This window comes from Muscardinus avellanarius (assembly GCF_963383645.1).
Source record: "Muscardinus avellanarius genome assembly, chromosome: 16".
NCBI lineage: Eukaryota > Metazoa > Chordata > Mammalia > Rodentia > Gliridae > Muscardinus > Muscardinus avellanarius.
Window position 1 is genome coordinate 1,032,038 of NC_137802.1, and position 55,670 is coordinate 1,087,707.

At 57.0% G+C, this 55,670-nt stretch overlaps 4 protein-coding genes across 4 annotated transcripts; 3 read left to right on the forward strand and 1 right to left on the reverse strand.

Moving 5' to 3' along the window:
- Positions 1-226: 226 nt before the first annotated feature.
- On the forward strand, positions 227-7,639 carry ARRDC5 (arrestin domain containing 5; the record flags this gene model as incomplete). The annotated part of the gene is made up of 3 exons (XM_080713036.1): positions 227-479; positions 2,478-2,683; positions 7,112-7,639. The coding sequence occupies 3 exons, from the start codon at positions 227-229 to the stop codon at positions 7,637-7,639; spliced, it is 987 nt and encodes a 328-aa protein (XP_080569162.1).
- A 736-nt stretch (positions 7,640-8,375) lies between these two features.
- PLIN3 (perilipin 3) lies at positions 8,376-24,356 on the forward strand (the record flags this gene model as incomplete). Its single annotated transcript, XM_080713037.1, has 10 exons — positions 8,376-8,420; positions 14,487-14,769; positions 16,670-16,758; positions 16,888-16,989; positions 18,075-18,273; positions 18,644-18,726; positions 21,868-22,120; positions 22,523-22,722; positions 23,802-23,927; positions 24,018-24,356. 10 exons carry the CDS (start codon positions 8,376-8,378, stop codon positions 24,354-24,356), a joined length of 1,719 nt encoding a protein of 572 aa, XP_080569163.1.
- A 3,393-nt stretch (positions 24,357-27,749) lies between these two features.
- TICAM1 (TIR domain containing adaptor molecule 1) lies at positions 27,750-29,744 on the forward strand (the record flags this gene model as incomplete). Its single annotated transcript, XM_080713038.1, has 1 exon — positions 27,750-29,744. One exon carries the CDS (start codon positions 27,750-27,752, stop codon positions 29,742-29,744), a length of 1,995 nt encoding a protein of 664 aa, XP_080569164.1.
- An 8,123-nt stretch (positions 29,745-37,867) lies between these two features.
- On the reverse strand, positions 37,868-39,778 carry FEM1A (fem-1 homolog A; the record flags this gene model as incomplete). Its single annotated transcript, XM_080713166.1, has 1 exon — positions 37,868-39,778. The coding sequence occupies one exon, from the start codon at positions 39,776-39,778 to the stop codon at positions 37,868-37,870; it is 1,911 nt and encodes a 636-aa protein (XP_080569292.1).
- Between the last annotated feature and the right edge of the window lie 15,892 nt (positions 39,779-55,670).

Below are 55,670 nucleotides of genomic sequence, written 5' to 3' on the forward strand. Positions count from 1 at the left end.
TGGGATTGCAGGCAGGCTTCCTCATCACGCCAGCTTCCGTCTAACTTTTCAAGAACCGTCAGGAATTACCCAGTTCTCCACACCAAAGCCCGGCTCCCTCTGGCCGTGGGGGCTCCCTTCTCAGAACCCGGGCAGAGTGATGTCACAGACAGGCGACCTCAGCGCAGCCCAGGGACCGGAAGCGCAGGGCCGGGGGCGGGGAGGGAGGTCCCGCCACCCAACCCCCATGTCTATGGTGAAGTCCATCGAATTAGTGCTGCCCAAGGATGCGGTCTACCTAGCCGGCTCCGGCATCGGCGGGCAGGTGCTTCTGACCCTCAACAGCACCCTGGTGGACCCCATAGTCAGGGTGGAGCTCGTGGGAAGGGGGTACGTGGAGTGGAACGAAGAAATCGGGGCGTCCCGGGACTACAGCCGAGAAGTGGTTTGCAGCAATAAGGCTGACTACGTGCACAAGACAAAGACGTTCCCGGTGGAGGGTGAGGAGGAGGCCGCGGCCCTTGGGGGAAGGGGGTGTGGAAGGTACACACGTCAGACAGTCCATCAACAAACCCCCAGGGAGAGCGGAAATAGGCAGAGGCCTGGGCCCGCCCCAGGAGAGAGGCCCCAGAGAACCACCACAGCGAGCCAGGCACTGGCACAGGCACGGCCTGGCATCTCCACGACGCTGGGAGGGTGAGACAGGAAGACAGCAAGAGAGAGGTCGGAACAAGCCGCAGAACAACGCCCTGCCTTAAAAGAAAAAGGACTGGAGATGTCCTTCCAGGGTAGAGTGGCCCTGGACTAAAAGAAGAGAGCTGGGCGCCATCCCAGCGCCGGGAGGCTGAGACCGGAGGATCGCGGTTCGCGGCCAGCCTCGGCTACTTAGTGAGGCCCTGCGCAACTCAGTGAGACCCTGTTGCAAGATAAAGACTAGCTTCAAAATAAAGAAGGAAAAAAAAACCGGGCAGGGGGTGTAGATCTGAGTTTGAATGTCCCCGGGTTTCATCCCCAGACCCGCAAAAAAATAAAAATAAAAATAAATACAGACTAAAAATAGGGCTGGGGGTGTAGTTCAGAGGTAGAATGCCCCTGGGTTCCATCCCCAGTACAGGAAAAAAAACAATTATGTCAGACACTGTGTAGCCGACTCCAGGGCCAGGCTCCCTGAGTGGCAGCGGACTGACACCTGCCCCAAGCACTGGCTAAAACCTCCCTCCTAAGGAAAGCCTCGACGTGGCTTCCCTGAGTCCTGAACACCTGACTTACTCTTTGCTTTGTTTTTTGGGGGGCAAGAGGGGTTCTGGGGGCTGAACTCAAGAGTGTTCTACCTTACCTACACCCCGAGCCCAATTTTTTATTATTTATTATATTTATTTATGTCACAGTACTGGGGATGGAACCCAGGGACACTACCCTCCAGCTCCACCCCCAGCCCTATTTTTTATTCTTTATTTTATTTTTTTTCGGATGTGGGGATGGAACCCAGGGGCATTCGACCTCCGAGCTACACCCCCAGCCCTATTTTTTATTCTTTATTTTGAAACCGGGTCTCACTGAGTTGCAGAGGGCCTCACTGAGTAGCCGAGGCTGGCCGCGAACCGCGCTCCTCCAGGTCTCAGCCTCCCGAAGGCTGGGATGACAAGCGTGCGCCACCGCACCCGGCTTATTCTTTATTTTAAAATAGGGTCTCACTGAGCTGCGAAAGGCCTCACTAGGTAGCTGAGGCTGGCCTCAAACCCCCATCCTCCTGTCTGAGCCTCCCGAATGCTGGTATTACAAGCGCGTGCCACCACGCAGGGGCTGAGTTTTTGTTGTAAAACACGCACTGGTTTGTTGAAAGTCTTCCTGAGTTGCCGAAGCTGTCCTTGAGCCCCTCGTCTTCCGGTTGGTCTCAGCCTCCCAAGTACTATGTTTAGAGGTGTAGGCTGAGACGGGAGGATCGCGCAGGTTCGCGGCCAGCCTCAGCTACTGAGTGAGGCTCTCGGCAACTCAGTGAGACCCTGTTTCCAAATAAAGTATAAAACAGGTCTGGGAGTGTAGCCTGGAGGTAGAAACACCCTGGGTTCCACCCCAGTACCACCAAAATAGATAAATAAATAAATAAATAAATAAATAAAAGAATAAAACCTAGGGCTAGAAATGTACCACAACAAATAAATAAGTAAAAATAAAAAGAATTTAAAAACAGGGGTAGGGTGGAGCTCAGAGGTAAAATGTCCCTGGGTTCCATCCCCAGTACTGCAAAATTTATTATAATAATAATTATAATAATAATAATAATAATAATAATAATAATAATAATAATAATAATAATAATGATGATGGGCTGGGGTGTAATTTGGTGAAAGAATGTCCCTGGGTTCAATGCCCAGTACCAAAACAAACAAACAAACAAACAAAAAACCCACTCAATGGAAAGGAAGAAAAATAAAGTAGAAAAAAAAAAGAAAAAGATTCTAGAGCCTTCTGACAGCGCTGGTGTGTTTTGCTTTCAGATAACTGGTTAGGTGCAGGCAGCCACACCTTTGACTTCCATTTCAACTTACCTCCCAGGCTCCCTTCCACCTTCGCCAGCAGAACCGGACACATCTTCTACTTCCTGCAAGCCTCCTGCGAGGGCCGGGAACACATCTTAGCCAAGAAGAAAGTGTACTTACTGGTCCAGGGCACCGCCGACGCCCGCACAGACCTCTCCTCCCAGGTAGATGGCGCCCGGGGAGGCGGCCGGGGGAGGCCAGAGGCCGGTCACCCCAGGGACCCCGGCCAAGGCTGGAGACGGCTTTGCTCGTCATGCCCCGAGAGGGCCCTGCTGGAATCCGGTTGGTAAAGAGGCCAAGGAGCCCCCACACCCCAGAACTTCAGCCTTCGAGCCGGGCGTGGTGGGCACGCTTGTCATCCCCGCGCTGGGGAGGCTGAGACAGGAGGATCGCGCAGGTTCGAAGCCAGCCTCGGCTACTTAGTGAGGCTCTCGGCAACTCAGTGAGACCCTGTTTCCAAATAAAATAGAAAATGGGTCTGGGAGTATAGCCCGGAGGTAGAAAGCCCCTGGGTTCCACCCCAGTACCACCAAAATAAATAAACAAGCAAAATAGGCCGAGTGTGGTGGCGCACGCTTGTCATCCCAGTATTCGAGAGGCTGAGACAGGAGGATCGCGCAGGTTCGAAGCCAGCCTCGGCTGTTTAGTGAGATCCTGTTTCCAAATTAATTTTTTAAAAACAGGGCTGGGAAGCTGGGCACGGTGGCGCACGCTTGTCATCCCTGCGTTTGGGAGGCTGAGACCCGAGGATCGCAGTTCGCAGACAGCCTCAGCTACTTAGCGAGGCCCTCCATAACTTAGCGAGACCCTGTTTCAAAATAAAGAATAAAAAATAGGACAGGGGGTATAGCTCAGAGGTCGAATGCCCCTGGGTTTCATCCTCAGACTGGCAAAAAAAAAAAATAGGGTTCGGGGTGTACCTGGGAGGTAGAAGGCCCCTGGGTTCCACCTCCCAGTAGCACAAAAAAATACAAATTTAAAAAATTTTAAAGTTAAAGAAAAATAGGGCAGGGGGTGTCTCTCGGAGGTCGAAGGCCCCTGGGTTCCATCCCCAGACCCGCAAAAAAAAAAAGGAAAGAAAAGCGGGGTGAGGATTTTGGTCCGTGGGGTCACCGGCGACCTTGGTTGTGACTGCGTCCTTCCTATCTGGCCCGGAGTAGGCGGGGACCAGGGACACTGCGCCGTACCTGCGGTGTCCAGGACGCCGGGTCGAGACAAGGAGCTGTCCCTCGGGTGAGCAGAGATGAGAGGGGCCCTTCAGGAGGTCGAGGCCAATAAGAAGCCAAATGGAGTCTGAGCGGCGGTGTACACCTGCCGCCCAGGACTTGGGAGGCTGAGACAGGAGGATCACAGGTTCAAGGTCAGCCTCAGCTACTTAGTGAGGCCCTCAGCAACCTGGCAAGACCCGGTTTCTTTCTTTTCTTTTTTGTGGCACTGGGGATTGTACCTGGGACATTCTACCTCTGAGCTACGCCCCCTGCCCTATTTTTTATTCTTTTGAAACAGGGTCTCACTGAGTTGCAGAGGGCCTGCTTAAGTAGCTGGGGCTGGCCGCGAACCTGGCATCCTCCTGTCTCAGTCTCCCAACTCCTGAGATTACAGGTGTGTGCCACCAGGCCCAGTTGACCCTCTTTCAAAAATAAAAAAAATATAAAATCCTGGGATGTAGCTTGAAGGTAGAATGCCCCCGGGTTCAATCCCCAGCACCAGAAAATAAGGAAATAATAGAAAAAAATCAAAGTACTGAACACAGGCTGAGTGTTCTCAGACAGTTGTCTGGCATGGATCGGGCCCCCGGGAACCGGCCCATACTGCAAAAGAACAAGTAACAGTAACGGGTAAAAGGACGCAGCACTTCCATTTTAGTATGCATTTATTTATTTCCTTATTTCTGAGTGTTACGGGGATGGAATCTAGGTGCATTCTGCCTTTGAGCTACACCTTCAGTCCTTTTGTTTTGTTTGGTTCTGGGGATTGAACCTGGAGAGGGCATTCTACCTTCTCTGGGCTACATCCCGGCCCTTTTTTACTTTATTTATTCTTTATTTATTTATTGGTGCTGTGGATTGAACTCAGAGGCAGTCCAGCTGTTTTATTTTTATTTATTTATTTATTTATTTATTTTGGTGGTACTGGGGCTCCTGGAAGCCCTTCTACCTCCAGGCTACACTCCCAGACCTATTTTTTATTTTTGGAAACAGGGTCTCTTAAGCCAGCGCGGCTGGCTTCCAACCTGCGCGATCCTCCTGTCTCCGCCTCCCAAGCGCGGGGATGACAAGCGTGCGCCACCACGCCCGGCCAGATGTTTTATTTTTTATATCGAAACAGGGTCTCAAGCCGGGCGTGGTGGGCACGCTTGGAATCCCAGCATTCGGGAGGCTGAGACAGGAGGATCGTGGTTCGTGGCCAGCCTCAGCTATGTACTGAGGCCCTCCACAATTTAGTGAGACCCTTTTGACAAATAAAGAATAAAAATAGGGCTGAGAGTGTAGCTTGGAGGTAGAGTGCCCCTGAGTTCCATCCCCAGTACCAAAAGAAAAAGAAAAAAAAGAGAAAAAGAAACAGGGTCCAACTGGGTTTCTGAGTCTCACTACTTGCTGAGGCTGTCCTCGAACCTGCGATCCTCCGGTCTCAGCTTGACTGAGGGCAACTCCAAGCCCGGCTCCCTTTTCTTTGCAAGGAGCAGCTCGCTCAGCAGGGAAGGTGCCTCTTGGTGTCTGAGCGCCCCCTTCAGGAATGGGGTGGAGCCGGAGTTTACCTCCAGTGAGGGCCTGGGCCTCCCTCCCTCCCCCCCCCCCTCTCTCTCTTTCTCTCTCTGTATATATATATATTTTTTTGTGGGTCTGGGGATGGAACCCAGGGGCATTTGACCTCCAAGCTACACCCCCAGCCCTATTTTTTATTCTTTATTTTGAAGCCAGGTCTCACTGAGTTGCAGAGGGCCTAAGTAGCTGAGGCTGGCCTTGAACCGCGATCCTCCTGTCTCAGCCTCCAGAATGCTGGGATGACAAGCGCGCCCACCACGCCCGGCTATATGTATGTATGTATATATATATATATGTTTATGTGCAGTACTGGGGATGGAGCCCAGGGGCATTCGGCCTCCAATCGACACCCCAGCCCTATTTTTATTCTTTTTTTTTTTTTTTTTTTGTGGTACTGGGGGTGGAACCCAGAGGCTTTCTACCTCCGGGCTATACTCCCAGACCTATTTTATATTTTATTTGGAAACAGGGTCTCACTAAGTTGCTGAGAGCCTCACTAAGTAACTGAGGCTGGCTTCGAACCTGCATGATCCTCCTGTCTCAGCCTCCCAAGAGCGGGGATGACAAGCGTGCGCCACCACGCCCGGCTTATTCTTTATTTTGAAACAGGGTCTCACTGAGTTGCAAAGGGCCTCAGTAAGTAGCTGAGGCCGTCCGCGAACCGCGATCCTCCGGTCTCAGCCTCTGGAATGCTGGGATGACGAGTGAGCGCGACCGCGCCCAGTGGCCTGGGGCTTCTTCAGACCTGTAGGACCCTTAGCACACCCTCAATTTTCAAACTAAACTGGAGAGACCTAGAATGGAACGCTGAGGTCCGAAGAGGTCGGGCCGGGGGAGCCCAGTGGAGCTTGCCGAGCCTGTGCAGGCCCCAGGGTTCAGCCTCAGCAACTCAGTGAGACCCTGCTTCCAAATAAAATATGAAATAGGTCTGGGAGTAGAAAAAGCCCCCCGGTTCTACCCCCAGCACTACACACACACACACAAAGAATAAAGAATCAAAACCAGGGCTGGGAATTAGCTCGGAAGTAGAATGCCCTGAGTTCCATCCCTGGTACCACAGAAAAAAGAAGGGGTCAGATGTCAGCCCAGATTCATAAGAGGAACTTGACCCAGAGAAATGTTTTTCAAGGCATAGGCTGGAATTAGCGCCATCAGTTTCACAGGGTGCAAGCATGTTTTTATAAAATAAAATAAAAAAAAACCCGGCATGGTGGCACACACCTGCCATCCCAGTACTGGGGAGGCTGAGACAGGATGATCACGGTTCGAGGACAGCCTCAGCTACTTAGCGAGGCCCTTTGCAACTCAGTGAGACCCGGTTTCAAAATAAAGACTAGCCGGGCGTGGTGGCGCACGCTTGTCATCCCAGCATTCGGGAGGCTGAGACCGGAGGATCACGGTTCCCGGACAACCTCAGCTACTTAGTGAGGCCCTCTGCAACTCAGTGAGACCCGATTTCAAAATAAAGAGGAAAAAATAGGGCAGGGGGTGTAGCTCGGAGGTCGAATGCCCCTGGGTTCCACCCCCAGACCCGCAAAAAAATAAAAAATAAAAAAATAAAAATAAATAAAGACTAAAAAAAAATAAGGGATGTAGCTCACGTGTGAAATGTCCCTGGGTTCCCCAGGACCACAAAAATAAATAAATAAATAAAAGGGTTCAATAAGGCACCTAGGCCGGCCTCGAACTTGCAATCCTCCTGTCCCGGCCTCCCAAGGACGGGATGAACGGTGTCTACGGGCTGTTCCGCCCAGGGCCGCGGAGCTCCAAGCCCCAGAGTCCCCGATGTCGGGGTCTTCACCGCTGTCCACCCCGCTCTTCCTCCAGAAGCCCGTGTGCGTGTCCGCAGAGAAGACGATAGCGTACAACTGCTGCAGCCAGGGCACCGTCAGCCTGCGCGTGCAGATGGACAAGGACACCTTCACCCCGGGCGAGAGCGTGGTGTTCACCACCGAGATCCTCAACCGGACGGCCAAGTGCATCCGCACCGTGGTGTCCGCCCTGTACGCCCACGTGCGCTACGAGGGCTTCACGCCCAGCGCCGAGCGCCGCTCGCGCCTGGACAGCAGCGAGCTCCTGCGGCAGGAGGCCAACACGCCCGTCGGCGCCTTCAACACGGCCAAGATGGTCAGCACCCTCAAGCTGCCCCCGGTGCTGGCCCTGAGCGGCGGCGAGCCCGAGCAGGAGCTCATGCACACCCGCTACGAGCTGGCCGTCACGGTGCACCTGCCCTGGTCCCTCACCTGCGTCAAGGCCAAAGTCCCCATCGTGGTCACTGGCTCCCCGGTGGACGCGGCCGGCTGCCCGCTGCTGGAGGGGGGCGCGTCCCCCGGGAGCCCGGACGGCCCCCTTTAGTGCCCAAACTTCTAAATATTAAAAGCTTTATCTCAGTCTACCGGACGGGGGCCACGCTGTCTTGCAGGGAGAGGGCACGGTATTTACAGTTCGCCCAGGTGGGCGCAGGGGCGCGCGCTTGTCATCCCAGCCTTTGGGAGGCTGAGACAGGAGGATCGCGGTTCGCGGCCAGCCTCCACTACTTAGTGACGCCTCTGCACCTCAGTGAGACCCTGTCTCCGAGTAATCAAGCCGGGCCTGACTCATGCGGGCAGCACGGCCACCTGCCCCAGTTCCTTTACTTTCTGTGTGTCTTGGGGACATTCCTTCTGTCTCTGGGCCTCAGTTTCCCCAGGCGACAGCAGGCTCCGGCTCAGAGCCGCTCCCACAGGCGCCGCCCCCGAGGAGCCCAGCAGCGTCGACGCCATCAGCAAAGGCCAAGTTCGCCCTGCAGATGCCACCGTGCCCGGCTGGGGCTTCTGGAAGACTCCACACAGCCCTACTGCCCCCACGGCGGGGCGGGGCGGCCTCCCTGCCCCCCGAGACTCAGAGGCCCACACAGGCAGGTGCTGGCGACACTTCCTGCGCAGCCCCCAGGCCCCCCATGCCAGGTGCGCCAACGGAGAAGGCGGCTGGGCCGCCCCACTTCCTGTACCTAAGGGAGGGCCCCTCCTCCTCCTTCGCCCCCACCCCCAAAATAACCTCTCTCTGCGGGGAGCCAAAGCCACCAGGCAGCTGCACGGGCTGCTGTCCCGGCATGGCCACCCAACGGCAGCAGCACCTCTGTGCCAGTCCCAAGGGGGTGAGCTGGCCCCCCGCCCTGGAACCCCCAGGTAGAAGAGATGCTGGGACCCTCTCCACACCCCAGCCCCCCGCTCCGCCTGGGGACTGAGGGCACACAGCCTGTGTCCCCCAGCTACACCCAAGCCAGATTTTTTTTGTGTGTGTGGTACTGGGGACTAAACCCAGGGCCATTCTACCTCCAAGCTCTACCCCCTGCCCTACTTTTTTTATTTTATTTTTGTGGTACTGGGGATGGGACCCAGGAGCATTCTACTTCTGAGCTACACCCCCAACCCTATTTTTCTTCTTTATTTTGACACAGGGTGTCACTGAGTTGCAGAGGGCCTCACTAAGTAGCTGAGGCTGGCCGCGAACCGCGATCCTCCGGTCTCATCCCCCTGAATGCTGGGATTACAGGCCTGCGCCACCACGCCTGGATTGTTTTTTCTTTGTACTAGGGATTGAACCCAGAGGCAGTCTATCTCCAAGCTCTACACTCAGCCCTGTTTTATTTCTATTTTGAAATACATGTCACTACATTCTGCAGGCCCTCCCTGCTTGCTGAGGCTGGCTGTGAACCGCGATCGTCCTAACTCAGCTTCCCAAGTACTGGGTTGACAGGCAGGTGTCATCATGCCCAGCTTGCTTTAGCCAATTTTTTTCCCCAGGATATCCTGAGCGAGTAGTGAGACCGTCATCAACCTAGTGAGACCATTTCCATGTAAGAAATAAGTCTGGAAGCCGGGCGTGGTGGCGCAGGCCTGTCATCCCAGCATTCGGCAGGTTGAGACCTGAGGATGGCGATTTGCAGCCAGCCTCAGCTACTTACTGAGGTCCTTTGCAACTCACTGAGACCTTGTTTCAAAATAAAAAATAGGGCTGGGGTGGAGCTCGGAGGTCGAATGCCTCTGGGTTCCATCCCTAGACCTGCAAAAAAATAAAAAGAATAAAAAATGGGACTTGGGGGCCGGGTGCGGTGGTGCAGGCTTCTCATTCCAGCACTCGGGAGGCTGAGACAGGAGGATCGCAGTTCACGGCCAGCCTCAGCTACTTAGCGAGGCCCTTCACAGCTCAGTGAGACCCGGTTTCAAAAATAAAAAAGGCCGTGCGTGGTGGCGCACGCTTGTCTTCCCCGTGCCTGGGAGGCGGAGACAGGAGGATCGCGCGGGTTCGAAGCCAGCCTCAGCTACTGAGTGAGGCCCTCAGCAACTCAGTGAGACCCTGTTTCCAAACAGAATCTAAAGTAGGTCTGGGAGTGTAGCCCGGAGGTAGAAGAGCCCCTGGATTCCACCCTAGAACCACACACACACAAAAATAAAAATAAAAAAGGACCAAAACAATAGGGCTGGGGTGTAGCTCAGAGATGCAATTTCCCTGGCTTCCATCCCCATTACTGGAAAATAAAAAAGAAAAAAAGAAAGAAAATCATGCTGGGTACCCAGCATGGTGACACACGCTTGTAATCTCAGCATTTGGGAGGCCGAGATAGGAGGATCGTGGGTCGTGGCCAGCCTCAGTTACCTAGTGAGGCCCTCAGCAACTCAGTGAGACCCTGTTTCCAAATAAAGAACACACAGGGCTGGTGGGCATGCTTCTAATCCCGGCATTCGGGAGGCTGAGACAGGAGGATTTTCACTGTAGACAGTCTCACCTACTTAGCAAGGCCCTTAGCAACTCAGTGAGACCCTGTTTCAAAAACAGACTGAAAAACAGGGCTGGAGGTGTAGCTTGGAGGGAGAATGTCCCTGGGTTCCATCCCCAGAACCACATGAAAGAAAGAAAGAAAGAAAGAAAGAGGGGGAGCAAGCAAGCAAGCTGGGATCCCCTAGGTTCAATCTCCAGATTGGAGGAAGGGAGGAAAAGAGGGACCCTCACTCAGGCACCCTGAGGCACCAAGTAAATACTTTCAGAAGGAATGGGCGTCACCTGCCAGGAATGTCCTCCTTCCTGGGCTCCCAGCATACCTAGAGTGGGTGGGGTCCTTTTCTTCCCGGGGGCGTCCCCACCCCCCAGCCTCCACCCTTTGAACCTTTATCCTCTGCACATTCCAAGAGCTCTCTCAGAGGCTCCCATCTGCCCCAGCTGCTCCTGCTCCTGTACACTCTGTGGCTCCCAGGTGCCCCCCACTGGCCCGCAGGCCCTGGCACTCAGAAGCTGCTCCACCTCTCCTCCCTGGCCGGTCCCCACACACTGCCTTTGTCCTTACTGTCTCGGCTATTCCTCCGGCCTCAACAGAGACACTACCTCCTCCTGGAAGCTTCCAGTATCTTCAGTGCCCAAGGCCTCAGGCCTCCGCGGAGCAGCGCCCCCCTCACCGCAGCCAACTTGTCTACCAGGCAGGCGGGAGGCTCGGGCCCCACCACGCTTTTAGAACCCCACAGAGACGTGTTCTTTTTATTTTTTTCGGTACTGGGGATGGAACCCAGGGGCATTCTACCTCCAATCAACAACTCCAGCCCTATTTTTTATTCTTGACTTTGAAACAGGGTCTCACTGAGTTGCAAAAGGCCTCACTAAGTAGCTGAAGCTGGGCTTGAACTGCAATCCTCCTGCCTCAGCCTCCCAAGTACTGGAACGCCAAGCGTGCGCCACCACGCCCCGCTTTACCAGGTCTAATTTTTGAACCCAGAGGTATTCTACCACTGAGTTAGATCCCCCAGCCCCATTTTATTTTATTTATTTTCGCAGTGCTGGGGATGGGACCCAGGGACATTCTAGCTCTGAGCTCCACTCCCAGCCCTATTTTTTATTCTTTATTTTGAAACAGGGTCGCACTGAGTTGCACAGGAGCCGGGCGCGGGGCGCAGCCTAGTAACCCCAGCACTTGGGAGGCCGACACAGGAGGATCGCGGCTCGCGGCCAGCCTCAGCTACTTACTGAGGCCCTCTGCAACTCAGTGAGACCCTGCTTCCAAATAAAGAATACAACATAGGGAGGAAGAATGTCCCTGGGTTCCATCCCCAGTACCGCAAAATTAAAAGAAAAAGAAAAAAGGAGGGCTGGAGGTGTAGCTTGGAGGTAGATGCCCTTGGGTTCCAAGCCCAGTACCAGAAAAAAAATAGTAATCCTTGTTGAGCTGACTAACCCGGCTCGGCTCACAGATCTCGGGTCTGAGTGGACGAGGGGAGGGTCCAGGTCCCTGTAGCCACACCGGGGCCAGGTGCAGGGCGCCCCCTAGTGGGGGACCGCCGCCTGCCTCTCCAGGACCCTGGGGGGGGGGGACTGGGGGTGTTCAGGGATGCCCTAAAAAGAAAACAAATGTCCTCGTAGAAAGACACTCAGTGTTGGAACTCCGTGGCTGGTAATTTCTGGCTGTGCGGCCTGGTAAAGGCACCTCTCTGGTCTGGTTTCATTTTTATTTATTATTATTATTATTATTATTAATTATTATTATTATTGTGTGTGTGTGCATGCATGTGTGTGTGTGTGTGTGTGTGTGTGTGTGTGTGTGTGTGTTAATTGGGGATGGAACCCAGGGGCCTTCTACCTCTAGGCTACGCACCCAGACCTATTTTTATAATATTTTATTTGGAAACAGGGTCTCACTAAGTTGCTGAGAGCCTCACTAAGTAGCTGAGGCTGGCTTTGAACCCGTGCGATCCTCCTGTCTCCGCCTCCCAAGCGCACGGATTACAAGCCACCACACCCAGCTTATTATTATTATTATTAATTATTATTATTAATTATTTGGCACTGCGGAATGAACCCAGAGGCATTCTAACTCTGTGCTAAACCCCCAGCCCGATTTTTTATTATTTCTTATTTGAAAACAGGGTCTTACTAAGTTGCGGAGGACCTCACTAAGTAGCTGAGGCTGGCTTCGAACCTGCAATTCTCCTGTCTCAGCCTCCCAAGTGCTGGTCTGGCAGGCGTGCGCCACCGTGCCAGGCTTCATCCCTGTATTCTGAGCTGAACCCAGTGGCGCACGCCTGTCATCCCAGCACAGGGGAGGCTGAGACCGGAGGATCGCGGTTCGCCGCCAGCCTCAGCTACTTAGTGAGGCCCTCCGCAACTCAGTGAGACCCGGTTTCAAAAGAAAGAATAAAAAGTCGGGCTGGGGGTGCATCTCGGAGGTAGAATGCCCCTGGGTTCCATCCCCAGTACCGCAAAAAAAAAAAAAAAAACTAAGTTCTCCCAGCGTTTCTGGACTTTCTACCCTCCCTCCTACCACGCTGAGCGCTGATAACGCTTTCTGCTTAGCTGGTTCCTGGCTGAGGCCAGCCATCACCCATGGGGGCCGAGGGTCACTGGGGCTGGGTGTTTTATCTGTTCTTCACACAACAATGCCCTCGTCAAAGCATGGAGGCTCAATTTAAAAAGATACATAAAAATATGCCGGGCGTGGGGGCGCACGCTTGTAATCTCAGTATCCTGGAGGCTGAGACGGGAAGATTGTGGTTCGCGGCCAGCCTCAGCTACCTAGTGAGGCCCTCTGCAACTCAGTGAGACCCTGTTTCCAAATAAAGAATAAAAAATAGGGCTGGGGGTGTGGCTCAGAGGTAGAATGCCCCTGGGTTCCATCCCCAGTACCACACAATAATAATTATTAATAAATAAATATGGCCAAATAAATGTTTTGTGGTTCTGGGATGGAACCCAGAGGCATTCTGCCTCTGAGCTACACCCCCAGCCCTATTTTTTATGCTTTATTTGGAGACAGGGTCTCGCTGAGCTGAAGAGGCCTCGCTAAGTAGCTGAGGCTGGCCACGAACCATGATCCTCCGGTCTCAGCCTCCCGAGCGCTGGGATGACAGGTGTGCGCCACCACGCCCGGCTATCATGAAACATTTCCGTAAAAACTTTTTGCTTAGCAAGTCAGCAGGGTGCCTGCAACCATTACCCAGAGGATGCAGAGTTCTAGAACGTTCCGTCATCCAACATCACAGAAAGTTCTAGTGCCGTGCTGTTCGGGCCGACTTTGTTTAAAAAGAAACAATTGTACTCGGTCACAAGCACCCGTTTCCCATGTTCTTTCTGGAGGTTCCAGAAGCCCCTCCCAGCCACATAATCAGCAGAGGCGGCAAACCTGTGGCCTGCCTGGACCCGGCCCAGGTAGATTTTATTTACTCCCGAGAGTTTTCTAAAATGCAGGGCGTTTAGGGGCCGTGCTGGCCTGTGCTTGTAACCTGGCATGTAATCTCAGAATTGTGGAGGGGGCTGGAACAGGAGGGTCGCAGGTTAGAGACAGTCTCAGCAGGAAGTGGATTCTCATCCACCTTCTGAGACTTTCTTTTATTTTTGGTGGTACTGGGGGTGGAACCCAGGGGCTTTCTTACCTCCGGGCCATACTCCAGACCTATTTTATACTTTATTTGGAAACGGGGTCTCACTAAGTTGCTGAGAGCCTCCCTCTGTAGCTGAGGCTGGCTTCGAACCTGCGCCATCCTCCTGTCTCGGCCTCCCCAGCGGGGGTGACAAGGGTGCCCACCACGCCCGGCTTGAGACCCTGTTTCAAAATACAAACGAAAGGGAGCTGGGAGTGTAGCTCAGAGGTAGAATGCCCCTGGATTCGATTCCCAGTGCCACTAAATAAATAAATAAATAAATAAATAAATAAATAAATAAATGGAAAGGAAAGGAAAAATAAGGAAAGAAGGAAGTTCCCAGGATCGTGACCTCCAGGTGGATTCCCCGCACGCAGGGCTTGCAGGCAGAGACACCTACCTCCTGCCTGGCCCCTGGGGCGGTCTCAGATTAAGACCTCGACTCCCAGGCCAAGAGGGAAAGATACTGGAGAGCAAATCCAGGTGGGGGTTTCAGGCAGGGGTTGATCCAGGGGCTGCGAGCCCTGGGGCGTCGTCCCCCCCCCCCCCCCCCCCCCGCCGCTGACCAGCTCCGGGCCTCCATCACTGCCAATTTAGAGCTGGGAGGATTCAGGGGCCGGGCGCGCAGGCGGGGGGCTTCGCTCCCCTTCGGGGGGCGTCACAGAACCATTGCCGGGACGCCTCGGAGCCTGTGGGACCACTGCAGAAACCTGGGGGGCCCGGAGACCCCGGCCCCGCGCTCACCCGCGGGCCCCAAGTTCGCGGGGTCCCCAGCCGAGGAGGGCGCGGCCCTTTTCTAAGCCCAGCCCGGCGCGGCTCAGGGCGCCCCGCCCCCGGGGGCGTGGCCGGCGGCGGCCCCCGCCCTGATTGGCCCGGGGTCCGCCGCCCCGGGGCCCGCCCCCTCCTATAAAGGCTCGCTGGCCGGCCGGCCCCCAGGCCTGGAGTCGCGGACCCGAGCCGAGCGCGCCGTGGTGAGAGGCGGGAGCCGGGTCCCGACCCCGGGCACCCAGGGGTGGCGCCCCCTGCTCCCCGGGGAGCCCGCCCCGGGCACGAGGCGCGGACCTGCGCACTCCTTGGGGCTCCCGGGAGCTGGAGGCGGGCTGGGTACAGGGCCGACCCCCGCCAGGCCCTAAAAAGTTGGCCGTCCGCACGTCCGCCCTGGGCGCCCCGGCCGCGCTCCTTCCCGGGAGGCCCGGCCCGCCCTTTGGGGACTTCAAAAGTCCATTCCGAGGACGGGGGACGCCCCAGGGCGCTCTGCCCGGGAGCCCCACCCCCGGGGGCACCCTCTTCTTTTTTCTTTTCTTTGCGGTCTTGGGGATGGAGCCAGGAGCATTCTATCTCCGAGCTACACCCCCAGCCCTACTTTTTATTCCGTAGTTGGAAACAGGGTCTCACTGAGTTGCCGAGGGCCTCGCTAAGTAGCTGGGGCTGGCCGCGAACCGCGATCGTCCTGTCTCAGCCTCTCCAATGCTGGGGTGACGAGCGCGGCCCGCGGGCTCCTCACCCGTTTCTGAGCTGGAGGCCGACGCCGAGGAGGATCGCCAACCCCGCCGTCTGCGCTCCGGGCAGCTGCGGACGGGTCGCCGACCCCAGCACAGGGCTGCGGCTGACCCCTGCAGCGGCTGACCCCTGCAGCGGCTGACCCCTGCAGCGGCTCTTGCGTGGTGGACCATGTCAGGCTTTGTTTAGTTTTGTGGCCTTGGAGGTTGAATCCAGGGGCATGCCACCAGCTGGCAACACCCCAGCCCTCTTTTATTCTTATTGGGAAGCAGGGTCTGGCTGGATTGATGGGAGTCTCACTACTTGCTGAGGCTGGTCTCCATCCTGCAGTCCTCCTGTGTCAGCCTCCCAAGTGCAGGGATTACAAATGTGCGCCACCGCGGATGGACAGGTGGGAGGAAGACCCACTGGGTCCAGAGAAGACCCGAGGAAGGGGAGGAGGGCCCTGGGAGCTGGTTTAGCCGGGATCACGTGGCCGTAGGCGTGTCGGGGTTCCGACCTTGGTAAGGAGCTGGGAAGGCCTCTCCAGAAGCTCACTAAGGGCCTAGAGGCTCAGCGAGTCCAGAAGAACTTGAGCCAAACGGAAATGGTTACTGCGAGCCACACCCCACCACGGGAGCCTCCTGCCGGGAAGGTCAAGGGCGCGGCTCCTTGGGCCAGGTGGCGCCTTTAGAATCCCAGGACTCCTGAGGCTGAGGCCGGAGGATCGCGGCTGGAGGCCAGCCCCAGCTACTTAGTGAGGCCCTCCACAACTCAGTGAGACCCTCTTTCAAAATAAAGAATAGCCGGGCGTGGTGGGCACGCTTGTAATCCCTGCACTTGGGAGGCTGAGACAGGAGGATCGCGCGGGTTCGAAGCCAGCCTCAGCTACTGAGTGAGGCTCTCAGCAACTCAGTGAGACCCTGTTTCCAAATAAAATATAAATAGGTCTGGGAGTATAGCCCGGAGGTAGAAAAGCCTCTGGGTTCCATTCCCAGTACCACAAAAGAAGAAAAAAGAATAAAAGTTAGGGCCGGGGGTGTAGCTCGGAGGTCAAATGCCAATGGGTTCAATCCCCAGTACCACACACACAAGCCAGGCCTGGTAGCGCAGGCTTGTAATCCCAGTCTTTGGGAGGCTGAGACAGGAGGATCATGGTTTAGGGCCAGCCTCAGCTACTTAGCCCTAGACCCCTAGCAACTTAGTGAGACCTTGTTTCAAAATAAAATAAAAAATAGGTCTGGGAGTATAGCCCGGAGGTAGAAAGCCCCTGAGTTCCACCCCTAGTACCACCAAAAGTAAAAATAAAAAATAAACAAGCTCCCTCCTAGTGGAGCACAGGGCCCACGCCTTCAGAGCACAGCCCGCTCCATCAAGGGCCTCCTGGCGGCCCTCGTCCCGCCTGGGGTCCAGGCTCGGCCCCAGGGGGAAGTGCAGGAGCCCCTCGTCCCTGCCTGGTTGGCTTCCGACCCCTGCCTGGAGGCAGGGCTGGGCGTTCTGCTCTGACCGTCCCCTCTGTCCACAGCGCCTGCCACAGAGAGCATGTCTACCGACGGGACAGGGACGCCTGCTGCCACGGAGGCCGCAGCGACCGGGGAGGTGCCCCCGCCGCAGGTGAGGGCCCGCGGGCCAGGGCAGGAGCTTCGGGCAGCCAGGGCCCGGGGATCCAGGCCTCCCTGAGCCAGGTCCTCCTCCTCCCTGGAGCCCTCTCAGGCTCCTGCTAGGAAGCTTTCCCTTCTGCAGCTTCTGTTGCTGCACTGTTGCTGCACTGCGGTGGACCTGCAGCCGGCCCGGGCGCCCTGCCAGTGGGCCACGCCCCCACCCAGGGCTTTTTATTTTAAGGGGGTACTGGAGATTGAGCCCAGGGGGGTTCCACCTCCAAGCTACACTACCAGCCCTATTTTATTTCTTTTCTTTTTTGGTACTGGGGCTGGAAGCCAGGGGCATTCTACCTCCGAGCTGCACCCCCAGCCCTATTTTTTAGTCTTTATTTTGAAACCGGGTCTCACTGAGTTGCGGAGCGCTTCACTAAGTAGCTGAGGCCGTCTGCGAACCGCGATCCTCCGGTCTCGGCCTCCCAGATGCTGGGATTACAAGCGTGCCCACCACGCCCGGCTCCCAAGCCCTATTTTGTTTCTTACTTGGAAAGGAGGTCTCACTGAGTTGCTGAGAGCCTCCTTAAGTTGCCGAGTCTGGCTTTGAACCTGCGATCCTCCTGTCTCGGCCTCCGGATGATGGACGTGTGCTGCTGTGCCAGACTTCAGATGTGTCTCCCAAACCCCACAGTGTTACATTTTCAGAGGCTGCGATCCAGCCAGGCTTGGGACTGCACGCCTCTCATCCAGAACCTGGGAGGCTGGGAGAGACGGTCTCAGGTTCCCGGAGCCTCAGCAAGTAGTGACTCATTCACCTAGCCAGACCCTGTTTCAAATAAAAATTAGGGGCCAGGTTTGTCATCCCAGCATCTGCGAGGCTGAGACCGCAGGATCGCGGTTCGCGGCCAGCCTCAGCTACTTAGCGAGGCCCTCTGCAACTCAGTGAGACCCTGTTTCAAATTAAAGAATAAAAAATAGGGCTGGGGGTGTAGCTCGGCGGTACGATGCCCCTGGGCTCCATCCTCAGTACCAAGAATGCACCTGAGTTCAATCCCCTTTCTCACACACACACACACACACACACACACACACGCTACAATTCTTGTGTGAATTCCCATAATTGTGCCCGAATGTGCCGACACCTCCAGCCCGGGCCGCCTGGGAATGGGCCTCTGGAGTCTTACCACCTCCTGGCCCGATTTGGGGGCGACTTGCATGCTCAAGCCCAGGGGGCGGGTTGGGGTGGCACCCCCATGTCGCTGGCAAAATGAGTCAAGAACGCGCAGGGTGCGCCGGTGCCCTCCTGCGTGGCCAGCTTGTTTGCCCTGCCCGCAGCCCAGCGTGGTGGACCGAGTGACCAGCATGCCGCTCATCAGCTCCGCCTGTGACCTGGTGTCCGCCACCTACGTCTGCACCAAGGACAGCCACCCCCACGTCAGGACCGTGTGCGACGCCGCGGAGAGCGGCCTGAGCACCCTCAGGGCCGTCGTGGTCAGCGGGGCGCAGCCCGTGCTGGCCAAGCTGGAGTCTCAGAGTAAGTGGGCACAGCCTGCCTGGCCAGCGTCTTGTCCCCCAGAGTGTCCCGGTGACCATCCCCAGATCCGGGGCATTCTACCTCCGAGCTACACCCCCAGTCCCATTTTTTATTCTTCTTTCTTTATTTATGTATTTATTTTTTGTGGTATTGGGGGTGGAACCCAGGGGCTTTCTACCTCTGGGCTACACTCCCAGACCTATTTTATACTTTATTTGGAAACAGGGTCTCACTAAGTTGCTGAGAGCTTCATTCACTAGCTGAGGCTGGCTTCGAACCCATGTGATCCCCCTGTCTCAGTCTCCCAAGCACTGGGATGACTGGCCACTGTGCCGGCCAGTGACCGATTTCTCTTCTGTCCCTCCTGTAGTTGCATCGGCCAGTGGATACGCCCACAAGGGGCTGGACAAGCTGGAAGAGAACCTGCCCATCCTGCAGCACCCTACGGACAAGGTAACCGGGGAGGCCATCAGGAGCCGGAGACGCCCCTCCAGAGTGGGCGGGGGCGCGGCCGGCTACCTGACCTTGATCTGTTCTCTCTGGGGCCCTAGAAGGATACTCAGACGCCAGCAGAATCCAGGCGATCCTCCTGCCTCAGCTTCCCAAGGACTGGGATTACAAGCGTTTTTATTTTATTTTAAAACAGGGTCAGCTGGCATGGTAGCGCACGGCTGTCATCCCAGTATTTGTGAGGCTGAGACAGGAGGATTGCGATTCGCAGGCAGCCTCAGCTACTGAGTGAGGCCCTGTTTCCAAATAAAGTATAAAATAGGTCTGGGAGTAGAGCCCGGAGGTAGAAAAGCCCCTGGGTTCCACCCCCAGCACCACACACACAAATAAATAAATAAATAAATAAATAAATAAATAAATAAATAAATACACTAACAACTAGGACCAGGGTGTAGCTCAGAGGTACACCTAGGGGTTCAGATGGAACCCCTAGGTTCCATCCCCAGTACTGCAAAAACAAAAACATAGTTAGCCGGCATGGTGGTACACCCTTGTAATCCCAGTGCTTGGGAGGCTGAGACAGGAGGATCGCAGTTTGCAGAAAGCCTCAGCTACTTGGGCTCTTTGCAACTCGGTGCGACCCCCTTTCAAACATAAAAAGACTAAGCCAGGCGTCATGGCGCACGCTTGTCATCCCAGCATTTGGGAGGCTGAGACTATCAGATTGCGGTTTGTGAACAGCCTCAGCTACTTAGTGAGGCCCTGTTTCAAAATAAAGAACAACAACAAAAAAATAGGGCAGGGGGTGTAGCTCGGAGGCCAAATGCCCCTGGGTTCCATCCCCAGACCCATAAATAAGTAAATAAATTAATAAGAATACTACAATATAGGGCTGGGGGTGTAGCTCGGAAGTACAGTGCCCTTGGGTTCCATCCCCAGTACTACAAGAAATAAAATAAGATAAAATAAATTAAAAAAAAAATAACATAGCCGGGCGTGGTGGCGAAAGTTTAAATCCCAGCATTCAGGAGGCTGAGACAGGAGGATCGAGGTTCGCGGCCAGCCTCGGGTACTTAGTGAGGCCCTTTGCAACCCTGTGAGACTCAGTTTCAAAATAAAGAATAAAAAAATAGGGCTAAGGGTATATAGCTCAGAGGTAGAATGCCCCTGGGTTCCATCCCCAGCACCGCAAAAAAAAAAAAAAAAACTGGGTCAAAGTGTCGCTTGGAGGTAGAATGCCCTTGGGTTCCTTCCCCAGCAGTGGAAAAAAAAAAACTAGGTCAAAGTTGCCCTGGCTGGTCCCTTCCTGTCTCGGCCTCCCAAATACTGGATTCCAGGCATGGGCACCATGTCCGGCTCCTGTGGACCTATTGAGCACCTGCTGTCTACCAGAGAGTGCCTGGCTGCGGTTTATACCCACGGTCTCACCTGCGCCCTGCTGAGTGTGCTTTGAGCCCAGCCTTCCTGGAGAGGGCCCGGCTGGAGCTGGGAACTGCCCAGGCCCCGAAGGATGGCAGGCGCCCCAGGACACCGCCCCGTATTGGGTCTACACTTGTGCTCTGCGGCCCGCCTCCCGACTCTGGCATCCTCTGGACGGTTCTCAGAGCCAACATTCCTTCCCTTATTAGAACTGCGAGCGCAGGACTGAGCTTGGCCTTGGCCAAGGTCGTGCCTCTGTCCGAGGATGGCGCCCTGGAGCCCTTGCCCGGGCGGGCCAACACTCTGCCCCTGCAGGGCGCAGTGCGGCAGTTTGTCTTCTGGAAAAAGCGTAGCCGTCCAGGGGCCTTGGGACAGGCGTGTGGCCGGCGCCGAGACGGGAGCCCAGGCTGGGATGTGACCCCGAGTATCCCATCAGGACAGCAGAGGTCGGCGCCGAGGCCACTCGGCAAAGCGCCCGTCACCGGAACGAGCCCACCATGCGGCTAGCGGTGGCTTTTATTTATTTTTATCTTATTTTTCTGCGGTACTGGGGATGGAACCCAGGGGCATTCTACCTCCGAGCTACACCCCAGCCTTATTTTTAACTATTTTGAAACAGGGTCTCACTGAGTTGCAGAGGGCCTCAGCTGTCTTCAAACGGCGATCCTCCTGTCTCAGCCTCCTGAGCTGGGATGACGAGCGCACCCACCACGCCTGGCTCCCAGCCTGATTTTTTATTCTTTAATTTGTAAAGGTGTCTCACTAACTTGTAGAAGGCCTAAGTAGCTGAGGCTGGCCGCGAACCCTGACCTTTCTGTTTCAACCTTCCAAGTACTGGAAAGATAAGCATGGGCCACCGTGCCTGGCAAAAAAAACCAAAACACTACATCCCCAGCCCTGATTTTATTCTTTATTTTGAAACCGGGTCTCACTGAGTTGCGGAGGGCCTCACTAAGTAGCTGAGGCTGTCCTCGAACAGTAATGCTCCGGGCTCAGCCTCCCGAATGCTGGGATTACAAGCGTGCGGCCCACGCCTGGCTCTAAAAAAAGACTATATTTAAATACTACCACCAGCCGGCTGTAGTGTGCAGGCTTATAATTCCAGTACTTGGGAGGCTGAGACAGGGTGATCGACTGCAAGAATGCCCCGGGTTCAATCCCCAGTACCACAAAAAATAAAATAAATAAATACAAGCCGGACGTGGTGGTGCACACTTGGAATCCTGCATTTGGGAGACTGAGCCCGGAGGATCGCGGTTCGCGGCCAGCCTCAGCTACTTAGCGAGGCCCTCTGCAACTTAGACCCTGTTTCAAAATAAAGAATAGAAAATAGGGCTGGGGATGTAGCTTGGAGGTAGAATGCCCCTGGGTTCCATCCCCAGATCTGCAAATAAATAAAAAAATAAATAAATACAACCACCCCCCCTTTTTTTTTTTTTTTTTTTGACTGGACTGAGAACTGATCCAGGGGCATTCTACTCCCAGGCCGCACTGAGTAGCTGAGGCTGGCCAGGAACCGCGATCCTCCTGTCTCAGCCTCCCGAGTGCTGGGATGACAAGCGTGCGCCGCCACGCCCGGCTCCTGGTACACTTTGAGTTAGGGCTTTGATCTAGGGAGCTTGAGGGGAGGACACAGCTCTACCAGACACTCCGCAGCGCCCCCTCCAGTCTCCCTGGAGGTTGGGGTACCCAGGGGTGCTGGCCGAACAGACACCTCTCCCCTAGGTTCTGGCGGACACCAAGGAGCTCGTGTCCTCCAAGGTGTCAGGGGCCAGAGACATGGTGTCCAGCGCCAAGGACTCCGTGGCTACCCGAGTGACCGGCGCGGTGGACGCAACCAGGTCGGCGGTGAGCAGCGGCGTGCAGTCCGTCATGGACTCCCGCATGGGCCAGATGGTGCTGAGTGGCGTGGACACCGTGCTGGGCAAGTCGGAGGCCTGGATGGACAACCACCTCCCCATGACCAACGAGGAGCTGGGTGAGCATGGCCGCAGGCCCCGGGGGACGCTGTCCTCGCCGCAACGGCCACCAGGGGGGCGTCGGGGAGCTGCCGGCTCCCTCCTAGCTGCGCTGGGTAGTACAAGCTTGTCATCCCAGGCCTCGGGAGGCTGAGATGGGAGGTTTGCGGGTTCAAGGACAACCTCAGCAACTCAGTGAGGTAGGGGGCCGGGTGTGGTAACCTACGCTCCTAATCCCCGCGCTTGGGAGGCGGAGACAGGAGGACCGCGCAGGTTCGAAGCCGGCCGCGCTGGCTTAAGAGACCGTTTCCAAATAAAAATATAGAAACAGGTCTGGGAGTGTAGCCCGGAGGGAGAAGGGCTTCCAGGAACCGCAGGTGTGGCCGCGGGCTGGAGTCCTCAGCCGACCCTCTCGCCCGCAGCCCGCATCGCCACCGCCCCGGAGGGCTCGGACGGGGCCTCCGTGCAGCAGCAGCGGCGGGAGCAGAGCTACTTCGTGCGGCTGGGCTCACTGTCCGAGCGGCTGCGTGAGCTGGCCTACGCGCACTCGCTGGGCAAGCTGCGGAGCACTGGACAGCGAGCCCACGAGGCCCTGCAGCAGCTGGCGGGGGCGCTCAGCCTGGTGAGCCCGCCCCTTCCCAGCCCCGCTGGGCCCCAGCTGATTCCTCTTTCCTGTCTGCCCACGCCCAGGGTCCCCATCTCTCCTTGTGAGGCCCCGGCCCTGTTGGCACAAGGACCCCACCCCCATTTCTCCATTTCTCCTTGGGTACGTGGGGGGAGCTGGCCTCGCACCTGAGATCCTCCTGTCTCAGCCTCCCAATCCAAGTACTTTCTTTTCTAAATTCTGGGGTGGAACCCAGGGGCATTCTACCTCTGAGCTCCACCCCCAGCCCTATTTTTTATTCTTCATTTTGAAACTGGGTCTCACTGAGTTGCAGAGGCCTCGCTAAGTAGCTGAGGCTGGCCGCGAACCGCGAGCCTCCTGTCTGTTAAATCCCCAGTACTATAATAAAATAAAATAAAGCCAGGCATGATGGCGCACGCTTGTCATCCCAGCATTCAGGAGGCTGAGACAGGAGGATGGCGGTTTGCAGCCAGCCTCAGCTACTTAGTGAGGTCCTCTGCAACTCAGTGAGACCCGGTTTCAAAATAGAGGATAAAAAATAGGGCTGGGGGTGTAGCTTCAAAATAGAATGGTCCTGGGTTCCATCCCCAGAATTGAAAATAAAATAAAGGGCTTGGGGTGTAGAGCTTGAAGGTAGAACACTCCTGAGTTCAATCCACAAGAAAAGAAAAGAAAAAAAGGGCTGGGGGTGTAGCTCAAAGGTAGAATGCCTCTGGGTTCAAGCCCTAGTACCACACAATAATAAAAGCCGGGCGTGTCGGCGCACGCTTGTCATCCCAGCACTCGGGAGGCTGAGACAGGAGGATCCGGGTTCTCGGCCAGCCTCAGCTACTTAGAGGTCCTTTGCAACTCAGTGAGACCCTGTTTCAAAATAAGGAATAAAAAATGGGCTGGGGGTGGAGCTCGGAGGTCGAACGTCCCTGGGTTCAACCCCCAGTACCGCAAAAGATATATATATAATAACGACGAGGGTTGGGGTGTAGGTCCCCACCACCCTTCAGGGCGGGCGTCTGAACCGCTCTCCCCGGCGGTGCTATGATGGACGGGCCCCTCGCCCCGTGTGCTCTCTGCTGCAGATGGAGGCGGCCAGGCAGGGCGTGGACCAGAAGCTCGTGGACGGCCAGGAGAAGCTGCAGCAGATGTGGCTGAACTGGAGCCAGAAGAGGGCTCAGGACGTGGAGGAGGCCCCGGCCAGGCCTGAGGTAGAGCGGGGCCGCCGCCCTGGGCCCCGGCCCTCCCCGAGCAGCCCCCGGCCCGTGAGCAGGTGGCCCTGACGCGCCCGTCCCCTGCAGCAGGTGGAGTCGCGGGCGCTGGCCATGTTCCGGGACGTCGCGCAGCAGGTGCAGGCCACCTGCGTGTCCCTGGGCACCAGCGTGCAGGGGCTGCCGGCCCACGTGAGGGACCAGGTGCAGCAGGCGCGCCGCCAGGTGGAGGACCTCCAGGCCGCCTTCGCCGGCGTGCGCTCCTTCCAGGACCTGTCGGCCGCGCTGCTGGCCCAGAGCCGCGAGCGGGTGGCCAAGGCCCGGGAGGCCCTGGACCACGTCGTGGAGCACGTGGCCCAGAACCCGCCCGTCACGTGGCTGGTGGGCCCCTTCGCCCCCGGAATCACGGAGAAAGCCCCGGAGAAGTAGGGCGGGCGGGGGGTGCGGGACCCCGGCTCTTGGAGCTAAGGTTTAAGATGCTAACTTCTGTTCACCTCTGTCTCCTTGCTCCTTTGCCAAATTGGAACTAACCAGCTGGTTGGGGCGGCTCCTAACCCCCTTCTGACTTTAACAGAAGCATGTGCCAAACCTCGCCCCACACACACAAAAAAAGTTTTTAAAATATTCCATAAAATTTTTCTTTTCCTTAAAAATTGGCGAGCCTAGCGGGGCGTGGTGGCACACCCTTGAAGTCTCAGCATTCGGGAGGCTGAGACTGGAGGATCGCGGTTCACGGCCAGCCTCAGCTACTTAGGCCCTCCACAACTCAGTGAGACCCTATTTCAAAATAATAAAAAATAGGGCAGGGGGTGTAGCTCAGAGGTCGAATGCCCCTGGGTTCCATCCCCAGACTCCCCTGCCCCAAAAAACCCAACCTGGTGAGCCGGCCATGGTGGCCATACTTGTAATCCCCAGAATTCAGGAGGCTGAGACAGGATTGTGGTTTGCTGACAGCCTCAGCTGTTTAGTGAGGCCCTCTGCAACTCAGTGAGACCCTGTTTCAAAATAAAGAATAGAAAAGAGAAAAATAGGGCTGGAGGTATAGCTTCAGGTATAGCCCCTGAGTTCTATCCCAAGTACCACAAAAAGTAATAAATAAATAAAAAGACAAAAAATAGGGCTGTGGGTGTAGCGCAGAGGTAGACTACCCCTGGGTTCCATCCCCAGGGCCACAAAAAAAAAAAGAAAATAAGTGAGCCAGGTGTGGCGCACGCTTGTCATCCCCGCGCTTGGGAGGCCGAGACAGGAGGATCGCGCAGGTTCGAAGCCAGCCTCAGCTACTTAGTGAGGCTCTCAGCAACTTAGTGAGACCCTGTTTCCAAATAAAATATCAAATAGGTCTGGCAGTGTAGCCTGGAGGTAGAAAAGCCCCTGGGTTCCACCCCCAGTACCAAAAAAACAAACAACAACAACAACAAAAAAAACTAGGGCTGGGGGTGTAGCTTTGGGTAGAATGCTCTTGGCTTCCATCCTCAGTACCAAAAAAAAAAAATGCTGGTGTAGTTCAGGTCTCCCCTTTGTTATCTACATCAAGGCCCCAGGTCCTGGCCTTCCGTGATGGACTGGGTTTCTAGTATGAGAAGTGGGCCCCTCCCGGGGATCAGGCGGTCCACCGAGCCCCTGACGCTCAGGGGCTCGGCCAGGTCAGAAACAGGGCCCCGGGCCCGAGCGGCGAGCTGTGTTCAAACACCCTGGTGCTCAGGATTGCCTTAATAAACTCCACTTGAGCTGAATACAGGTTGTCTGTGCAAATCTGTATGACTAAGTCTCTTCCTGCTGCTGTCACAAAAATACTGTATAAAGCTGGCGCGGGGGCACGCTCGTCATCCCCGCATTCGGAGGCTGAGACCGGGGGATCGCGGTTTGCAGACAGCCTCAGCTACTTAGTGAGGCCCTCGGCAGCTCAGGGAGACCCTGTTTGAAAATAAAAGAATGAACCCGGGCGTGGCGGCGCACGCTTGTCATCCCCGGCTTGGGAGGCGGAGACAGGAGGATGGCACAAGTTCAAAGCCAGCCGCACTGGCTTAGGAGACCCTGTTTCAAAAATATATATATATCTGGGAGTTTAGCCTGGAGGTAGAAGGGCTTCTAGGAACCCCAGTACCATCAAAATAAATAAATTAAAATAATAAAAATAAACAATAAAGAATTAAAAAGTAGCACAGAGGGTGTATCTGGGAGGCCGAATGCCCCTGGGTTCCATCCCCATTACTGCAAAAAAAAAAAGTAAAATAGGGCTGAGTCTGGGGGTGTCACCTAGGTACAGACCACCTCGGGATTCCATCCCCTGTACCAGAGGCACACGGGCACGCGCACACACGCACACTCAGCGGGCTCCTCCCTCCGCCCTGCCCGGCACTCGGCCTCCTCCACGTGGCAGCGGAGGCGGCGGGCCTGCCCCGGGAGGCTGGGCACGGCGGGGGCGGGACGGGCCCTCCCGCCTGGCCGGAAGGGCGGGCGGCCTCCTGCCCGCCACCCTCGCCGCCATCGCCGCCGCCGGAGCCCGCGCCGCCTCGGGGTAGGTGGGAGCAAGCCCCCGCCCTGCCAGGACCCCTCCGACCCGGGGCGCCCACGACCCAGACCCCCACTCCTCCCTAAAGAGGCCCCTCCCCACGCCCCAGGCCCCTCCCCAAGCCCCAGGCCCCCCACTCCTCCCTAACCAGGCCCCTCCCCACGCCCCAGGCCCCCCACTCCTCCCTAACCAGGCCCCTCCCCACGCCCCAGACCCCCCCTCCTCCCTACGCCAGGCCCCTCCCCAAGCCCCAGGCCCCTCCCCACTCCCCTCCCCACACCCCAGGCCCCTCCTCACTCCCCTCCCCACGCCCCAGACCCTCCCACCCTCCGCACCCCCAGAGCCTCGCCCCTGGCCAGCCTGGGGACCCCTCCCCTCACCGGGCTCCCGCTGCAGCCCGGCGCCTCCTGCCCTGTGGTCACCCTGCGCTGCCCCGCGCCACCCGGGAGCCTTGTTCCCCGGGGCAGGGGGGGGGGCGCCCAGTGAGCCGGCGACTGGGGTGGCCCCTGGGCGTCAGGAGCCCTGGCCTGCTCCTCCCCCGGGAGCGGAGGCCGCAGGTGTTCACTTTTTTGCGGTGGGGAGGGAACCCAGGGGCGTTCTACCTCCGACCTACACCCCAGCCCTAGTTTTCATGCTTTATTTGGAAGCAGGGTCTCAGTGAGGGCCTCACGAAGTAGCTGAGGCTGGCCGCGAACCGCCATCCTCCCGTCTCAGCCTCCCGAAGGCTGGGATGATGAGCGCGCCCACCGCCCGACCTGCCCCTGTTCTAATCCCATTCTGTACCCGCGAGTCCTTACACATGGAGCAAGTGTTCCACCTACTGCGCCCCCCAGGACGCTGCACCCTGCTGCAGGGCCGGAGGCAGGCCGCTCCTGCGCCCCGCGCTCCCCGGCTAGGCCAGCACCGCCAACAGGAAACGAAAACAACCCAAGATCATTGCAGGAATTAAAAGTGCCCTGAAGGAGACTCACCAGAGCAGAGCGGAGGCGGCACCTGCTGCCCGCCTGATCTACACCCCCAGCCTTATTTTTTATTCTTTATTTTGAAACAGGGTCTCACTGAGTTGCAGAGGGCCTCGCTAAGTAGCTGAGGCTGGCCTCAAACCTGCGATCCTCCTGTTTCTGCCTCCCAGGTCCTGGATGCCAGGCGTGCGTGCGCCTCCAGGCCGGCCGTGCTGCAGCCCTGGGTGCTGACCACCTGCCCTCTGCTTTGCCCACAGACCGGCTCCCACTGCGCTCCGGGAGAGCCTGGCTCCGGGCGTTCTGGAACATGCACCCGCTCCCTGGGGCTCCTGCCGCCCCTGCAGGCCCATGGCCAGCCCCGGCCCGTCGCTGCCCGGCGCCTTCGACATCGTAGGCGCGGCTGGCCCCGACAGGCTCATCCGTCTGAAGCACAAGCTGAGGGTCCTGCGCGCCGGCTGCCAGGGCGCCGACCTCTTGCTTGCCATGGTGTTGCTGCAGTTAGGCCAGGACACCGAGGCCCGGGTCTCTCTGGACGCCTTGAAGGGGGACGCAGCGGCCCGGCTAGTGGCCCGGCAGTGGGCTGGTGTGGACACCGCCCCGGCCCCAGAGGAGCCCCAGGACGTGTCCTGGGCCGTGGCGCGTCTCTACCACCTGCTGGCCCAGGAGGGGCTGTGCCCGGCCTCCATGCGGGATGAGGCATACCGGGCAGCCCTCCGGAGCCTGGGCCCCGAAGACCCCGGGCTGGCAGAGCTGCGGGCGGAGGCCCAGGACCGGTGCGGGTGGGGCGTGGCCGGGGACCCAGGGGGCTTCCGGACCCTCTGCTCCCATCTGGGCCCCCTCCCACCGTCGTCCGCCTCGCCCCTGGGCGCCCGGAGCCTTCCTCGTCCCATTGACCCCCTGTCGGGCTGGAGCCGAGGGTGTTCTCTGCGCTCCACCGGCAGCCCGGCCTCTCTAGCCAGCGACTTAGAAATCAGCCAGTCGCCCACCGTGCTCCTGGGGAGCCCGCGCCGCAGCCCCCACGGGCCCAGCAAGCTCTGCGGCGAGAGCGGGGCCGGCACAGGGCCTGACCCTGTCTCCGCCGGCCGCCAGGTGCCAGAAGAAATGAGCTGGCCCCCCTCCGTGGAGACCGCCAGTGCCCTGGGGCGGCCGGAGAGCCCAGCCGCTGGGCCGCCGGGGGTGGCCTCAGATCTGGCCTCTGCCGGCCTCCCTGACTTCCCTGCGGCCCCAGAAGCCAGCAAGCCCCACTCAGTGGACTCCGAGCCTCGCCCGCCGCCCGCCGCTGAACACAGCCAAAGTTCCTGCCCCCTCCACGAGCAGACGCCACCTCGGGAGTCTGTAGAAAGCACCACAACCCAGAATACCAAGCCGGGCCCACCCAGCCTTCCAGAAACCTCCCTGCCGCCGCCGCCACCGCCACCCCAGGCTGGTAGCTCGGCTGCCTCCACCCCCACGACGCCCTCCGCCATCCCCTCCACCACCGCCCTCACGTCGGGGCAGAAGTTTTACAATTTCGTGGTCCTCCACGCCAGGGCGGACGAACACGTGGCCCTGCGTGTCCGGCAGAGGCTGGAGGCCCTCGGGGTGCCCGACGGAGCCACGTTCTGCGAGGATTTCCAGGTGCCCGGGCGCGGGGAGCTGCGCTGTCTGCAGGACGCCATCGACCACTCGGGGTTCACCATCCTCCTGCTGACTCCCAACTTCGACTGCCGCCTGAGCCTGCACCAGGTGGGCCAGGCGCTGCTGCGCAGCCTCACGCAGCATGGCCGGCAGGACTCCGTCATCCCCTACGTGCCGCTGGAGAGCTCGCCCGCCCAGCTCGGCGGCTCCGACCTGGCCGGCCTGCTCGCCGGCCTCGTGTGGCTGGACGAACACTCGCCCATCTTCGCCAGGAAGGTGGCCAACACCTTCAAGCCCCAGAAGCTGCGGGCGCTGAGGGCCCACTGGGCCCACGAGCAGGACGCCAGGGCCCTGCGGGAGCACAGCCAGCACCTGGAGGGCGAGAGGAGGCAGGCCGCGGCCGTGAGCGCCGCCTGCGCCGCCTACCTCCAGAGCCACTGGGCCTGGCGGGCGCAGATGGAGGCGCTGCAGGCCGCTTTTGGGAGCCGCATGTCCTTTGGAACTCAGGTCCCGTACCCGTCTCCGGGGCCTCTGGAGGGCCTGCCGACCATGCCCACCCGGCCCGGCGGCCCTCCGCCCCCAATGGCCGGCCCCCCTGCCTCGCCCATGCCCCCCCAGCCGCTCATCATCCACCATGCTCAGATGGTGCAGCTGGGACTCAACAATCACATGTGGAACCAGAAAGGGGCTCAGACACCAGAGGACAAGACGCAGGGAGCGGAATGAGCCCGGGGCCCGGCGGAAAGGCCGCCGTGGTCAGTGGACGGGACCCCTGCGACTTTGAGAACGGGACCCAGGGACGTTCCTGTCTCAGGAAGGATGGTAGGGTGGGCATTACTGCCTCCCGGCTTTCAAGGTGTGTTGGGTGCGGTGTGGACAAATTCAGTTTCTCTGGTGGTGGTTATTAGTAGGCTCCTTTAATTGCAATAAATATCTTTTGGTGAGCTGGGTGTGGTGGCACACGCCTGTGATCGGGGCACCCGGGCCGGTCAGTGAGAGCCTGTTTCAAAATAAAGAATAAAAAAAAAAAGGGCTGGTGTAGCTCAGAGGTAGAATGCCCCTAGGTTCCATCCCCAGTACCGCAAAAAAAAAGAAAAGAAAAACAATCGGGCTGGGGGTGGTGTAGTTTGGAGGTAGAATGGCCCTGGGTTCAATTTGAGCCCAGTGCCAAAAATAAAATGAAATAAATACATATTTATTTATTGAACTCTTCTTCCGAGTCATTGAACTCTTGACAGGCCTACCATTGGCTCTGACTGAACACGAGTCTAATTCCAGGTGAAAAGGGAACTGGAAGCCAGGAGCCGGAAGTGCATGTCCTTCTCTTGCCCCATTGGTCAGATTGAAGTCACATGGTTCCCGTTCCTGCTTCAAGGGACGCTGGGAAATGTAGTCTTTGGGGCAGCCATGCACCTTTCAGAAAGTAAATTTGTGTGTGTGTGTGTGTGTGTGTGTGTGTGTGGTATTGGGGATTGAGCCCGGGGGCATTTAACCTCTAAGCTACACCTCCAGCGCTATTTTTTTATTCTTTATTTTGAAACAAGTTCTCACTGAGTTTCAAAGGGCCTCACTAAGTAGCTGAGGCTGTCTGCGAACCATGATTCTCCTGTCTCAGCCTCTGGAATGCTGGGATGACAAGGGTGCGCCGCCACGCCCGGCGGCATCATCATCATCATCATCATCATCATCATCATCATCATTATTATTATTATTTTGTGCTGAGGATGGAACCCAGAGGCATTCTATCTCCGAGCTGTTAGGTCCTTGCGGGAAGTAAAGGCAGGAGGGAGACCAGGAAGCGGTAAGTTTTAATGTGGTCCTCCCGGGGATGGGGGCTGGACCGCCCTGGAGTTCTGCGGGCCCCTCTGAGGCCAGAGGGAAATTGTCTCTCTTTTTAAGTATACGTCTTGGGGGTGGGACTACGCGTGTGGGAGCTAGATATCGCCTGCCTAGCAGAGTCTCCTCCTCCTTCTCCAGGGTTCCGCCTCCTGCAGGGAAGAGGGAGGGACCCGACCTGTCGGGAGCTACACCCCCAGCCCTAATTTTTATTTGTTTTTTTGGAAACAGGGTTTCATCAAGTTGCTGAGGGCCTCAAAAGTAGCTGAGGCTGGCCACGAACCGTGATCCTCCGATCTCAGCCTCCCAGGTGCTGGGATAATAAGCATGCGTCACTATGCCCGACTTCCCAGCCCGATTTCTTACTTTCATTTTGAAACAGGGTCTCCCTCTGTTGCTGAGTCTTTCTACTTGCTGAGGCTGTCCTCAAACCTGAGATCCTGCTCTCTCAGCCTCCCAAGTACTGGAACTGCAGGTGTGCTCCACTGCACCTGGATACCCACGTCTTTTCTGTCCACCTTCTCTACTGGTTATTAGAAGCAAGGCTTTCAAACCGGGCGTGGTCGGCCACGCTTGTAATTTCAGCACTTGGGAGGCTGAGACAGGAGGATTGCAGGCCCCAGACCAGTCTCAGCAATTTAGCAAGACTTTGTTGCAAAAAAAAGAAAAAAAAAAAGAAAAAGAGAAAGAGGTCTGGAGCCAGGCATGGTGACACACACCCATAATCCCTGTACTTAGAAGGCTGATGCAGGAGGATCCCAGGTCCAGAGCCAGCCCCAGCAACTTAGGGAGGCTCTCAGCAACCTAGTGAGACCCTGTTTCCAAATAAGAAATAAATTTGAGCTGGGGGTGTAGCTTAGAGGTAGAATATCTCTGGGTTCAATCCTTAGAACCCCCCAAAAATAGGGCTCAGGGGCAGAATACCCCTGGGTTCAATTCCCAGTGACACACGTACACACACGCGCGTGCACACACACACAGCTTTTTTTCTAGCTGTGACAACCTCCCTATTTGTGAAGGTCTCCGTCATCTCTCTCTCCCGAAGAAGAAAGGAAAACGAAGCCAGCCCAGCTGCTGCTCACAGATGTGCAAGGCCTGGGACGGCGGCACCGCATAGACCTCCGCCGTGCCTAGACCTCTGCCATGCATAGAGCTCCGCCGTGCCGGGATCGCTCCTGGCCCTGCTGGCTTCCAGAAGGCGCTCCTCCAGGAGGCGGCGGCACGGCAGCAAGAGGCGATGAGGCCAGCCAGCGAACACATTTTGGAGAAGAAGAGGAACATTTTGAAGTGTTTGCTGAAGCCCTGTTTCTTTGGGGTCAGCTTTTTTTTTTTTTTTTTTTTTGCGGTACTGTGGATGTAACCTAGGGATACGCTCTCCAAGCTACACCCCCAGCCCCATTTTTTATTGTGTGTGTGTGTGTGTGTGTGTGTGTTACTAGGGGTGGAACCCAGGGGCTTTCTACCTCCAGGCTACAATCCCAGCCCTATTTTATATTTTATTTGGAAACAGGGTCTCACTAAGTAGCTGAGGCTGGCTCTGAACCTGGGATCCTCCTGTCTCAGCCTCCCAAGTGCGGGATTACAATTGTGCGCCACCACCCCCAGCTCTATTTTTTATTCTTTATTTTGAAACAGGGTCTTACTGAGTTGCAGAGGGCCTAAGTAGCTGAGGCTGGCCGCGCACCGTGATCCTCCTGCCTCAGCCTCCGGAGTGGTGGGAAGACGGGTGCGCCACCAGGCCCGCCTGAGAGACGGTTTTATGCCGTGGTGTCAAGGTCCACAGGAGTGCTGGTGCCTGACACCCCAAGTCCTGGTCCATAGGTCGTCAGCGCATGTGCTGGCCGGGCCTAGAGTAACCATTTTTCAGCCCAACATTTCTTCTGAGAATAAGATTGAAATGAACATTTGTTGAGGTTTCACACTAATTATTTGCATTATTTTATGGTAGTGGGGCTGAACCCAGGGGAACTGGACTCCTGAGATGCACCCCAGCCCTTTTTCTTATTTTATTTTCATTATTTATTTATTTATTTATTATGGTACCGGGGATGAAACCCAGGGGCATTCGACCTCCCAGCGACACCCCCAGCTTTATTTTTTATTCTCTGTTTGGAAACAGGGCCTCACTCAGTAGCTGAGGCTGGCCGTGAACTGCCATCCTCCTGTCTCAGCCTCCCGAGTGCTGGGACGACCAGCGCGCCCACCACCACCTACTGAGCACCAGGCAGCCCTGGTCAGCGATGCCTGGGGCCGCGCAGGGCCGGAGCCGGGGACACAGCGGCCCCTAGCGGAGGACAGGGGTGCGGCAGCCCGCCCCGCCAGCGCCCCCTGCCGGCCGCGCCCAGGACCCGGCCCTGCGCCTGGGACGGAACCCAGGACCTTCAGCCTCCCAGCCCGGCCTCCCTCTCTGTCTCTTTTTCGTTTGTCTGTCTGCCTTTCCTTTCTTCTTTCTTTCCTTCCTTCCTTTCTTTCTTTGGCAGCACTGGGGATGGAACCCAGGATCTCTACCTCCGAGCTGCACCCCAGCCCGATTCTTTATTTTGAAGCAGGGCCTCGCTGAGTTGCAATGAGCCTCACCAAGTAGCTGAGGCTGGCCGCGAACCGCGACCCTCCGCCGCAGCCTCCCTAACGCTGGGGCTAAAGCGCGCCCACTCTGCCCGCTGGCGATCCAGTTGCTGGGGCCCTGGTGTGAGTCCGCGGGGACGGGCAGATCCCGCTGGGCAGCCGCCCGGGTCACCGCGACACCGGGGCCGCAGTGGGGTGGCCAGGCCCCACCCGGGCTGCGGCTGGCTCGGGGAACTGATCCAGCCTCCCCAGGCTCTGCGCGGTGCTGGGGGCGGGCGGGCTTCCCGGCCCTCCGTGGATCTGGAGAGGCGCTGCCTCCTCTGGGACCCTCTGCGGCAGTCACCCTGCTCATCAACCGCGGTCATGTGTTCATGGTCCTCGCCCTCTGGGATCGGACTGGCACCCTTCCCCAGCCACGGGGGCTCCTGGCAGCAGCCCCAGCACACCAGGCTCTGACCTGCCCCAGGGCTTTTGCTTGGCCATGACTGCTGCTTGGAATGCTCTCCCTCCAGACACCCACATGGCTCCCTCCTTTCCTTACTGAAGACTTTTCTTTCCCCGTACTGGGGAACGAACCCAGGAGCATTCTACCTCCAACCTACTTCCTCAGCCCTATTTTTTATTCTGTACTTTGAAACAGGGCATACTAAGTTGCAGAGGGCCTCACTGAGGCTGGCTGCTAACCTGCGATCCTCCTGTCTCAGCCTCTCAAGTCTTGGGATTACAAGCTTGTGCCACCACGCCTAGTGAGGCCCTGCTTCAAAATAAAGAATAAAAAAACCAGGCCAGGCATAGTGGCGCACACTTGTAATCCCAGTACTTGGGAGTCTGAGACAGGAGGACCGGCAGGTTCAAGGCAGACCCCGTTTCCAAATAAAAATATAAATAGGTCTGGGAGCATACCCTGGAGCTACAAAGCCCCGGGGTTCCATCCCAGTACCGCGCGCGCGCTCACGCACATACACACACGCACACGCACAATCAGGCTGGGGGTGTAGCTGGGAGTTAGAATGCCCCTGGATTCCATTCCCAGTGCCACAAAAATAAGTAAACAAATAAAGAAAGAATAAGTAGGAGCCGGGCGTGGTGGTGCACCCCAGCCCAGGGCTGGAGCCGAGAGAGCAGATGCCCGCCCGAGGGCCCAGAGGGATCCCTCCTCGAGTCCCCCCGCCCGGCTCGCAGATGCCATCCGAGTGCCCCTGGGCGGGGATCCTTTATTTTTAACTTGTCCTGTGGTATGGGCTTATTAATAGCTCTGAGACGTGGCTCCAGTCTCCAAGGGAAGTTAAAAAAGTCTTTTTCACCGTCATGGTGGCGCACGCTTGTCATCCCAGCACTCGGGAGGCTGAGACAGGAGGATCGTGGGTTTGCAGCCAGCCTCAGATACTGAGTGAGGCCCTCTGCGACTTAGACCGTTTCAAAATAAAGAATAAAAAAATAGAGCCAGGCGTGGTGGCACACGCTTGTCATCCCAGCATTCGGGAGGCTGAGACAGGAGGATCGCGGTTCACAGCCAGCCTCAGCTACTGAGTGAGGCCCTCTAACTCAGTGAGACCCTGTTTCAAATGAAAGAATAAAGAAATAGGGCTGGGGGTGGAGCTCAGAGGTAGACTGCCCCTGGTACCATCCCCAGCACTGCAAAAAAAATTAATAACAATAATAAATAAAATAAATGGCTCCTTTCTGGGTGCAGACACCCAGGGGCGGGGGAGAGGCTGTCGCTAAGTGGACCAGCTGGGCAGCCCCGGCCCAGGGCCTCTCCACAGTCCAGCGCAGCCTCCTGTGCCGCAGAAGTAGGGAGCCTGCACCCTGCTCTGGGCCTCCATCTGCTGGGCCCCTTCCCCAGCTGTCAAGGACTTGGGCCTCAGCAGGCTGGCTGCCTGGATCACTCGGCTTCTTTTCTTGGTCCTAGGAAATGGAACCCAGGGCCATTCTACCTCCAAGCTACACCCCTGCCCTATTTTCATTCTTTATTTTCAAACCGGGCCTCACTAAGTAGCGGAGGCTGGCCGCAAACCGCGATCCTCCCGTCTCAGCCTCCCGAATGCTGGGATTACAGGCGCGTGCCACCACGCCCGGCTCCCTCAGCCCTATTTTATTTTTAATTTTTTGCGCCACTGGGGATGGAACCCACAGGCCTTCTACCTCTGGGCTGCAACCCTAGACTTATCTTAGACACAGGGCCTCACCAAGTTGCTGAGGCTGGCTGTGAGCCTGCGCCCTCGTGCCTCAGCCTCCCAAGTACGGGGGACGGGCGTGTCCAGCGTGGGCCTGTGTTTTCCACCGATGCACAGCGGGTAATGGAGCGCGCTCCTGTCTCAATCTCCCCCGACACAGGTGGCCAGGGCAGGAGGCTCCGTGGATCAGCACGGCCCTTCTCGGCCATCGCAGGGCTCAGGGGTGGGCGCGTGGCCCAGCCTGTCCCATCGCAGTGCCCAGGACGCACCTTGGAGGGACGGCCTCTGGCGCTCCACCTGCGAGGAGGCGTCCTTGACACGTGCGCCACACCTGCTAGAAGCCCATCGAGGACACTTACGGTTTGGATCTGCTGGGACGCGCCTGGCCCGAAGCCTGCAGTGTGGGGTGGCCTTCGCCACCAGGGGCTGGGCTGACGCAGTCTGCACCATTAGACGGCACGGAGCCCCCACCACTGCTCCTCCCAGTTAGGCCAGGGCAGACCCACAGAGAAGACTCAGGGTGCCAGGCCAAGACAGCCCAGCTGCCCCAGGCCGACAGCCTCTGCCAAAGTGGCCGGGGACACTGTCATGCTGCCGAGATGGACGGCACTGGGCTCCAATCAGCTCTCTCAATGTGCTTTGCATAAAGAAGCCGAATGCCCCACCCCCTTCCAGTCAAACTGAAAACAGTAATGGTTCTCATGGAGCTGTGCTGCGCACCCGTACACACCCACAGCACTGCCCGGCGTGCAGTGAGAGCCTAGTAAGCGCTAGTACCCAGTATGCGTAAGGGTCCCACGAATGCACGTTAGTTTCGTGTCCTAGGAGGTGGCTTGGGAGCAGTCTGGCCTCGATTCCCATCTCTGAGCAGCACGTGGGTCACCCGGCCACACTGTGGGGCGCCAGGCAGGAAGGGCTCTGCCTGGCGGACCCCAGTGACCTCTGTGTGTCAGGGTGCGGCGTGTGGCATGAGGCGCTGCTGGCCCGCTCCGGGGCGCGGCCCAGCGGGGTGGGCTGGAGGTGAGGGTGCGGGTTTGGGGTGAGAGGGCGGGCGGGAGAGGCAGCGGCTCTAGGAGCTGGCGGCAGATGCTGAGTGCCAGCGCAGTCCCAGCCTGCTCTGCCGCCCCTGGGTGCCGGTCAGCCCCCCAGAAGCAGGGCTGGCGCTGGCCACGCACTGGGCCACGTGTGCGTGCCACCCACCGCGGCGGCGCCCTCGCCCCACACCAAGGACGCCGGGAGACTCTCACACCTGCTGTTTAATGACATCAGCCTCGGCGCTGAGGCACCGTGTACCCGGCTCGCTTCCTGGCTCGGCTCCGCTGGACGGGCAGCTGCGTTTCTGGCCCAGGTTCTGTTGCCAGCTTCTCTTGCTAATAAATAATTTCCTACCTAACACTGCAAATCCAAACCCGGCCTCCTTCACGGGCAGGGCTGCTCTGCCAGGCTGGGCGGAGGAGAGCCGGAGGCTTCCTGAGGCTCGGCCTGAGCCGAGCTTCACCCTGAGCACAGGGGGCCACAAACACAAGTCGCAGCCCACAAGATGGCGGCTTATTCTGCGGGGCAGGGGCCGCAACCCAGGTGCTGCGCGTGCCAGCCGGGCTCTGGGAGCGCCCGCGGGGTTGAGTCCTGTCTTGTGCCCAGGGAGGGGCGTCGGCGCTGTGCTTGGGCCTCTCTGGGGGAGGGAGCCCTGGCCCAGGTCCCTGCCTGTGGCTTTGACCATCCCGGTGACCACACCTGAAGTGCTCGTGCCTGGCGCCTACTGCTGGCCGTCTGGCGGCGCTGCACCTGATCCCCGGTGGGCAATGTCCTCTACTGACCACCGAAGCCAGGGGCCCTGGAAAGGCCACGCTGCAAGGGCTTGCAAAAAATGTCAAGGCCCCGTGTGCCCAAGGCCCACACCGTGGCCTTCAGCCGCAGCCCGCCCACTAGCTCTCGGCCTTGGGCACTGTGAAATCCTCACCGCTCGTGACAAGTGACATTCTTGGGAAAAAAAAAAGAAAAAGCAGCAAACTCCCAGAACTCGTGCACAACACTCCTTCCTACGACAAAGCAGGGCCGGCTCAGCGAGTGGCAAGCTGCCCAGCGCCCAGGGAGGGCGGCCCTGCGCCGGGCCTCGGCCTGCTCTCTGGCAGCACACAGAGCGGCATCGCCTCTCCCGCCCCTGGCCGGAAGCCAGAGGCCTCCAAGCCCTGGGCAGGGGAGGCCGGGCGGGCGGGCGGCCCTGGGGAGCGCGTTCCAGCAGCGACCCGCTGAGCGGGCACCCGCGGGGGCTCAGTGCAGCTGGATGAAGGCCTCCAGGTCCTCGGGGATGAAGCCCTTGTAGGGGATCTTGTTCTTGCCCAGGGCGCGGGCGGCCAGGCACTGCAGGCTCACGTGGTTGAAGGGCTGCACGGAGCTCTTGGCCAGCAGCTCCTCGTCCAGCAGCTCGTAGGCCGTCTTCTTGAAGGCGTTGGTGGCGTCCATGTGGGCCCCCGCGTCGATGAGGGCGCCCATGATGGCCGGGCAGCCGTTCTGCGCGGCGATGTGCAGCGGGGTGTTGTTGTCGAAGTCCCTGCTGTCGGGGTCGGCCCCGCAGTCCAGCAGCACCTTGACCACGTGGAGGGACGGGAAGGTGCCCACGCGGTAGCGGCCCACGTTGGTGGTCTCCCGGTCCGCCGCCATGTGCAGCGGCGTGAAGCCGTTCCGGCCGCGGGGCGCGCACTTGAGCAGCCGGTACACCGTCTGGTGCTTGAGGTGCTGCTGGGCCGGGCTGCACTCCACCTTCCCCAGGAGGTAGAGCAGGTGCAAGATGACAGTCAGCGCCTTGGTGAACTGCGCCGCGTCCCCGGGCTCCTTGGGCAGCCGCAGCGCCCGCTCCACCTCCCGGACCCCCTTGCCGAGCACCCCCATGAGGTCTGTGAAGCCGATCTGCGCGCCGGGCCCGCCCTTGGCCGCGCGGTCCTGGAGCACGTAGGAGAAGAGCTCGGCGAAGGAGAGGAAGCTGCTGGCGGTCATGGGGCTCAGGGGCTCCAGGTTACTCTGCTGCATGTCCAGGGCGTACTTCCAGAGGCGGATGCAGCGCTCGAAGTCGCCCGAGTCGGCGTACACCGCGCCCCGGTAGCGGATGTAGTAGGAAGTGTCCGGGTGCGAGGGGCCCAGGATGCGCTCGCGGATCAGCAGCGCCTGCATGCGCATCTCATCCGGGTCCGTGACCAGCGCTTCCAGTTCCTGCACGGTGGTGACCTCCCGGGAGCAGTCATAGGCCAGGACCGGCTGCTGCGGCTCGGGCTTGGGCAAGTACGCCCCCCCCTGGTGCCGCAGCTCCATGGCCCGCCGCCAGTGTTTCAGGGCGCCCAGCAGGTCGCGCTTCTTGTCCACGTAGGTGGCTCCCAGCAACTCCAAGGCTTCCACGGCCTCTTCCCGGCTGGTGGGGCAGCAGCCTTCGTGGGCCTCGCCGCCCGGAGGCTCCGCGGCCTGCTCCTGGCCCGGCGGCTCCTGGATGAGGTACTCCACGATGTTGGTGTGGCCGGTCACGCTGGCCGCCAGCAGCGGGGTCATGCCGTAGCCGTCGCGCTCCATGCGCGCGTGGCGGCCCAGCAGCAGCTGCAGGATCTCCAGGCTGCCGGACTCGGCGCAGTCGTGCAGGGCCGTGTTGCCCTTGGCGCTGCGCCGGTTCACCTGGGCGCCCTGCTCCAGCAGGTAGCGCGCGATCTCGCGGTGGCCCTTGTAGCAGGAGATCATGAGGCAGGTGTGGCCGTGCCGGTTGGCCACCTCCAGGTCGGCCTGGTGCTCGCCCACCAGGTAGCGCACCACGTCCAGGTGGCCGTCGAAGCAGGCGGCGCGCAGCGGCGTGGAGTTGGTGCGCGTGGTGCGGTTCACCGCGGCGCCGCGCCGCAGCAGGCTGCGCACCACGTCCAGGTGGCCGGCGGCCGAGGCGGCCCACAGCGGCGGCGCGCCCTCGATCGTCTCGCCGTCGAAGTGCACCGAGCCGCCGGCCTCCACGCTCGCGCCGCACCGGTCCACCAGGTACTCCACCACGTCCAGGTGGCCGTAGCGGGCGGCGATGAGCAGCGGCGTGCCCCCGCCCGCCACCTCGCCCATCAGCTCGTCCAGCTCCTCTCGGCTCCGGCCGCTGAGCAGCTTCTGCAGCAGCTGCAGCTTGCCGTCGTGGGCGGCATTGTACACGGCGGTGTGGAGGTCCATGGTCCCGGCCTCCGTCAGGCCATGGGCCGGCCGCGGGCGGACGGGGAGACGGCGGCTAAGGCCCGGACTGGCCGGCGACAACCTTCACCGTCTCCCCGGCTGCCATCTTAGGGGCTCAGCGGGCGGAACAAAATGGCTGCCGCGACCTGCGCGTCACGATGGGGCATGCCGGGAAATGGAGTGCCCTGTGCCCGCCCGCTCCATAAGGCAGGGAAGGAGCGGCGAGGACGCAAAACTACACGTCCCAGAAGGCCACGGGACGGCGGCTGCAAACCCTTCGCACGGTGCATGGTGGGAACTGCCGTTCCGATCCCAGCCGACAGCGGCGGAAGCTAGCCATCTAAGGACTACATTTCCCGCCATGCCCTGCTGTATGACCTCGCCCGTGGGCGCAGGGGAGGTTGGTGACGTACTTCCGCTTGCTGTCACTGGGCCGGAGCCGACAGGAAGCCTAGGGGGACGAGCCCGGCCCCCAGCTCGGAGCCAATGAGAAGCGAGACCGAAGAGGAACCCGACCCGGCGGGTCTGCTTTGAGTTTAATGTTGTCGAGCCGCCCATCGGCAGGGGGCGCGCGGGAGATTCGGAAAAGCCCGAGGTGCGCGCATCCAGGGGGGAGGAAAGAGGCTTCCTTTTGAATCAGCCTGCCTGGGATGGAGCCTAGGGACATTTTACCTCCCTACGCCACAGCCTTTTATTATTATTATTATTATTATTATTATTATTATTATTATTTTGCGGTATGGGGATAGAACCAGGGGCATTCCATCTCCGAGCTACACCCCAGCCTCACTTTTTATTCCTTATTTGAAACAGGGTCTCATAGAGTTGCAGAGGCCTCACTAAGTAGCTGAAGCTGGCCGCGAACCCGGATCCTCCTGTCCCGGCCATGTGGCGCCAGGCCGAACTTTCTGAACTCATTCTAAATTAGTTACCTCCCGAAGGTTCATATCCAGGTTCTATCTCCAAATACAATCAGGTCTTTGACATAAATTTGGGAGGAGACATAAATCGCTCTATAAAAATCATCAACATCAAGCCGGGCATGGTGGCGCATGCCAGTCATCCCAGAATTTAGGAGGCTGAGACAGGAGAATAGCAGGTGCAGAGCCAACGTCAGCTGCTTAGCGAAGCCCTCAGCAACTGAGACCCTTTGCAACTCAGTGAGACCCTGTTTCAAAATAAAGAATAAAAAATAGAAGCCGGCGTGGTGGCGCACGCTTGTCATCCCCACGATCGGGAGGCTGAGACAGGAGGATCGCGCAGGTTCGAAACCAGCCGCGCTGGCTTAAGAGACCCTGTTTCCAAATAAAAATATAAAAATAGGTCTGGGAGTGTAGCCAGGAACCCCAGTACCACCAAAAAAAAAAAAAAAAAAAAAAAAAGAGTTGGACCAGGCGTGATGGCATACACTTGTAATTCCAGCATTTGGAAGGCTGAGACAGGAGGGTCATGGTTCAAAGACAGCCTCAGCTACTACTTAGGCCCTTTGCAAGTCAGTGAGACCCTGTTTCAAAAATAAAGAATAAAAAGTAGGTCTAGGCGATGTAGCATGGAGTTAGAATATCCCTGGGTACCATTCCCAATACTGCAAACAAAAACAAGCAAACAAAAAATAGAGCTGAGCGTGGGGGCACACGCTTGCAATATCAGAATTCGGGAGGCTGAGACAGGAGGATCACAGTTCGAGGCCAGCCTCAGCTATTTAGTGAGGCCCTTTTCAACTCAGTGAGACCCTGTTTCAAAATAAAGAATAAAAAAATAAAGCTGGGGGTGTAGCTTGGAGATGGAATGCCCCTGGGTTCCATCCCCAGTACCACAAAACACACACACCAGGATCTCCCTAGGCTGATGAGTCTGGTAACTTGCTGAGGCTGGCCAAGAACCTGCGATCCTCCTGTCTCAGCCTCTCTAGTACTGAGATTACAAGCGTGTGCCACCAACCTGGCTTGTTTTTTTTTGTTTTTTTTGTTTTTGTTTTTTTTTTTTTTAGAAGTACTTTTTTTTTTGTAGTGCCTGGGATTGAACCTGGGGCCTTGCGTGAGCTGGGCAAGCGCTCTGCCACTGAGCTACATCCCCGTGTGTGTGTGTGTGTGTGTGTGTGTGTGTGTGTGTGTGTGTGTTACTGGGGATGGAACACAGGGGCTTTCTACCTCCAGGCTACACTTTCAGACCTATTTTATAGTTTTATTTAGAAACAGGGTCTCACTAAGTAGCTGAGGCTGGTTTTGTCCTGCGAGATCCTCCTGTCAGCCTCCCCGGGACTGGGTTGTCAAGCGTGCGCCAGCAGCCTGGCTTGTTTTTTATTTTGAAATGAAACAGGCCACCAAGTCACCGGGGCTGGCTTTGAACCTGAGCCCTCAGCTCCCGAGCCCTGGGAGGGCGTGCTGGGCAGGTCTGTTTCCCATTCTTCCTTCCCAGTGCCCCAGGCCTCCCGGAGGCTTCGATTGCGGGCCTATAAATACTAACTAGAAGGCGAGTCCCCCGGGCATTGGTTCACCGCTGCCTCCTCTCTGGGGAAATGGGCCACAGTTTCTTTTCTGAGAAACCGTCAGCTGGCCCGCCTTCCCCCAGGACCGCATCGCGCGCTGGGCCAGGGATGTCTTCCTCCCTCCCTCCCAGCGGTCGCTTCCGATTGGTCTCAGCGCCTACTCTGTGCCCGATGGATGCCTGGGGACTTCTTTTTTTCTTTTATGTACTGGGAATTGAACCCAGGGACATTCTACCTCTGAGCTACACCCCCACCCTTATTCTAGTTATTTATTTATTTATTTATTTATTTAGCGGGTCTGGGGATGGAACCCAGGGGCTTTTGACCTCCGAGCTACAACCCCTGCCCAATTTTTTATTCTTTATTTGGAAACAGGGTCTCACTGAGTTGGGAGGGCCTCGCTAAGTAGCTGAGGCTGTCTGCGAACTGCTATCCTCAGGTCTCAGCCTCCCGAATGCTGGGATTGCAAGCGTGCGCCACCATGCTCGGCTAATATTTTTATTTATTTATTTTGCCTGACTGGGGATGGAACCCAGGAGCATTCAACCTTTGAGCTACATCCCTAACCCCATATTTTTATTCTTTTTTTTACATTTTATTTGGAAACAGAGTCTCACTAAGTTGCTGAGGCTGGCTTCCAACCTGCGCGATCCTCTTGTCTCAGCCTCCCAAGCGCAGGGATTGCAAGCGTGTGCCACCACGCCCAGCTCTTTCTTTCTTTCTTTCTTTCTTTCTTTCTTTCTTTCTTTCTTTCTTTCTTTCTTTTTAATGTACTGGGTGAGATCTCCTGAGAATGTACAATGGAACTAGTGAGTGGACGATCCTTCTTTTTCTCCATCTCAGAGGAAGGAATTTGGTCTTGTGCCAGCAAACACATTTTCTGGGCACGTGTGTAATCCTACTACTTGGGAGGCTGAGACAGGAGGATCACAGATTTCTTTTTCGAGGGTTCTGGGGATAGAAGTCAGGCGTATTCCACCTCTGAGCTGCACCCGAGCCCTATTTTTTTTTTTTATTCTTTATTTTGAGACCGAGTCTCACTGAGTTGCAGGGCCTCGCTAAGTAGCTGAGGCTGGCCGTGAACCGCGGTCCTCCTGTCAGCCTCCCGAGTGCTGGGATGACGAGCCTGCGCCACCGCGCCCGGCTTAGGATCACAGATTTGAGGCCAGCTGCATTACCTTAGAGAGACCCTCGGCAACTCAGCAAGACCCTGTTTCCAAGTAAAACAAATAAAGAGGGTTGGGGGTGTTGCCGAGAAGTAGAACGCCCCTGGGCCCAGCCTCCAGTGCCCCCATACACTCACACAAGGAAGCCGTAGCACCCCCGTCCTGGCAGGACCATGGCCCGGGGTCCTGGGCTCCTCAATGGCGGACGTGGGGGGGCCGGCTCAGAGGCAGATGCGGGTGTGGGAGGAAGCCGTCCATCTCCCTCTCCCGCCTGCCTGTTGCCATGGAAGCCAAGCCACTCTCTTTTGAAGCACCCATTAAAGGGCAGGAAGTAATCAGGGCCGGCTCTGTGTTGGACCCTGCGCTCCCTGGGTGGGAGAGGGCTCAGAGGAGGACGCAGCGCCCAGGCGCACGCATCACACGCGCGCGCACACACACGGTCCCCAAATTACCAACCCTCTGAAAGACAGCAACGCCAAGGCTAGCAGAGAGGCCCTGCGTAATGTGTGGTCCTCCCTGCTCAGGGTACCACACTGTCAGCCTGCTGAGAGGGTGGCCATCTTTTTTTTTTTTTTTGTACTGGGGATGGAACCCAGGGGCATTCTACCTCTGAACTATACCCAGCCCTATTCTTTATTTTGAAACAGGGTCTCACTGAGTTGCAGAGGGCCTCACTAAGTAGCTGAGGCTGGCCTCGAACCGCGATCCTCCTGTTTCAGCCTCCCAAGTGCTGGGACAGAAGGTGTATGGCACCGCGCCTCTATGACGGCTGTTCTTTGCAGAAACGTGCATCTCCACGTGTTCACAAGACAACGGGCTCAGAGGCAGCAGGTCTGACGCCCAAGTAAATATTTTCCGGGTGCCAGCACCCAGGAGTCACGTGTAGAAGCTACCAAGATGGAACCAGGGAGCCGGACGTGGTGATGCATAACTGGAATCCCAGCACATGGGAGGCTGAGGCGGGAAGATCGCAGATTCCAGTCCAAATTGGGCAATTTAGCCAGACTCTGTATCAAAAAATAAAAAGGAGCCAGGTCTGGTGGCGCACACTCGTAACTCCAGCATTTGGGAGGCTGAGACAGGAGGATTCAGATTCAGGGTCAGCCTCAACTACATACTGAGGCCCCCTGTAACTCAGTGAGACCCTGTTTCAGAAATAAAGAAGGATCGGGCGTGGTGGCGCACGCTTGTCATCCCAGGCCTTGGGAGGCTGAGACAGGAGGATCGCAAGGGTTCAAAGCCAGCCTCAGCTACTTAGTGAGGCTCTCAGCAACTTAGTGAGACCCTGTTTCCAAATAAAATATAAAATAGGTCTGGGAGTATAGCCCAGAGATAGAAAAGCCCCTGGGTTCCACCCCCAGTACCACCAAAAATAAATAAATAAATAAATAAATAAATAAATGAAAAGAAAAGAAAAAGCTGGGCGTGGTGGCACATGCTTGTGATCCCAGCATTCGGGAGGCTGAGACAGGAGGATCGTGGTTCATGGACAGCCTCAGCTACTTAGTGAGGCCCGGTTTCAAAATAAAGAATAAAAAATAAGGCTGGGGTGCAGCTCGGAGGTCGAATGTCCCTGGGTTGCATCCCCCGACCTGCAAAAAAATAAATAAATAAATAAATAAATAAGGAATAAAAAATCGGGCTGGGGATATAACTTGGGGGTAGAATGCCCCTGGGTTCCATCCCAGTATGGAAAAACAAAAAAAAGAAAAAAGAAGAAGAAAAAGGAAGAGAGAAAGATAGCGAGAGGGAGAAAGAGAGAGAGAAGGGAAAAGGAAACAGAAGGAATGCGATCTTGGATGCCGCGGCCCTGCGAGGCTGTGCGAATCGCACCCCCATCAGTGGGGATCTCGGGAGGCCGGAGGGAAAGGGTGGGGCTTGATCAGATGCATGTTCCACACAGAGAGGACACTGGCTGCAGGTGCGTGCGCGCGCGTGTGCGTGCGTGAGTGTGCGCGCGCGTGCATGCTGGTGTTGGGGACCAGGAGGTATCAGGCCCCAGGCTCAGGGCTGGGGAGGGGCGGGTGTAAGCGACTGCGTTTCCTTGGAGACCGCGCAGGGGGTGTGGGGGTCCTTAGACGGAGCCTGGGGAATGCCGGCAGGAGGGCGGGGCTGCGCCTGAGGCTCGTTCATTCAAAGTGGGCGATTTAGAGCCAGGCCTGGTGACGCAGGGCTGTCAACTCAGGGCCTCCGAGGCTGGGACAGGAGGACGCCAGGCTCGAGGCCAGCTTCTCTGCCATCCACTGAGACCCTGTTTCAAAAACAGGCGTGGCGATGCACGCTTGTAATGCCAGTACTTGGGAGGCGGAGACAGGAGGCTCGCAGGTTCAAGGACAGCCTCAGCAAGTAGCGAGACTCTTCTACCATGGGAGGCCCTGTTTCAAAATAAAGATAATAATAGCTGGGCGTGGGGCGCGCGCTCCTCATCCCAGCACCCGGGAGGCCGAGACCGGAGGATCGTGGTTCCCGGACAATCTCAGCTACTTAGCGAGGCCCTCTGCAACTCAGTGAGACCCTGTTTCAAAATAAAGAATGAAAAATAGGGCAGGGGGTGTAGCTCGGAGGTCAAATGCCTCTGGGTTCCATCGCCAGACCTGCAAAAATAAATAAATAAATAATAGCTGGGCATGGTGGCACAAGCTTGTCATCCCAGCATTCTGGAGGCGGAGACCGAGGATCCCAGGCTTGGACAGCCTCAGCTACTTAGCGAGGCCCCGTTTCAAAGTAAAGAATAGCCGGGCGTGGTGGCGCACACCTGTAATCCCAGCACTTAGGAGTCTAACCCTGGAGGCTCACAGGTCAGAGGGCAGCCTCAGCAAGTAGTGAGACTCTTAGCCACTAGAGAGACCCTGTTTCAAAATAAATACAGAAAGCCGGGCGTGGTGGCGCACGCCTGTCATCCCCGCACTTGGGAGGCTGAGACAGGAGGACCGCGCAGGTTCGAAGCCAGCCTCAGCTACTTAGTGAGACCCTGTTTCCAAATAAAATAGAAAATAGGTCTGGGAGTAGAGCCCGGAGGTAGAAAGCCCCTGGGTTCCACCCCAGTACCACCACCAAAAATAAATAAATAAATAAATAAATAAATAAATACAAAATAGGGCTGAGGGTACAGATTGCAAGCAGAATGCCCCTGGGCTCCATCCCTAGTAACACACACACACACACACACACACACACACACACACACACACAGCAAAATAAAGTACAAAAGGGCAAAAAAAGGAAGCCGGGACATTGCTTGGAGACAGAATGTCAGAATGTCCGGGTTCAGTCTTTACCCAAATAATCAAATGACAGTAGGAAAAATAAAAAAAAAAAACAGGTCCATTTGGAGAGACCGGGGTCACCGGCACAGACTCCCGTTCTGGGGGTGCGCAGTAACCCTTGTCTCCTGTTGGTAGGGGCCGGCTGTGAATACACCAGCAAGGCGCGCACAGGCCGACGTAACCCAGACAGCCCGCCCGTCCGCGGGTGCCGTGCCCGAGGGCCTTTGGCAGGTAGGTCCTCGTGATCACATGTCTCTGCTCGTCAATGGGCCCACTGAGGCAGTCCTGGAGAGACAGGGATTTCGCCTGCCGGGCCGAGGCGGGAGCCGGGGTTGCCCAGCTAATGCAGGGCCGGGCCTTGGGATGGCCAATTAAACGGCTCTCTCCTGGGGCTATTAGTTGGCCGGCTGGCCCTCGAGTGCCCGCAAATTTAATTATGGGTCCTCAATAAACAGCTGCCACCAACAGCGCCCCATAGGATCTCAGAGGAGGAGGACCAGCACGGGGCCTGCGTGTCTGTGGCGTGGCCGCCCCTGGGTTATTGACTGGTGCATCGGCTGGCTCTCTGATGTCTTTATTGATTCAGCACACATTTATGGAGCACCTGCTGTGTGCCGGGCTTGGGCCAGGCCCTGGACATCGAGTGGTAAGAATGCATATGCCGTCCCTGCCGTCTTAGGGCTTACAGAATGGCCGAGACCCGACAGGTACGCAGCAAGGATGAGAATCACTGGACCCGGTGACGGAGACCTGAGACCCACGTCTACAAGCATGTAACTAAGTATGGCGAGATGCAGGGGCTGCTGAGGACAGAGGAAGAAAGTGAGAGCCGACGTGGGCGCGCGCTCGTCATCCCAGCATCGGGAGGCCGAGACAGGAGGATCGCGGTTCGCGGCCAGCCTCAGCTACTGAGTGAGGCCCTCTGCGACTCAGTGAGACCTGGTTTCAAAACAAAGAATACAAAATAGGGCAGGGGTGTAGCTAGGAGGTAGAATGCCCCTGGGTTCCATCCCCAGTACTGAAAGAGAGAGAGAGAGAGAGAGAGAGAGAGAGAGAGAGAGAGAGAGAAGGAAAATGAGTGTTGGCCAGAGAGGACCCCAGGAGCTTGAGGTTGGAGGAGAGCACTGAATCCGGAGCAGAGGTCACAGCAAAGACGAAGGCCCGGGGGCCGGAAAGAAATCATTTCTGAAAATTTCTTTTTCTTTCTTTTTTCTTTTCTTTCTTTTTTTTTTGGGGGGGGGAGTGGTGGTACTGGGGGTAGAACGCAGAGGCTTTCTACCTCCGGCTACACTCCCAGACCTATTTTATACTTTATTTGGAAACAGGGTCTCACTAAGTTGCTGAGAGCCTCACTAAGTAGCTGAGGCTGGCTTCGAACCTGTGCCATCCTCTGGTCTCAGCCTCCCAAGTGCGGGGATTACAAGCGTGCGCCACCACGCCCGGTTTCTTTTTATTTTTTAGTACTGGGGATTGAATTCAGGGGCAGTCTGCCTCTGAACTACACTAATGATCATTCATTTATTTATTCATTCATTCATTCATTGTGTGTGTGTGTGTGTGTGTGTGTGTGTGTTACTGGAAATTGAACCTGGGGGCATTCTACTTCTGAGCTACACCCCTGGCCCATTTATTATTATTATTATTATTATTATTATTATTATTATTATTATTATTATTATTTGCGGTGCTAGGGATGGAACCCAGGGACATTTTACCTCTGAGCTATCCCCTCAGCCCTATTCTTTTAATTTTTATTTTGAAACACGGCCTCACTGAGTTGCAAAGGTCCTCACTAAGTAGCAGCTGAGGCTGTCTGCAAACCGCAACCCTCCTGTCTCAGCCTGTCAAATGCTGGGATGACGAGAGTCCGCCACCACGCCCGGCTAACTTTTCATTTTGAGCCAGGGTCTTGTTGAGTCGCAGAGGGCCTCCCTGAGTTGCTGAGGCTGGCTGTGAACCTGCGACCCTCCTGTCTTAGCTTCCCAGGTGCTGGGATGACGAGTGTGTGCCACCGCAATGGGCTTATTTTTTGCTTTGAAATGGGGTCTCCCTAGGTTGCTGAGTCTGGCCACAAATCTGCGATCCAAGCAGAGGGATGACAAGCGAGCGCCACCACGCCCGGCTCATTTCTGGAACTTTTACCGTGAAGGGCCCTCGGAACCCTGGGCTGAGGAGGCCTTCAAATGGTGCTGCTTGGCCGACCCCCACCTCCAAGTGCCAGGGAGCGTTCGAGGTCCCCAGGTTTAGTTTTCTGCCTGCAGCCTGGTGGGGGTGCCCACTCCTGGCGCACAGCTGTCCGTGTTCGTGGAAGGGGCGCCCCCCCACTCGCTCATCGTAAGCCGACGGGAGTCCGCGCTGTGAGGCCGGCTGTGACTTGTTGTCTTACTGACCAGAACAACAAAATCACTAGTCTTCCACACAGCACAGGACCACGACTCCTCCGCAGCGCCCAGCCCGGCCCCTGGAGGCCCGGGGCGCCCTCCCGCACACTGGAGAGGGAGTGGAGGGGCCGCGGGCGCGAAGCCCTCCTGCCCTGCGGGTCTCCGTGGCCCCAGCGTGATGAAGCCAAGGCTTTAAAGTTGGACACGTGGAGAACAGGGCGCTGAGTGTCAGCCAGGCGCCCCGGCTCCTCGGGCGGCCAGCCCCCGGCGGGGCTGCAGATCCGGTGTGCTCTGAGCCCAGTGCCCACCTGGAAAATAACATTCGAAGGGGCGAGGGTCCAGAGACAGCAGGCACCTCGGGCCTCCGGGGAGAGGGCGGCCCCTCACCGGGGCTGCCCAGGGTCCTGGCAGCGCGGTCTCCTCTCCCCACCCCGCGGGCGCTGTCCGGCGCCCGGTGCTGAAACGATCCCGGGAGCTGTCCCCGCCCGCGGTGCTGAAGCAGGCTGGCCTCACCCAGCCCCTCCCCGCCCGCCCCTCCGCCCGCGCCCTCCCGCTCCTTATGCGCCCCCCACCCATTTCTTCCCCCTTCGACCCTCTGCTCGGGAGCTCCAGGCGTAGCCACAGAAGTCCCAACGAGGACTCAAGCCCACTCTCGGGCCCAGGCCGGCGGGGTCCGGGATTCACCTGGGCGTCCGGACCCGCGGGGCGCGGACCCCCGGCGACCCCGGGCCGCCCCGGCCTCGCCCGCGGGCAGAGCTGGCGGAGGGGCGTCTGGCGCCGCGGGCCTGGGACGCGCTTTTATAGGTTTCGGGGAGGGTGGGGCTCCGGGAACCCGGGGCGGGGCTTCGGGGCAGGACCAATGGGACGCTGCCTCCGGGGCCGCTCCGGGAATTACCTCATAGGTGGTGGGTCGGCTTCAGAATAAGAGTCTGGCATCTGTCCAAGAACGGGGCTTTTTTTTCTGGATCAGAAGAGCGCTCCTCCGGGCTCCAGCGCCTCCGGCCTGGGCCCCCCGCCAGCCCGGCGACCTCCCAGTGAAGGTCCCAGGCTCCCTGAGGGGGTAAAGAAGGCCCACCGCGCTGGGGAGGCCGAGACAGGAGGATGGCGCAGGTTCGAAGCCAGCCTCAGCTACTGAGTGAGGCTCTCGGCAACTCAGTGAGACCCTGTTTCCAAATAGGGCATAAAAAATGGGCCTGGGAGTCTAGCCCCGAGGTGGAAAGCCCCTGGGTCCCACCCCAGCACCGCACGCACACACGCAAAGTCCCACCGCTCCAATGTCCCACCGCAAGGAGGAGAAACTCTGGGAGATTTTTTTTTTTCCAGTGCTGAGGATGAAACCCAGAGCGGCCAAGGCACGGAACTGGGTTTCAGACCCAGATGTTTGAATTCTTTGTCTCAAAACTCAACTCAGAGCCAGGCATGGGGGCGCATGCTTGTAATCCCAGAACTCGGGACAGTATTAGCCAAGCACCACACATCTTGTGTAAACATTATTTATTTATTTATTTTCAGTAGTGGGGATGGAACCCAGGGGAATTTTACCTCCAAGCCACACCCCAGCCCTATTATTATTATTATTATTATTATTATTATTATTAATTTATTTTCAGTAGTGGGGATGGAACCCAGAGGAATTTTACCTCCAAGGCACACCCCCAGCCCTATTATTATTATTATTATTATTATTATTATTAGTGGTGGTACTGGGGTTCCTGGAAGCCCTTTTACCTCCGGGGTACACTCCCACGGGCAACACTCCAAGACCTATTTTTTTTTTAACTTTTTTATGTGGAAACAGGGTCTCTTAAGCCAGGGAGGCTGGCTCCTAACCAGCGCGATCCTCCTGTCTCCGCCTCCCAAGCGCGGGGATGACAAGTGTGCGCCACCACGCCCGGCACCAGCCCTATTTTTTATTCTTTATTTTGAAACAGGATCTCACTGAGTTGCAGAGGACCTCACTAAGTAGCTGAGGCTGGCCTCGAACCGCGATCCTCCTGCCTCAGCCTCCCGAGTGCCGGGATGACAGGTGTGCACCCCGCGCCCTGCTGTAAACTGTATTTAGCGCGTTCTAAATAGATTAGTACTTGGAATATGTGTAGCTTCAAGATGAGGGGGTTGAACACGATCACTGATAAACTTCCTACCACAAATATTTTTAAGATTCTGTCACTTTTACCCAGTAAAGCAAAATATATGTGAAATGAGCGGCTGCTGACATAGCAGTTCTAATCCAACAAATATTTCCTGGTACGTGAAAAGTTGATTCTAAGCCAGGCGCGGTGACGCAGGCTCGTCATCCCAGCACCCGGGAGGCTGAGACAGGAGGATCGCGGTTCGCGGCCAGCCTCAGCCACTTAGCGAGGCCCTCGGCGACTCAGTGAGGCCCTGTTTCAAAATGAAGAATAAAAAATAGGTCTGGGGTGTTGCTCGGAGGAAGGAGGAGGAGGAGAAGAAGAAGAAGAAGAAGAAGAAGAAGAAGAAGAAGAAGAAGAAGAAGAAGAAGAAGAAGCAGCTGCTGCTTCCAGGAGTGGTAGTGCACGCTTGTTATCCCAATACTTGGGAGGCTGAGACTGGAGGATCGCGGTTCGTGGACAGCCTCCGCTACTTATTGAGGCCCTCTGCAACTCAGTGAGGCCCTGTTTCAAAATAAAGAATAAAAAATAGGGCTGGGGGTGGAGCTCGGAGGTAGAATGCCCTTGGACTCCATCTCCAGCACCACCAAAATAAATAAATAAATAGATAAAAATAAAGAAAGAAAGGAAAGGAAGAGCTTCAATGAGCAGTGCCAGGATGGGCTGGGCCCCAAGGTGCCCAGTGCCAACGTAGACTCCTGTCCGTTGTCCCTCCCTTACAGAGGCGCGTTATTCCTAGGTCGGCTCACAGATTTTCTCCTTCACACATTTCGCGTTTGCCGGCGTTCTGAGGATCGCGCCCGGGGCATTCCTCCCCCGAGCTACACCCTCCATCGTATTTTATTTACTTATTTTTGACATAGGGTCTTCCTAGGCTGCTGAGTCTTGCTAAATTGCTGAGCCCGGCCTTGAACCTGCGATCCTGCTGACCGAGACTCCCACGTCCTGGGATTACAGGAGCGCACCGCCCCACCGGGCCCGACCGTTTGTTTTGAAACATGGTCTTGCTCCGTTGCTGAGGCTGTCCTCGAACCTGAGACCCTCCTGACGCCATCTTCTAAGTGCTGGGCTTACGGGCGTGCACGTGTGTTGCTGGGGAGGGAACCCAGGGGCATTCTACCTCCGAGCTCCACCCCCAGCCCTACTTTTTATTCTTTATTTTGAGACAGGGTCTCGCTGAGTTGCAGAGGGCCTCGCTAAGTAGCGGAGGCTGGCCGCGAACCGCCATCCTCCGGTCTCAGCCTCCCGGATGCTGGGGTGACGAGCCTGCGCCCCGTGCCCGGCTGAGCTTGTGCATTATTTAATGGAGCTGTGTGATGTTTGCTTAGCCGTTCACCAGTTCCAGGACATTGGGTTCTGGGATTTCTCCGGTGTTTGGAAATTATGAATAAAGACACTCTAAATATTCAGGGAAAGGTTTCCGCGCGGGCGATGTTCTCAGTTCTTCAGGGTAAATATGTAAGAGTTGGCTCGTAAGCTACCTGGAGGTGTAACATTATTTCTTTTAATTTTTTTTTTCTATGGTACTGGGTTTGGAACCCGGGGGCATCTGACCTCTGAGCTACACGCCAGCCCTGCTTTTTTATTCTTTATTTGGAAACAGGGTCTCACTGAGTTGCAGAGGCCTCGCTAAGTAGCTGAGGCTGGCCTCACAGCGATCCTCCTGTCTTAGCCTCCCAAGTGCTGGGATTACAAGCCTGCGCCAGCATGCCCGGCTCCCGTTTTATTTTTACTTATTTAATTATTCATTTTTTGTGACTAGGATCTCACTAAGTTGCAGAGGCCTCACTGGGTTGTTGAGGCTTGCTGTGAACCCGGGATCCTCCCATCTCAGCCTCCCAAGTACTAGAATGACAAGCACCCACCGTGACCAGCTTTGGGGGTGTAACTTTATAGATAACTGCCATGCTGTGGGGGGCTGGGCCTTCTACTGCCAGACTACTCCCCTAGCCTCATTTTATTTTTATTTGGAAACAGGGTCTTGTAGGTTGCTGAGAGTCTAACTACTTGCTGAGGCTGGCCTCGAACCTGTGATTTTCCTGTCTCAGTCTCCAAGTGCTAGGAAGACAGTCTGAGCCAGCACACCGAGCTCTGTGGGCTTTTGCAATAATTTACTGTGCAGAGCCCCTTTCTTTCTTTCTTTCTTTCTTTCTTTCTTTCTTTCTTTCTTTCTTTTCTTCTTTCCTTTCTTTTCTTTCTTTCTCTCTCTTTTCTTTCAGACTAAGGATGAAACCCAGGGGCATTCTATCTCCAAGCTATAGCCCCTGCCCTATTTTTTATTCTTTATTTGGAAACAGGGTCTCACTGAGTTGCAGAGGGCCTCGCTAAGTAGCTGAGGCTGTCCGCGAACCGCGATCCTCCGGTCTCAGCCTCCCGAGTGCTGGGGTGAGGAGCGCGCCCACCGCGCCCCTTTCTAATGCATCTGTTGCTCCTCAGCCCCTGAGCTCCCGCTGGCTCCGCGCTCCCCCTCCGAGACCCTACTTCTGCCCCACTTGCTCGTGTCCCAGGAGAAAGGCAGGGGCAGCAGGCGGGAGTGAACGACCTTTAGAAAGCGTTGCACGAGGCCCTGGTTAAGAACCGTCGCTAATTACCTCCAGATAGTAAGAAGCCAGAGACTAAGTGTATTTCCAGTCCTTGATGGCAGGGAGAAAAGCACCTAGGGAAGAAGTCTTGGCCATTCCTCCTCGGTCCCCTTGCGCAGGCACAGGCCTCCTCCACGGTTACTATAGAGACCCCCTTCCTGCCCTCGCCAGCAGCGCTGGGAGATCAAAACTCCACAGATGGTGGCCTCCACCGGCCTGTGGTCCTCTCTCCTTCCCACCAGCTCTGGGGCCCCAGGATTAAGGCCACAGAGCAGCTCTACCAACATCTGTCTGAGCCCGAAACCCGACCCTCCGGCCCAGGCAGGAGATTAACGGGGCCTCTGCCAGGAGCCAGAACGCAAACAGGGCCACACACGGTCACGCTCCCGCCCCAGCGGAGCCCTGATGGAGGCCCCAGGGAGGCCCTGATGGAGGCCCCAGGCCCAGGAGCCCTGGATGGCAGCCCCCCAGCCCCGAGAGCTTTTCTTTGGGGGCAGCCGGGCCCAGGGGCATTCTACCTCCAAGCTTTACACCTCTAACCTTTGCAGTACTGGGGATGGAACCCGGGGCATTCTACCTCTGAGGGATACCCCCAGCCCTGTTTTTTATTCTTACTTGGAAACAGGGTCTCACTGAGTTGCGGAGGGCCTCACTAAGTAGCTGAGGCTGTCTGCGAACCGGGATCCTCCTGTCTCAGCCTCACCAATGCTGGGATTATAAGCGTGCGCCCCCGCCCGGCTTGGAGTTTCAGTCTTACTTGTACAGTGTAGCACAGCACGGTCAGGCCGGGTTGGCAATGGCTGGCGCAGCTGGCACCTCCTCCGCCACCCGGGGCTTTCTGCAGGCGGGCTCATCCCGCGGCCCCTGACCGCTTCAGAAGCAAGCTTTCAGCCAGGTGTGGTGATTCACGCTTGTAATCTCAGTACTAGGGAGGCTGAGACAGGAGGATTGCAGTTTGAGGACAGGCTCAGCTACTTAGTGAGGCCCTCTGCAACTCAGTGAGACCCTGTTTCAAAATAAAGAATAAAAAATAGGGCTGGGGGTGGAGCTCAGAGGTAGAATGTCCTGGGTTCCATCCTTAATACCGCAAAAAAAAAAAAAAAATCTGCTTAAATGGTAATGGAAGCTACCACTTACTTATTTAAAACCTGCTGGGGTCTGGGCATGGTGGCACAAGCCTGTCATGCCAGTACTTGGGAGGCTGAGACAGGAGGATCACAGGTTTGAGGCTAGACTCAGCTAGAGTTGTTTCAAAATAAAAAATAAGAAATACGATAGGGCCAGTATGTAGCTCAGTGGCAGAATGCCCTGGGTTTCATCCCTAATACCACACACACACACACACGTGTGCCGCCATGCCCGGCTCATTTATTTTGTCCTAGAGGATTGGATGCAGGGTCATTCTACTGTCTCACTGTATCCACAGCCCTTTTTAATATTTTTCTTTTGAAGCAGGGTCTTGCTTGGCTGCATTGAGTTTCACCACACTGCTGAGGCTGTCCTTGAACCTGCAATCCTCCTGTCTCAGCCTCCCTAGTACTAGGATTGCAGGCTTTCGCACCATGCCTGGCTTTATTGATGGAGCCCAGCCCTATTTTTTAGTCCTTTATTTATTTATTTATTTATTTATTTATTTATTTATTTAATTTTTGTGGGTCTGGGGATGGAACCCAGGGTCATTAAACCTCTGAGCTACACCCCCTGCCCTATTTTTTTATTCTTTATTTTGAAAGAGGGTCTCACTGAGTTGCAGAGGGCCTCACTAAGTAGCTGAGGCTGTCGTGTACCGCGATCCTCCGGTCTCAACCTCCCGAGTGCTGGGATGACAAGCGTGCAGCCACCACGCCCCGCCTATTTTTTTATATTTGGAAACAGGG